Source organism: Chiloscyllium punctatum, chromosome 15 (assembly GCF_047496795.1).
Source record: "Chiloscyllium punctatum isolate Juve2018m chromosome 15, sChiPun1.3, whole genome shotgun sequence".
Classification (NCBI taxonomy): domain Eukaryota; kingdom Metazoa; phylum Chordata; class Chondrichthyes; order Orectolobiformes; family Hemiscylliidae; genus Chiloscyllium; species Chiloscyllium punctatum.
In genome coordinates, this window is record NC_092753.1 from 58,383,904 (window position 1) to 58,455,992 (window position 72,089).

The following is a 72,089-nucleotide window of genomic DNA, read 5'->3' on the forward strand; positions in this document are numbered from 1 at the left end:
AAAAAAGTGAAAGCACCCAGCATTGAGATGGACATTGTCAGACTTCTTCTCTGACTCTGTCTCAAACCTCATCATAGTCCATGCAGCTCAGTTCCCTACAAGATTCTGTGCCAGATTTCAGAACAGCACCCTAATGCCACAGAGGCAAGTTGTTGGAGAGGAATATCAGAGTGTCAGCAGCAAGTCTGCAAGAGTGTCCCTATGCCTGTGAATAATTGGCAATATGTGGGTGAGCTGAAAATGTGTTGCTGGAAAAGCGCAGCAGGTCAGGCAAGGATCTTGCAAGGATCCTCTTGCAAGGATGCCTTCCTTGAAGAAGTTCTCTTCCTCCCTCTACAAGGTGCCTGACCTGCTGCGCTTTTCCAGCAACACATTTTCAGCTCTGATCTCCAGCATCTGCAGTCCTCACTTTCCCCTCCAACATGTGGGTGAGGAAGATGACTGATTCCCTGGAAATTCAGTGTGCATAGTAAAAAAGTACTTTGAAAATACAGTAGTGAAATTATTTTCTTCTTTATCTATGCAAAGTTCATATTGCAGTCTTTTCCTTTTCCTCTGTTGAGCACGGATGCCTGCCAAACTCTCCACATCTACAAAGAACTATATGCTGCATATGACCCCTCTTGCTGATGCAGATACAACCCCGTTCAGTTTTTTCCCCTTCCCTTCTGCTTAGTGCTACATGTCACAAATCTATCTTTAACATGCACAGCAGTTCGAGCCCTTTCCTACCATTCAGAGCTGCGTGCCTATCATGGGCTGTCCCTTCCAGTCAGAACCGCCTAATATATCCCTCTGTTTCCTTTTCCCCTCCCACCCAGAAGTGGGCTACTTACATCAATTTCTTTATTGTAAAAGACCTTCTTGTTTAAGTAAGCCTGTTTCAAACACTGGCACAACAAGCAAAATTCAGTCAAAATGCTTTGTCATCGAAAATGCTCACTACAGTTTGATGTAATTTTTCTTCTAGCTATTTCAGGTAAGGATATTTGATTTTCATGCATTTTTAACTTTATGTATTCAGTTCTATGGGGATATTCTTAACTTTTTCAAAGTATAAGCAGGTGTTCTGTTCAGTTAACCATTATACCAGCACCTGATTTTTCATTACATTTAACTCAATGGACAGCTGCTTTGACATCCATGGCTGTATGTAATCATCAAAATGTTAAATTATTCTTATAAATTATGTTTAATCAATCCTGTTCTCATTTGTCATGTCACACCTCCAAGGCAGATGAGTCTTGAACCCAGACTTTCTAGCCTAACAATAGGGAAAATCTTTCCTTATATATTTAACTTCCAAATAAACTCTGGAAATTAGAGTTCATTTATTTAATTATAAATCAGGTGTGTTTTTTATTGTATCAGCTGCTGCTACGAATATTTATTATATTTAATCAAATATTTATTTTGTATCTTTTGCTGTTATTGACAATGCTGTAGTACATTCTATGTTGTGAGTGCATGTCCAAAAGCTAAAATAGCCAATATTCACAAAGATGTGTGTGGGCAAAAGATACATTAATTATATCTTCTCAATATAAATTCCTTCACATTCAATGTTTCATTCAAAATTTTAGATTAATTACTTCTAAGAGATTATAACAATTGCAATTTTTACTTTTGGACATTAATAATACTGATTTCTGATGAAAATATCACTGACACAACAGCTTTGCCAACTTGTCCTTCTTGGAAACAAGTCAATACACTGGGGCAGGTCTAATGATATATCTGATCTACTGTAAGCAGATTTGACAGGATCTTAGCTACTATTAATAATTCATTCTAAAAGGGTGAAACCATTATGGCACCTAGGAATTTTCTCAATCAGTTGCAGGTAACCATATGAACTAATGTCCTTAGTTCTAGCTGGACAAGCAGTGTGAACTTGCCAGTGCTTTGTGCTCTCAGACTCTGAGATTTGCTTAAACTTGAGCAGTAATTAATTCTGTGCATATTTTGAGTTCTCTATGCCTTAAATCTTTCATGCTCAGCCAAAACCCCTTGAATAGGTTACATTCCTAATGTCTGCAACTATCAAAGGCTAACTGATATTCTTTAGTATCTTGGATTAGATACTCAAATTTGATGATGGGTTTCCTTGTATGGCAGAGACAAAATTGACCAAAAACAAATGAATACATTTAAACAGTTTTATCTTTCAATTTACAGGTTTGTTTCTTGCAGAAAGCAAGGGTAAGGCAACAGATGTTTATGGAGAAATTGGAAAGTCGATATTTTTACATGCGAAAAGTGAAAGCTCTAAAACTGATGACATTAAATGGATGAAAGGAAATGTAATGATTGTACGATACAAAAGTCAAACTTCTAGATCCTATGGGAGTTATAACAATGAATTTACTGTTTATCCAAATGGGACCCTGACATTTAAAATCATGAATAGCAGTGAAGGAACATATCACTGTGAAATATACAGTACAGATGGAAAGCTAAAATCTCTCCAAAGCATTCAACTGCATATACTTGGTGAGTGTGTTTCTTTTAAACCATTTTTCATTAGAGTATTGCATAAAGCTTTGAGCCAAATTTTTTGGGTAAAGATATGGAATTCTAAATTGCTTGAATAAAGAATTTACTCCAGGTAGTTCAGGCATTTCAGGAAATATTATCCAAGTCCTGATTAAAATTTAGCAGCACTCTGTCGAAGCTACAAATTCTTCTGAATCATGAAGTATCAGCTGTAACATGAGCCTGTCTACATGTTCTTACACATAGAGTGCATGCTATTAATTAGATTAGATTAGATTACTTACAGTGCGGAAACAGGCCCTTCGGCCCAACAAGTCCACCCCGATCCACCAAAGCGCAGCCCACCCAGACCCATTCCCCTACATTTACCCCTTCACCTAACACTATGGGCAATTTAGCATGGCCAATTCACCTAATCTGCATATTTTTGGACTGTTTCTTTGCACTTTGTGTAAAGTTGCACTCTGTGAGCAGGAAGAGTGCAAGATAACTGCATTGGTACCATCTGAACTTTGTCTGAATCAATGGAATTGCAAATTGATGTGATATATAAATTTCAATGTCATTGCACTGTGAGTGCAATTTAAATGCAATTTTAATGTAAGGGTGCAAGCCTCCTATTGATCTGGCATTGTAACAAATCGTTGCAACTCTGCTGTAAGCTCTGGATATTAGCATGGTTCTGGTAAAGGTGTGGAATTGGAATTGGCACCAATAGAGGTTTGAACAAATATCACCCTTAGATTGGTGCTAGATTGGTCTTGTAACTGTTCTGGTACTGTCATCATCTTTGTCCAGCAGGTACTGTCTGTGTATGATACTGGGCTTGCACTCTGATAGTTTTGCTATTTTGGATGGTCATGCCCCAGAGCTACAACATTCCTGTCCATTATGACGAAAAAACAAAAGAGTCTAAGCATGATTGGTATACACAGTATAAAGCAGATCTTAGTAATATTTGTCATCATAATAAATCATAGGAAATTAAATCCTAAATGAGTAGACATTTGCTGGTTTCTAGGCAAAAGTAAATTAAGTGTTTCAAAAACTTGTCTCTTTAGAATGAGTTTGCACAAATTACAAGCAATTCAGAATAGTTACTATAAACCAGGAGCAAAATGCAAAGCTGTTGTCCCATAATGTATAATTTAACTGGAAATCACGTAACTCTGATTTCAGTCTAGGATGGCTAATTCATAAACTATTCTGTTCTACATTATGTTAATTGGATATCTAAATGGTTCTTTCTCAGAATTGTTTTAGTAAATTGTACAATGCTATTTCTTTCTTTTAATTTGCTGTAATTGAACGGTTTGTCTTAGATAATTAAAATTATTAAATTTGAAATTTTCCATGTTAAAGAACTACACTTGTTCAGTTGTTCTACGTATGACAATACTAGGGAAGATGTAAAACCTTTAGAAGATTTAAGTTAAGTGAATCATTCCCACATTAGCAACATTTCCAGAATGGTCAATAAGATGTCCAGCTTGTTTTTCATAATTTTATATTAATTGATTTTGTCACTGCATTTTCTTCAAAGCTGTTTATACCCCAAAAGATTTGTTATACATTGGAGACTAGTGCCAGCTTTTTTATTTGTCAAATTTCATATCACTGTGCAAATCTGTTTGCCAAGGTTGAAGAAACAAAGACGGGAGAACATTTTCATTAGCCCTTCTACTCATGTCAAACCACCTTGTAGGCTGTGCGTTGTTTATCAAGAAATCACAGCTGCACTGTCCTTTACTGTACATTGATCAAGTGCTACTAAACAAAGTATTGGGAATACATATGAAAAATCAAACTATAAAAATCAACATTTGAAGGAAAATGATAACTGTCCCCAGTTCGGCCAAAATGTCATTCTTGAAATTAAGCTTAGTCCTTCTTCTTTAGTGGGATATAGTAGGACTGCAGATGCTGGAAAGTCAGTCGAAAAGTGTGGTGCTGTAAAAGCACAGTAGGTGAGGCAGCATCCGAGGAGCAGAAGAACTGAAATTATTCCTGATGAAGGGCTTATGCCCGAAACATCAACTCTCATGCTCCTGCTGTGTTTTTCCAGTGCCACACTTTCTGACTTTTTTTTTATTGGTGTATCAAATGGAGATACTTTACTTCCACTTTTTTCAGATTTTGCACAGTCTAAAACTGTAATTTATGTGAAACATGGATTTCAAATTTCTGCTAGGTTTTCTTCATTTGTTAACATATGTATCACAGAAAATTGTGAGCTACAGAATTACAATTGTCCTAAAAATCCTAAAAAAAACATGGGAAGCAATTGACAAGGAATATATAGAGCTAAATCAGAGGGATCCCTAATGTTAGCTAGAATCAGAAAACTAAAGTAGTTAAACATGATAAACATCAGTAGTGTGAAATTAAATTACGTCCTTAGGCTTATTCTGTGTTATTTGATCTTCTATGTTATACATTCTGCAATATAGGATGACATCTATTTCCAGCGTTACTTTTACATGAATTGATCGCTGAGCACTGTTTAACTTCTTGTTGTGGATAAGAGATGGAAAAATTCATTTGCTCCACTTTTTTTAAAAAATGCCTATTGCCTTAACAGATTATCGATGGTAGAGTGTAAACTTCAAACGTTTCTTACTAAAACCAGTTAAAGTGTCTTTCATTTCTAGCTGAAATAATACCAGCCATAATACCATGAGTTTGAGGAAGTTTTCTTTTACATTTTAATTAGCCTTTGCTTCTTCTTTTTGGAAGCTTTCTGATGTCACTAAAATAACAATGGGAATGGATTAGGAAAGGGGGAGGTGTGACAAGACTTGAGTGTCCCTATGTACTAGTCGCTGACAGTAAATGGGCAGGTGCAGAAGGCGACGAAAATGCAAAAAATACCAGTCATGGTGAGAGAATTCATGTACAGGAGTAAGGATATCTTGCTGTAATTATATAGTTAAAAATTACACAACACCAGGTTATATTCCAATACGTTTATTTGGAAGTACAAGCTTTTGGAGACCTGCTCCTTTAGCTGGTGGCTGTTTTTCAGCATTTCCAGGTGTCCATCGTGTTCCTCCTCATCTGAACAGATCCTGTGTATGCATAGGGCTTGTCCATAGGGGATAGCTGTTTTAATATGTTTATGGTGGAACCTCAAGAAGTGCAGCATCATGAGATTATTCATGGCCTTGCAGTACTGAGGTGCCCATCCTTGATGGAGATGGGTGTGTCCAAGAATGAAACTAATTCTAAAGAGTAGTCCATGATAAGTCTGATGGTGGGATAAAACTTGTTGATATCACTGTGCAGTTGTTTTAGTGACTCCTTGCCATGGGTTCAGAGGAAGAAAATAACATCAATATATCTGGTCAGAGGTCCTCTGCAGCAAATAAGTCTTGTTCGAAATTGTACATTAAAATGTCAGCATATTTAGGTGAAAATGTGGTCCCCATGGCTGTTCCTGTGTCTAGATGAAGAACTGGATGTCAAATGTGAAGACGTTGTGGTCGAGGATGAAGCCGATGAGTTGTAGGATGATGCCTGGAGATTGGCAGTTGGTGGTATTGAGTGCTGAGGCTGTTGCAGTGATGCCATCATTGTGGGGGACACTGATGTAGAGTGTTGAAACATCCTGTGCTCCTTATTCTGGCTAGTAGCAGATGCTCTCTCTCCCTGCTTGTTTCAAACTGTCCCGTTTAGAGGCTGCCCTCTTATAGATGATCCCTGGCTAATGTGTTACATGATGTGAAACCAGAGTGGTATTAAAAGCAAAGGGAACTTACTACTCCCTCACCATTCCACAGCCCTGCAGTAAATCACCATAACAACATCAAACTCATGGTCTGCTTCCAAATATAAAAATTATCTATAAGGTCAAACCCTCTTCCATTCTTCTTTCTTGCTGGTATTTCCCTCGAGGTTAATCTTGCCAGTCTCCTTTCTGTTAGGTTTACCCCATTCCATTTACCTTCAATTTTCTACCATCAGAATACAAGTAGGTCATTTGGTCCCTCAAACGTGTTTCAACATTCAATAAGGTCATATATATATTCTAGGGGTCTGATGTAGGTACATAGTTTCTTAAATTTTGCTAAAAATAATGGAGCACCAATAGATCAATGAAGCTTCCCCTCATCAATTTCTTCTTCCAGAAAAATCTATTCATGTGCAAATAAGGACTTTGAGATGAATGACATTATTCTGGTCAATCACATGGCTCTATAATGAATACATCCTCCATTCTTTCATTCCACAGCTTCTGCATTCAAGATCTGCATTTAAACTTCCCTTGCTGTCTCACTTCAAAATACAATGACTTTCTATGCCCATGTACTTACCCCTTCTTGGAAACTTGTGACCCATAGTTTGGCCAACTTCTGAAGTGTGCCATCTCTACAGCCTGCTATTCTCCTATGGCCTTGATAATAAGCAAGAAAATAATCACTTATTTGTACCTGTCATCACACATATTCCCTAAGAAGTTTATTTCTTCTTTGATCCACATCTGAAAGTGGAAAATCTTCCTTCAAGTAACTTACAACAGTTGCTTCAAACCCCTCAATTTTGTCCCCAATTTTTAATAGTTTCTGCATAGTTACCAATCTGATTAATCTCCTGCAGACCTCCATTCTTGCTGCCCTTACCTCAGCAGAACCTTTACATACTCTCTCATGAAAGTATGAGACAATCACCAGATTGTCGATGTACACAATTAGATATTCCCAAAATGAAATTATCACCAAGCCTGACTCCACCCTCACCACATTGTAATATTTGCTTACTTTCAAAGTTATCACCCCTTATACCCTCTCCAAGATGATCATGTCTTCGTGCTCTCCAGGGCCATTTGTATTAAATTGTGAACCACCCAGTTTCATTTTCTTGGCCCTATGTTAAGGAACATTGTCCTCTCCCTTTGAAATGACCAATAGCCCCTTGCTTCATCAAAAACCACCTTGCTCTTTCTGTTTTTGGAAACTACTATTTCACTATTTCACTCTCCCTTTCCTCCAAAGGATTCATGAACATGTTGTCACTTCTCAAATTTGGGCCTTTTTATCACAATACTTCATGTTCCAGTCTTATTCAATCAGCTCTCAGATCCTACCACAACCCCCAAATAATCCTTAGGATGGAATTGGTCTGTGACTGTACCCATGGTGTATTATTTCCTGTCATCAACTTCTTCCTATTTATAGGTATTGATAGATCAACCATACAATACTGTCCATTATCGGACCAATGCTGAAGAAGCTGCAGTGTCCCCAATTAAATATTTGGAAGACTGAAAGTATAGTGCTCAAATCCTCTGACTGATCTTTGCAATGGATTTAATTCAATCTATCATCTCAGGTTGATCCGGATCATTTGTAGCACTAGCATGTTCATTGAATCATTAAATCCCAACATAGAATCATAGAGATGTACAGCATGGAAACAGACCCTTTGGTCCAACCCGTCCATGCCGACTAGATATCCCAACCCAATCTAGTCCCATCTGCCAGCACCCGGCCCATATCCCTCCAAACCCTTCCTATTCATATACCCATCCAAATGCCTCTTTAATGTTGCAATTATACAGCCTTCACCACATCCTCTGGCAGCACATTCTATACACGTACAACCCTCTGCGTGAAAAAGTTGCCCCTTAGGTCTCTTTTATATCTTTCCCTCTCACCCTAAACCTATGCCCTCTAGTTCTGGACTCCCGACCCCAGGGAGCAGACTTTGTCTATTTATCCTATCCATGCCCCTCATAATTTTGTAAACCTCTAAAAGGTCACCCCTCATCCTCCGACGCTCCAGGGAAAAAGGCCCCAGCCTGTTCAGCCTCTCCCTGTAGCTCAGATCCCCCAACCCTGGCAACATCCTTGTAAATCCTTTCTGAACCCTTTCAAGTTTCACAACATCTTTCCAATAAGAAGGAGTACATATTTGCACGCATTATTCCAACAGTGGCCTAGCCAATGTCCTGTACAGCCGCAACATGACCTCCCAACTCCTGTACTCAGTACTCTGACCAATAAAGGAAAGCATACCAAACGCCGCCTTCACTATCCTATCTACCTGCGACTCCACTTTCAAGGAGCTATGAACCTGCACTCCAAGGTCTCTGTTTAGCACCACTCCCTAGGACCTTATCATTAAGTGTATAAGTCCTGCTAAGATTTGCTTTTCCAAAATGCAGTACCTCGCATTTATCTGAATTAAACTCCATCTGCCACTTCTCAGCCCATTGGCCCATCTGGTCAGATCCTCGTGTAATCTGAGGTAACCCTCTTCGTTGTCCACTACACCTCCGATTTTGGTGTCATCTGCTAACTTACTAACTGTACCTCTTATGTTCGCATCCAAATCATTTATGTAAATGACAAATGTATTGGACCTAACACTGATCCTTATGGCAGTCCACTGGTCACAGGCCTCCAGTCTGAAAAACAACCCTCCACCACCACCCTCTGTCTTTTACCTTTGAGCCAGTTCTGTATCCAAAAGGCTAGTTCTCCCTGTATTCCATGAGATCTGACCTTGCTAATCTCCCATGTGGAACCTTGTCGAACACCTTACTGAAGTCCATATAGATCACATATACCGCTCTGCCCTCATTAATCCTCTTTGTTACTTCCTCAAAAAACTCAATCAAGTTTGTGAGACATGATTTCCTCGCACAAAGCCATGTTGACTATCCCTAATCAGTCCTTGCCTTTCCAAATACATGTACATCCTGTCCCTCAGGATTCTCTCCAACAACTTGCCCACCACTGAGGTCAGGCTCACTGGTCTATAGTTCCCTGGCTTGTCTTCACCGCCTTTCTTATAACAATGGCAACATGTTTGCCAACCTCAAGTCTTCCACCCTTACAGGGTTGAAGCAGGCCATTTAACCCATTGAATCTACACTGACCCTCCGAACAGCATCTCATCTAGACCCACCCCAATCCTATCCAGGTAACCCTGCAATCCAAAAACACATTGCAATTGCGTTCTCTTGTCCTGCCAGACGTACAATTTTCAAGTTGAATGGCTGCAATTATAAGCTCCATCAAAACAGTCTGGAATTTTTGTTATTAATTTTTTTCTAAAAATTTAAAGGGTTACGATCAGTATATACTGATTGTCTCAGACACATTACTGACAATATAAATGTTTAAATGTTGCAATACCAACACCAAGCTGAAGGTTTCCTTCTCGATCGTGGGATATTTCTATTGATGATTATTCAATTTTCTGCAAAAGTATCCAAAAGGTCTTTCTATCTGCTCATCATCTTCTTGAAAGTGCACAGCACCAACACCCAGATCACTCACATTGACAACCAGCTTGAATGGTTTGTGAATTAGCTTGGCCAACATGTAACGGTCTTTTACACAACTTTCAGACTGTCAATTGGCTTCTGCCATCTTTGGCCCATGGAAATGTTTTACACTTCAATAAGTCAGCCAGTGGAGCAACTACACTGCTAAAATTTGGTATGAATTTCCGATAAAAACAATCCATCACGAGAATCATAGCTCTTCCTTCTTCCTCAATGGTATGGGAAACTCCCCAATAACCTAAGTTTTCACATCACTTGGGGCCAAATTTCCATGTCCAATAATATCACCCAGGAATGTGACTTGAGCTTTTATGAATTCACTCTTAGCCAGATTTATCACCAAGCTTGACTCCTGAAGTTGATCAAATAATCCTGCTAGATACCCCAAATATTCCTTCCATGTGCTACTAAAAATCACCAGATTGTTGATGTACATAACACAATTAGATAGTTCCAAAATGACTTTATTGTTTCATCTTTGAAATGTGGTTGGCACTTTTTCATATCAAATGGCATGAGTTTAAACTGGTACAATCCATTCAGTATTAAGAAATCCGAAAGAGTGAAGGATATTTTGGCTAAAGGTACTTGCCAGTATCCCCTGAGTAAGTCCAACTTTGAAATATGAGTTGCTAGTCCCATTTTTTCAATACTGTCTTCCAAATGTGGAATAGGAAATGAATCAGATTTTGTAATTGCATTGACTTTGCAAATGTGCAGGTTAGGTGAATTGGTCATGCTAAATTGCCCATAGTGTTAGATAAAGGGGTAGATGTTGGGGAATGGGTGGGTTGTGCTTCGGCAGGTCGGTGTGGACTTGTTGGGCCGAAGGGCCTGTTTCCACACTGTAAGTAATCTAATCTAATCTAATCTAATTGTTGAGTACTATCTCGTTTTGGCACCATTATGAGAAGTGAGCTCCATTTTTTGCAACTCATTTTCATTACATTGTCTTTGAGCATGTGTTCAATCTCTTTTTGAATCTGCACCAACTTTAAAAGGTTAAGTCTATAAGGATGTTGCTTAATTGGATGATCATTCCCTATATCTACATCATGCATAATTAGATTAGTACTTCCCAACTTATTCCCACATATCTCCCCACATGATTGTAATAATTCTTTCAGGTCATGTCGATTTTTCTCTGGAAGGTAACTCAATAATTTATCCTAATTTTAAAAACTTCTTTGTTGTCTAATTTAATTTGAGGAATGTCCAAGTCAGAAACACCTGAACTTGGTTCTTCCCTCTGTGTTGTAACCAGTAACACATTCTCCTTTTGCTTTCCTTCCCCATCAAAATACCTTTTCAGCAAATCCACATGACATACTCTGTGAGATTTCTTTCTACCTGGCATTCTTATTAAATAGTTCACCTCACTCAATTTCCTTTCAATTTGATAAGGCCCAGTAAACCTTGCTTTTGGAGGTTCACTAACACTTTAACCTCTCTCGTGAAATTGCGAATTTTGATTTCTTATCTGCTTCCAGTTTTATCACATGCTGTGCTATATTTAAATTCTGTCTAGCTAACTCACTTACTCTATTTAATCTTTCCTTAAATTTTGACACATAATCCAAATATGACTGAATTTTGACTCATCAATTTTTCCCAAATTAATTTGATTGGCCCTCTCACCTCATGCCCAAAAACTAATTCAATTGGAGTGAATTTGGTAGATTCATTAGGTGCATCCCTAATTGCAAATGGTATAAAGGGAATTCCTTTATCCCAATTCTCTTGTTAATCTTGACTATAGTCCCTCAACATGGTCTTAGAAAATTTGATGCCACCAATCTAACATTCTCTGTGATTCAGGATGGTACAGAATGGATTTTAATTGTTTTATTCCTGTACATAACTTCCTTGAATAACTTTGATGTAAGTTTTAATGCTTGATCTGATTGTATTTCTGTGGGTAATCTGTATCGAGTAAAAAAAATTGTGTAACCCTTCTACCCTTGTTTTCTCAACCACTTGATCAAATATAGTTCCTGCTAATTGAACTTTGGCTTCCCTACCTTTGATTTCTCTTCCTGCTTCAACCTGTAGCTTTGTGACCTTGTTACCACACAATGAGGAAATATCCAGGAAATACTTCCATTAACATTTCAGATCCACTGGCCTTTCAACCACTATAGGTCTTACTCCAACCTGTAAACCAGTTATGTCATTACCAAGGATAAACTGTATTCCTGGAACTGAGATTTTTTCTATTACACCTACCACCACTTCTCCCCTTTGCCCCAGACTCTTCAACCTCACTTTATGTAATGGAACATGACTCTTCTCACCATGAATTCCACGTATTACTACATTTGCTGGCAATAGTCCTTCTGAATTACATATCTTCTCACTTCTCACCATCAAAGATTGATTTGCTCCCGTATCTCTTAAAATCTTGTTTTCTTTACCTGCTCCTCCTGGCATACATGAATAAATCTTGCCCTCACAAATAAATTCTTTAAAGGAATCAGGCACTTTCTTCTCAACCAACCCCTGACCAGGTTATGCATTCTTTTGCAGTTTTTTTTTAGTTTCCACTGTGCTTCCCTTTACCACTTCAACAAAACCCACAGGTTTATCCTGTTTTCCCACACCCATCTTCCCAGTGTTTTTGCGAAACCACCAACATGCCGACTTCATGTAGCCTACTTTATTACAATGAAAACACCTAACCTTTTTTATTTCTCTTTCCCCTCATGGACTTTCTTTTTACTATCTTCAGTGAGCTCTCCTCTTCCCTTACCATCTGAGGATTAGATTTTCCCCAATTTCTCTGCCTCGCAGATTGAAATTGTTGTCGGAAGCCAAACTTCTCATTTATGCACCAACTTATAATCATCTGCCATTTCCAATCCTAATGTTGCAGTCTTAACTCTCTGCTCTTCCACATGAGTTCCCACTAAATCAGGCAGTGAATTTTTGAACTCCTCCAAAGTTCAAATATTTAGTGGATTTTTGACACACTTAGAAAATGTTTTATCTATTTTCAATGCCTTCATCCACCTATTAAAATTATTTTGTTTGATCCTTTCAAACTTGATGTTTGTTTGAGCAGGTTCGCTCCTTAGATTCCCAAGGTTTTGGGTACTAGCTCATATGCACTTAAGATGGGTTTTTTCACCTCATCAAACTCCCCAGATACATCCCCTGATAGTGATGCAAATACCTCACTAGTTTTACCTATCAGCTGTGTTTGGATTAACAATACCCACGCGGTTAGCAGCCATTTCATTTGTTTAGCCACTTTCTCAAATGAAATTAAAAAGGCTTCTATATCCATCTCGTTGAACATAGACAATCCTTGAACATATTTAAACAAATTCCCACCACTCCAATGGCTTCAAAGGGATAACTATCCATCACTATCTTCATCACTACTCCTGCTTTATACCTCAAACTCCACCATTCTAAGTTGACTTTGAATTTTCATTTCCAACCTCTGAAGTTTCAACTCTCTCTCTCTTTCTCCCTTTCTTCCTCTCTTTCTCTCTTTGTTCTCTGTCTTTCTCCTTCTCGGGTCTTCTTTTCATTTTCTTTTAATTATAATTCTAACTGTCTCATTTCCTTTTCATGTTTAAGATGCTTCATTTTCTATTAAATTTAGCCATTTCCAAAGATTCTGTTGGCATTCCTGGCAATTGTAAATGCTGCGCAATTGCCACAATAATCTTCTCTTTCCTCACAGACACAGGCAACCCCCAACTCCAGTTTGTCTGTCAATCCCAAAAACGTTCCCTTGCTCACTTTCTATAAAACGCAAAGTGACTTCTTTCACCCCCAGGAAACTCCTAGTGACTGTAAGAGCCATTATTACTCAACGTATGTGCTAGTTAAACCAACTAAATTCAACATGCAAAATAAAGACACCAGAGTCATAGAGTTATATAGGTAACTCTATAGAAATGACAGCACGGAAACAGGCCCGTCGATCCAACTTGTCCATGCCGAACAGATATCCCACCCCAATCTAGTCCCACCTGCCAGCACCTGATCCATATCCCTCTAAACCCTTCCTATTCATTTACCCATCCAGATGCCTTTTAAATGTTGCAATTGTACCAGCCTCCACCACTTCCTCTGGCAACCCAAATCGACACACGCACCACCCTTTGCATGAAAAGTTGCCCCTTAGGTCTCTTTTATATCTTTCCCCTCTCACCCTAAACCTATGCCCTCTAGTTCTGGACTCTTCGACCCCAGGGAAAAGATTTTGTTTATTTATCCTATCCATGCCCCTCATGATTTTATAAACCTCTATAAGGTCACCTCTCAGCCTCTAATGTTCCAGGGAAAACAACCCTAGCCTATTCAGCCTCTCCCTATAGCTCTAATACTCCAACCCTGGCAACATCCTTCTAAATCTTTTCTGAACCCTTTCAAGTTTCACAACATCCTTCTGATAGGAAGGAGACCAGAATTGCATGCAATATTCCAAAAGTGGTCTAACCCATGTCCTATACAGCTGCAACATGACCTCCCAACTGGCACTTTTAAAAGGGAGAGGAACAGACAAAGGCAGCACATGGTCTGTGCAGGACAGAGAGAGACAGAGAGAGAGAAAAAAAACCCACACTGCTAACTGACACATCAATGAACCTGTTATTGCCTTTGCTGTTGAATTCATGTATCGCTGGACATTGGAGTGCATCTAATTAACAAAATTAACAAAACACTAACACTTAACATTCATTGCCTTTGAGCTCAATTATCCTAAACCCATTCTGAAATTAGAGATTTGATCCTGGAGAAATCCCCAGTTTGTTCTGGACCAGACCAAACCCCACTCAAAATATATTAAGAAGGTAGCCTAGACCTAACATCTTTTCATTTTGAAAGCAAAGTGCCAGGCATTGAGTTTGAGATGCAATTTGATTGGTCAAGCTACCAGATATGAAGCAAAGTGCACTTTATTTATACATTATCATTAAAATATGACAAAAGAAAGAAGAAATTGGAATAACTTAACAAAATAATAGATTATTAACTCCTGCTAATTAACTGTTCCAATATAGTAACATCCCATAAACGCACCCATGGCAAAAGGCAAGTTCAAAAAAATAGATTGTCTCACAGACAATTCTCCAGTCCAGGAGGAAAAACATCAAGAGGCAATTCTGAGAGAGAGCAAGAGAGTAGCAGGGACTGATGTTTTACAGCTTTCGCCCAGCATTAATACCCAGCAACAACTTCAACTGAAAACTAAAAATTAAAACTTCTGAATCTGTGCTGCTTCTATTGTTCCAACTTTTAAAACAAAAACCCAAACCTTATAAACTGTTTACTCAAGTGGCTCTGAGTAGACTACTTGCCACCTTTGCCTAAAAACGTCTCTTCAAAAAAAAAGCAGGACAAAATATATCTTGTAAAGGCATTTTATCGGCACCACACAATCGCTCCAGGGTGGAATCAAACTCAGAACCCTGACACTGTGAGACAGCAGTGCTAACCACTGAGTTCACTGGCCCACTCTTATCAGGTTCCAACCTGACCTTCTGACCCCAGATCACATTTTTCCACTTCCACATGATTGCTTCCTCCACTCTTATAATAACTTAATTAATGCTGAAACTTCCATCCTTGCCTTTGTCATCTCAATGGTTCTAATTCTTTTATATTGTGCATCCAGTCTTCCACTCTTAGTAACTTTGCTCACTTAAAACATTGCTTTCTATGCCTCTCCCTGGCCCTCTGTGATTGTGCGCTTACAATGGTCCCTGGTTGCCCACCAACTGTATTTTATATTTCCCATTCTTCTGAGTACATCCCTGTATGTCCTTGTTCATGCCTGTTTACATAAACTACTACAATTGTCTCATACTACATGGTGTTTTGTTCCTCTGACTCTGGTCTTTTATAGACTGATACATCCCACTCACCCACCATTGATATCAATGCCTTCCATTGTCTGATTCCCTCAGCAACTCTATTTCCCTATTCTTTAAATTTCTCCTTAAAACACACCAACGTTTTTGACAACATGTTGGTTTCTTATTCCTTTGTTCGTTAACTGTATCTTTGTTCTATCATCAGTTCCATAGCCTAGTGCCAATTTCCTGTAAGTTTCCATTGTCCTTGCACACTATTTCTATGCTAATTATCATCCAATGGCTTCTTTAATGCTTTAATTGAACCTGCTTCCACCACATTTCTGGGCAGTGCATTCTACTTCCTGTGAAAAAGATTTCTCTTGCATCACCCTTGCTTCATTTGCACATTACTTTATATCTATGCCCTGAAATTCTGTTTCACTTTTACTCCAGTCCAATAATTCCTTTCAGTGATGTAATAATTCCACTCTATGCATCCTCCGAAATACTTTCACTCCCCCAATTCTGATCTCCTTTGAATCACTCCACTATTGTGAGGGCTATACACTGTCAAAGTCTAAAATTCTCTCTTGTCCTATACAACTCCCCTCCAAACCGATCTGACTGACTAAGCACTAATCATCTAAACTAGTCTTGATTTACGTGGCTCAGTGTCAGTTTTTATTGAGGAACATTCCTGTGAGAAGCGTTCAGATTATTCTGCATTAAACTAGTTACATAAATGTTATTATCATTGTTCCTGTTGCAGGTTACTTGTTTAATATGAAAACTTCTTTATTTCTTTCAGAGAGTGTCTCAAAGCCAGTTTTGAATTTTAAATGTATCTCTCAAAAAGTCAATATAACCTGTGAAGTGGAGACCGGAACTAATTTCACTATGAGCTTAGCTGGAGGTTCACTGACAAAAAAGACAGACAGTCATCGATATCTGAATATGGTCAAAACCTTGGGAATGAATGAAAATGTGGAATTTGTTTGTACTGTTAGCAACAAAATTAGCAGCGCCACTACTTCAAGAGTGATTGAGTGCTCAGGTAAACATGGCTTAATAGTTTAGAGTGATTGTAGGCTTTCTCTTGCAATGGTCTTTATGATTATTGTCTGACGATGGGAAACTGAGAAAGCTTGTTTCTCTGCTTTCAACTTCAACTGATTAATGCAGAATTGAATTAATCTGGAATGCTTCCTGATCAGTAAATCCAGATAAAATTAATTTCACAAACTTCCAAATAAGTAACTCTAGGTTTTATAGAAAATGTGATAGGGTGTGACATCAGATTGAGTGAATCTTGTTAAATCTACATTAAGTTGGCCAGAAACTCTTAATCAATAAATCAGAATAAATTTTCAACTTAATGACAGCTGATTAAATAAAAGACCTTTCTCTTGTTTCTGTTGATATGCTTGCCACCACTGTCTCAAGTCAGTTAAGAACTGGCAACAAACATTGATTCTCCCAAATTTCTCTAACTGAACTAAAAGCTGACATCAAGTATGAAAAATCAGCCAAAATTCCACTTGAAATCTTGAGTTAAATAACCTGTTGCCATTGAAGAAGTTTGTCATTTTCACACAGGCATTCGGATGTAATCACCTTGAGGAAACAATGTTAGTTTACATCAATTTAATATCAAAATTCAGAGTATAATGTTATAAGTTGATCTTATTTTCTCCTTGCGTTGTCTTACACATTCCCTGATCCTGATTGAGAGGGCATGGCCATTCCCTTTGATGAACTTGGGTATATTTTCAGATTCTCTCATTACTCACTGAGGCTAATTTTGAATTTGGCAGTTGCCTACTGAAATAACTCCAGAGATGCCGGTATCCCATCACCAATCCGCCCTTTATTTACGTGTGGAGAGTCCTTGACACTGATCCAGCTTCCTCAGACCCAGCTCTCAGATAAGCAGAAGCTTTGACACATTTGGTTATATATGTCTGCCAGAGCTCACTGATTAGACCAGATTACAAGCCCCAATCAGGAACTCATGTTCTATGAGGTCCACATGAGTGACCTCATTGCAATCACTACATCTATCATAATTATCTGGCCCAGGTCTCTTTTGAGTTTGGCAGGTGAGCTGCCAATGTCATCCTTGATACACCTTGCTGCTGTATCAGCTCAGAGGTGTGGAGCTGCATTTATCAAGATCTCCAGGCGGATATGGTGAATTGGGGGAGGGAATGGTGGGGCATGATTCCAAAAACACGTGAGGATGACTCTGTTGTAATTTGTTGAAGTCCGAAGGAGAACCTTCTGGCTCTACATAAAAGATGCTCCTCATGAGAGTCTGCATGTACCCCTAAATTTGTAACTATCTTTCTAATTATCTCATTAAGATTCTGATTTGCATGGGAAACTGTCTACCAATTATATCAGGCAGGTGTGCTAGAACCCAGTAGTGGAGTCTTTAATAAACTTATTGTTGGGTGAACTGGAAGCTGTTTTAAGCCCTTTATTGTTTTGTTAAGGCTGATTAGAATTTGAAGGTTAAGCCAATCATACATTTTAATTTAATATTTTTACAACAATAATTATTTCCATAGATATTTGTATATCACCAAAATAAAATGTTTTAGTATCATTTTATATTATAATCTTAATGCAATTACCATATTGTATTTCTGACATGGGATGTGTACTCTTACATTTTACTGCATGCCTGTAAGGATATTATTCATATTTCCATTATTCCTTTTTATTTACAGAAACAGAGGCCAAATCTATTTTTAATTATTTTTTAATGATACTAGCAGGAGGAATATCTGTGGCAATCATCTTTATAATCCTAATGATTTATTGCATTCTAAGATGTTGTCAACGGAAAAGGGAAAGTGGTAAGTAATTTTATAAGTCTGTAAGACACATTAATTGTCAACAAATTATTGATTAACTTCTTCAACCCAACCACAAATGTCCCAATAAAGGTTGTAATTAAAAAGAAATGAACTTGAACATTACATTTCACCTTCTAGGGAATGGGTTAAGATAAACTCTACGTAGAGAAATCCTGTGTTTAGATCAGAGTGGTGCGAGAAAGAACATTTGCCATAGAGAAGTTGTGTATCTATCGTCACAACCAAGACTCGAGATTTCAGTGAAGTTCGAGATGTTTGTGGAAACGCTTCTGGTTAATTGTTTAATTGTTCATCGCTATTCATGACATGGTTTCGAAGAACTGAAGACATTGTGGTCTGATTGTTGTTTCTGGTATTGCTTCAATCAGTCTAGGGCATGCTCTTGATCATGCATTTGCAGGTTTCACTGGCTGACACCTAATTTTTGGGCACATTTGGTGCTGCTCCTGATACAATTTCTATATCATTGAAGTAGGATTGATCCTCCAGTTTGATCATAACAATAGAGTGAGGGACATTCAGGTCACAATGTCACACATTTTATTTGCATATAATTCTTCAGATCCTGTCTCTCCAAAATGCAGAGTTTTGAGCTGCTAGATGTATTCGGAATCTCTCCTATTTAGAACATTTGTAGTGGCACACTATACAAATGAGTCTAATTTCAGTATCAATATGAAAACAATGGTGACCTATTTTGCTGAATTGCTTGCTAGAAGGGTATTATGAGTGAACCAAGTTACTATGCATCTGGAGTCAGATGGGGGCCAGACCAGATAAAGAGGGCAGATTTCCTTCCCTAAAGAACATGAGGGAACCAGATAGTTCCACAGTTTTGATGCTGGCATCTTCTATTCATGCACTCCTGAATCGTGCTCAAATCTAAGTATTTCTTTCTAACTATACCTTGGTTGGGGTCTGAACAATGTAAACTGGGACGCGATTTGTGACAGAATCACATGAGACACACAGCGTGGCCCATCTCAGTATCAGGAGAATCTTCCATCTTCTTTTTTGCTTTTCATGATGGGTGTGAGGAGTTTTTCACTAAGCAGCAGTAAGTTGCTAATTAATAAAGTCCAAAGCTGATTAAATACCTCATTAATAATTAGCTATCTCTATGACCTAACCATCCAAGCTCAAGTGTTCTCGGCATGGAAATCCCAGCAGGTATCTGGGGACGTCAGCTTGCTGCTTGGTCCATGCCAGATACTGAGCACCAATATCTCAGGGTATGCTGCATGAGCACCAGCCACATGCATCCCACAGACATTGGCATCCAATATGTACCAGCCTCTAAGAACACTCATGTCATATCTCTGATCCAGTTACATTATGCTACTGGATTTCAATGTTGTACCTTGGGCAATTGTGGCAACTCTCATTGTAATGTTGTAGCTAGGCCACTGTGCATTCAGGGACACACACAAAGTTCATGGACTGGATTGGGCTGCGAGGCTTTTCACTCACTGTCATAGCAATCACTCACAATGACCCTACCTGAATACTCACTGCATCCTTGCCTTGCTTTATGTGCTCAGTGCCTTCAGCCAGAGATAACAGCCTCACCTTACTTCTGTCCTGCCAGACACAAACACAGGAAGCTTGACATGATTATCAGCAGGCCTCAGTCAAGTCAAGGGAGATAGTCTTTGGTCAGAGGACCCTGGCAAAGTCAGTTTAGAGCAGTCTCAAATACCAGCCCAGAGGCTTGATCGCAGTCAGTCAGTCACATGAGGATGTCAGAACTAGAATGCTTTATACATATGGGGTGGAGCTGAATGTCAGACAGCCCATCAGCAGTCTTGTCTCATTCTGCCCTTCAGGTGGCTGTTTTCCTCCTAGGATGAGAAAGACCCATGAAAGTGGTGGCACAGACATTGCTTTCCATCTAATTGAGGAGGTGTCCCCTGCAAGTGAATAGGCAGCACTGAGGGTATGTAGGGTTCATGCAAGGGTTTTGGGTGGGAAACAGTGAGTGAGGCAAGATGTTGCAGGCAATAGTGAGAGCAGCAGAGACTAAGTCTTGGTGGGAGGTGGGCACAGTAACATAGATAGAGGAAGTGTAAGGTATTGAAGAATATATTGTGATACTTGTGCTGGGAATTTCCCCAGACAGCTGAGACTGCTTGAACCCAGGTGCCAACCTAAGGCAAAACTGGCATGGTATGGTGCCATGCATGTATTGCTTGGCCTGGGATAAGAGAAAGTCCTGCCTTTACACTCTCCTGTCCAATAGGACCTACAGATCCCTGCCTGCTAAAACGGGACGTGAATTTCCCCCGTCTGCCATGTCCTGGGTAATTCTCAGGAATTGTGTCAGGGAACTATGGATTGATAGTGTTTCTCCAGAAGTAAAACTGACATTTAGAAATGGCACTGGCACAAGGGATGCCAGTAACTTCGAGGATATCCCAACAGTAGTGGGATGTTCCAGGAACAGCTCATGGTAAGATGGGAATGGAATCAGACATGACAGACATCAAAGGGGAAGGGTAGGCAGTTGATGAGGTGACTGGTGAGATAGGGTGAGAAAAGTCACTAGGCCTCACGAAGAAAAACCCACTAAAAATAGTCACAACTCACACTTATCCAAAAAACAAGGTTTAGCTCTTTGTCTCTGGCCCTGCCTCAGACTTCAGCACCTCCAAGCTGAATTATTTCAATGCTTTGCTTGTTGTCCTTCAAATCCTCCACCCTTCATACACTTCAACTGATTCAAAAACCCTGTTGATATTTATAATTAATACTCATATATCAAAATTTAGATAATACCAATCCTCAGAGCTGCTAGTGATTGTACAGTAAGATATAGGAGATATAGGAGTTTGATTAGTTCATACTTGGAGGTAAGTGCAATTTTGGTTTCTTCATCTAATATGGGTTGTGATCTCAATGAAATCTACAATATACCTAAAGGGATGGACAGATTAGCTGCAGCTAAGACATTTCCCCTGGTTAGTGAGTCCGGACACAATTTAAAGTAAGGGGGATGCTATTTGCGATAGAGATGAGGAGAATGTTTCTTCTTACCCAGAGGATGGTGAATATTTAGAAATTTCTATCGCAGAGTTCCGTGGAAGCACAGTCAGTTAGTAGAGTAGAGGTTGATAAGGTTTTTTTTGTCATTGTTATGGAGATACTGTGAATAAAAATCATTGAAGTGCCTGATCAACCATGATTGTACTGAATGGCAGAGTAGGCTTGGCATTGTACTGAGTGGTAAAAACAATGACTGCAGATGCTGAAAACCAAATACTGGATTAGTGGTGCTGGAAGAGCACAGCAGTTCAGGCAGCATCCAACGAGCAGCGAAATCGACGTTTCGGGCAAAAGCCCTTCATCAGGAATAAAAATGAAGGGCTTTTGCCTGAAACGTCGATTTCGCTGCTCGTTGGATGCTGCCTGAACTGCTGTGCTCTTCCAGCACCACTAATCCAGTATATTGTACTGAGTGGCCTACTCCTGGTTATATGTTCCTATTTTATTATGTGGTGATATGTAAGTGGTAGGAATCAGACTGACTATCCACTGATTTTTAATAATGAGGCAATAGACTCTCGAGGAATACAGTGACTGTGGATTGCAAACAGTTATTTATCTCGCTTATCTCCCCAGTTCACTGTTTCACTTCTTCCCTCCAAACTGAATTATTGCAATATTTTATCACTCTGCCTGCACAAACCTTATTATTTTCTGCTTTTCTGTTTTAAGATTGGATCAAGCACAAGTAGTTGTACAAAAAATTGCCAATTTATTGAGAAAAGTAAAATAAGCTATTTATAAATTGTTACAGATCTGCCCTCATGCCATACTGCTGATCATTCATTTCACCCATACTGAACATCATTTTATTTATCATTTTAACCAGGCTCCACTTGGTAGACATCCATGCACAGTATATCCAAAATGGATAGCTGTAAATTGTTAAGGGCACTGTTAATACTGAACCTTTAAAGGAAGCCTGTGCTAGAGATGATTTAATGTGTTTACACGTCAGTGAAAGGTTGAGAGAAGAAGCTGAAATTATTAGAGAACACAGGCTCATGCTCACCTCTAGACCATAGGGAGGCAAGAAAGAAATTTTGTGGGGACTTGTCAGACATAGAACTTTGTAGCGGTTTCGCACAACTGAAGATTTGCTAGAACATTTCAGAGGGCAGTTATGAGTCAATTACTTTGCTGTAGCTCTAACTACACAATTTTCAACATCATTTAGACTTGTCAGGTACTGAAGCAATTCTAGTCCATGGGCAGCAAGACCTAGACAACATTCAGACTTGGGCTAATAAGTGACAATAAAATTCACACCGTCCAAGATCCACGAAATCTCCAACAAGACCAAATCTAACAATCTCCCTTTAATATTAAATGGTGTTACCAACACTGAATACTCCACTTTCAACGTCCTGCAGTTACCAATGACCAGAAACTCAATTGGTCAGCCAGGCAAATGCTTTGGCAACAAGAGCAGATGAAGACTAAGTATTATACAGTGAATAACTCACCTCCTGACTCCCCAGTGCTTGTCCACCATATATCACTCACAAGCGAAGAGTATGGTGGAATGTCTCCACTTGCCTGGACTTATCATATTATTTTGTGCTTTCCTGTTTTTAAAATCGGATGAAGCATGAGCAATTGCGCAAAAACAACTAATTTATTGAGAGAAGCAGAATAAGCAATTTATAAACTAATACAGACCTTCCCCCATGCCATAGTGCTAAGTGCAGTTCCAACAACACTCAAGAATCTTGATACCATCCAGGACAAAGCAGCGTATCTTGACTGGCACACTATTCACCACCTCAAACATTGACCTCTTCCACCACTGATGTTCAGTGACCATGTGCCCGATGCACTGCGGTAACTCACCAAACTAGGCTCCTTTGATAGCATCATCAAAACCTGTACTACTTTGAAGAACAGGGCAGTAGATGCATGGGAACACCACCAACCGTAATTTCTACTCCAACCTATACCACTTCCTAATTTGGATCTATGGCTTGTATCTTGCATTTTTTTGGGCTGTGTCAATTTTGTGGAGTTTCATGGAGGGTTTCTCCGCATGAGGCCTGTTGATTTTCTTGTGCTATTGTCCTAAGCTCAGCTCATTAACCACTGCGTCCACCCTTACATCACTCCTCTCCAAAGTTAGTCTGATTCCGTCAATTGTCATGGCTGGAAGATCTTGCCACTGCCTGGAATTGCTGTAATGGACTGGCCTCTCCATTGCTGGCATAATTTTTATAAGACCATTGTGCATCCAACAAGCACAGTCAGCCCGGAGGTGCCCTGCACAGTTTGTTACACTTGGTCTGGACAGGGCAGAACTGAAGAGTTTGGAACCCCACTTTGCAAACTGGCGCCTAACGCAGGATGCTGCGACACACCACTTTGTCAGAGATTCTGTTCAGTCTGAGAGCTGGCTGTGAGGGAGCTGGTATCAGTATCAAGGACACTCCACGTGTAAATAAAGAGTGACTGTATATACTAGCTTCTGTAAAGTTATTTCAGTTTCCTTCTTCCATTCCAAACCAGAGATCTGATACTCTGCTCCTAATCATACCCAATTAGTCAGTTTTTGTAATTCCCTGTAGCCTTTCCTGCTCTTCCTGCTATGGTGACTTTGTTCTACTCCTTAATTCCTTCTGGCAAATATGCCAGCCCAGTAATTTATCTTTGTGATGAATGCCCTCATCTGGATCTTCACTATCACTGGGTTCACCCTCAATTAGCCCAGTATCAATTCCATATTGATTGGGAAATTCAACCCAACACATCATCTCCACACTATCCCAGGTCAAATGAAAAGGCTGAGATGACACTGAAAGTTACTAAAAGTATCATGAATAAATCAGGTAAATCCCACAAAGATGCAAGACGGTCCCCGAGTAGAGGAAAACGCAGCCTGAAGCCTTGGAAAGTACAAGGAAAGTACACACTGTGTACACATGACTCTTCCAATAGCAAAATAAGTCAGTGAAGTAATAGGTGAGTGAAAAATATCAAGCTGAAACTGCAGAAAGCCAAATTTCATTTCAATAAGCCTGTCAAGCTATTACCAAAATAAAGTATGAGAGCCCATCAGAATACAAATATTCAATGTGCTCAGCAATAACAAAACTAGCCAGTCCAAATGGCAACTTGAGACCTGCATGGAGTGGTTGCCACCTCAATAGTATGCAGTGGAAGTGAATGACCAGATATACCATCGCAATTGCAGTTACATCCACCCAACTGCAGAAGCTGTTCCCCAACTGCAGGGGGCAGATCAGGAGGAAGTGGATGCGGTATTTACACACAATGCACATCAGCCACCAGGCCAGAGGTTCACAGGGACACAACAGAAATAGAGCAACAATGACAACACAGCGACAGCAATTAACTTAGAAACGTCCCTCTCTGGCAAAACACTATCAGCTGGATGAACAGCCAACAACAACTAGCAGACATACCAGGAAGACACCAGCACAGATTAGGGATTATGTGTGCAATGCATGCACAGATTGATGGGAATATTGAACTGAGAAGGCAAGAGAACTACAGTGAATACATAGATCTTTGATATCTTAGGTCAGTGCATTGAATATAAGAGTTGGGAGGTCATGTTGCAGCTGTACTGGACATTGGTTTGGCCACTTTTGGAATACTGCATGGAATTCTGGTCTCCCTGCAATAATAAGGGTGTTGTGAAATGTGAAAGGGTTCAGAAAAGATTCACAAGAATGTTGCCAGGGTTGGAGGATTTGAGCTATAGGGAGCTGTTGAATAGGCTAGGGTGATTTTCCCTGGAGTGTCGGAGGGTGAGGGATGACCTTATAGAGATTTATAAAATCTTGACGGTCATGGATAGGATAAACAGACAAGGTTTTTTCCCGGGGGTGGGGGAGTCCTATACTCGAGGGCATCGGTTTAAAATGAGAGGGAAAATATTTAAAGGGGTTTTAGGGGGCAACTTTTTCATGCAGAGGAGCTTTTATGGAATGAGCTGCCAGAGGAAGTGATGGAGGCTGGTACAATTACAACATTTAAAAGGCATCTGGATGGACATATGAATAGGAAGGGTTTAGAAGGATATGGGGGGGGGGGGGTGGTTGGGTGGGAGGGGTGGTGGGGGAGGATGTGTGGTGTCAGAAGATAAAGAGACTATTGGTGCTCCGACACTCTACATGGGAGAGTATGGTAGATGTACACAAAGCCAAACTGACCTACTTTAGGTAATTTGGTAAATGTCAGACAGACAACTGAACATTTTATATTCTATAACATACTAACAATGCTGTGTTGGAATTGGTTGCTTATTTCTGTCAAGAGGCACTCTTTGATTATCTACACACAAATGTCAACACTTTTAGGTTAGATTCCCTACAATGTGGAAACAGGCCCTTTGGCCCAACCCGACTCTCCAAAGAGTAACCCACCCAGACCCATTTCCCTCTGACTAATGCACCTAACAGTATGGGCAATTTAGAATGGCCAATTCACCTAACCTGCACATCTTTGGACTGAGAGGAAACTGGAACACTCAGAGGAAACCCACGCAAACATGGGGGGAATGTGCAAACTCCACACAGACAGTCGCCCAAGGCTGGAATCAAACCTGGGACCCTGGTGCTGTGAGGCAGCAGTGCTAACCACTGAGCCACCGTTCCACCCATATTTATAAAACCATACCTTTTATGTCCTCAACATTTAAAGCTGTTGAAACAGTTCTGAATTTTGCCTGTAACTTTGGAGTGAGGGATTATCTACTTTTCTGTGAATGAAGGACCAAACTTTGTTTTAACCTGTTCTCCAAATAACGAATCAATACTTAAAACAAAGGTGTTGGAAGGTAGGTGTGTGGTGAGCATATATTGCCCTGTTGGTAATGTTAACAAAAAAGACTTTTGCTGACCTGAGGACAGTTTGATGAATGGATTTTACTTTGTATCATATTTTGCTGATTTTGTTTGTGTGAATAATTTACAACAATGATTTTTGTTTCTTTCTGTCCAGTAGTGGACACTGAGCTGGAGGTCCCCATGGAATTTAGACAACAAATGAAACAGTCAAGGCAACCAATCCCAGGACCTAGAAAACACAATGAAGAATACAGTGCACCACGACAAAGGGCAGAACCCCGAAAACCCAGGGAGGGAGCAGAACGAATGGACGGAGAAGAGAGGGCACAGAGAGCTGCAAGGGCTGAGAGGGCACAGAGAACAGAGAGGGAAGAGAGAGCGGAGAGGGCACAGAGAGCAGATGATTCACAGAGGGCAGAGAGAGCACAAGGAGCAAAGAGAGCACATAGATCAGAGAGAGAACAAAGAGGAGGAAAAGGAGAGAAAATGTATAAAGAGAGGAGACAGAGAGGAGAAAGGACACTGGAAGGAGATAGATTGCAAAGAATAGAACATCCAGAATTAAGAGTAAACAGAGGACCAGTGCCTCTCCCACCACAAAGTCATTGATTCTGACTAACAAAATTGCTTTTGGGAAATAGATTTATAAAGAATTATATAATAACAATTTATAAAGAAAATCATTCCTACAAATAGGAACAGTATCTCCTTAAATATTGTAAGCCATGCTTGGGCTTTTTGTTATTGTGATAGCATTGCAATTTCTATAGATGACTTAAAACAATAATTTATTTATACAACAGTTTAATAATCATTAGTATGCAACTTGATTTAAGGTCTTTTGAACTGTATTCATAAATATTAAAATTTTCTTAACAAGAAGAATAAATGTATATAATTAGTTTGAGTTTACTTTTGCAGAATAGTATTCATCGCAGTTCCAGCTAAAAAAAATCAAATATTTGACAATTACTTCATTTTAATATTTTCTAAGATGGAACAGCAACATGATTTTCATTTTTAAATAAAGAACTGTAGATGCTGGAAAACTGAAACAAAAACAGAGTGATGTGGCATCATCTGTGGAAAGAAAGCAGATTTAATGTTTCAAAACCCTTGTCCAAGAAGGCTCTCTTTCTCCAGCAATTTCTGCTGTTGTTTTACATCTTTACATCTTTACACTGCAGCGTTACAAACAAAGAAGGAATAGGAGTTGGCAACTTGGTCCTTCAAGCCTGCTTTGCATTCAATAAAATCATAGCTGATCTGATGTTAACCTCATCTTTACATTCCTGCTAATCCCTGATAATCTTCCGCTCTCTTGGTATCAAGAACATATTTACTTCTGCCTCAAAGATATTTAAAGATTCTGCATCCACTGCCTTTTGAGAAAGGGAATTCCAGAGACGCACATCCCACTGAGAGAATTGTTTTTTCCCTCATCTCTGTGTTAAGTGGATGACTTCTTATTTTTAAACTATGATCCTCGACTCTTATTCTCACACAAGAGGAAACGCCCTTTCCATACCTACCCAGTCAAATTCCCTTGGGATCTTAAATCATTCAATTAAATCAACTCTGATTCTTCTGTACTCCAGAAGATACAGGTCTAGCCTATCTATCCTTTCTTCATAAGGGAATCAGCACATTCCACTATTAGTCTTGCAAACTTTCTCTGAACTGCTCCCAATCCTTCTGTAAGTATGGTGACAAATACTGTACACAGCATTCCAGATGCAGTCACCAATGCCCTGTATAACTGCAGAATAGTTTCTCTATTCTCACATTCAATTCCCCACGCAATAAACCATTCTATAAGCATTTCTGCTTCCCTGCTGTACGCATTCTAACCTTCTGTGACGCATGCACTAAAGCATCTACATCTTTCTGCATTTCAGATCACTACAATCTTTCACCATTTAGAGTCATAGAGCTGTAGAACAGTTGATCTTCCGTAATTACACCGGCACCACTCCCCACCTCTTCCTCCGCTACATTGATGACTGCATTGGCGCCACCTCGTGCTCCCGCGAGGAGGTTGAGCAATTCATCAACTTCACCAACACAGTCCACCCTGACCTTAAATTTACCTGGACTATCTCTGACACCTCGCTCCCCTTCCTGGACCTCTCCATCTCCATTAGTGACGACCGACTTGACACTGACATTTTTTACAAACCCACTGACTCCCATAGCTACCTGGATTACACCTCTTCCCACCCTATCTCTTGCAAAAATGCCATCCCGTATTCCCAATTTCTCCGCCTCCGCCGTATCTGCTCCCAGGAGGACCAGTTCCACCATAGGACACACCAGATGGCCTCCTTCTGTAGAGACCGCAATTTCCCTTCCCATGTGGTTAAAGATGCCCTCCAACGCATCTCGTCCACATCCCGCACCTCCGCCCTCAGACCCCACCCCTCCAACCGTAACAAGGACAGAATGCCCCTGGTGCTCACCTTCCACCCTACAAACCTTCGCATAAACCAAATCATCTGCCGACATTTCCGCCACCTCCAAAAAGACCCCACCACCAGGGATATATTTCCCTCCCTACCCCTTTCCGCCTTCCGCAAAGACCATTCCCTCCGTGACTACCTGGTCAGGTCCACACCCCCCTACGACCCACCCTCCCATTCTGGCACTTTCCCCTGCCACCGCAGGAACTGTAAAACCTGTGCCCACACCTCCTCCCTCACCTCTATCCAAGGCCCTAAAGGAGCCTTCCACATCCATCAAAGTTTCACCTGCACATCCACCAATATCATTTATTGTATCCGTTGCTCCCGATGCGGTCTCCTCTACATTGGGGAGACTGGACGCCTCCTAGCAGAGCGCTTTAGGGAACATCTCCGAGACACCTGCACCAATCAACCAAACCGCCCCGTGGCCCAACATTTCAACTCCCCCTCCCACTCTGCCGAGGACATGGAGGTCCTGGGCCTCCTTCACCGCCGCTCCCTCACCACCAGACACCTGGAGGAAGAACGCCTCATCTTCCGCCTCGGAACACTTCAACCCCAGGGCATCAATGTGGACTTCAACAGCTTCCTCATTTCCCCTTCCCCCACCTCATCCTAGTTTCAAACTTCCAGCTCACTTACTGTCTCCTTGACTTGTTCGACCTGCCTATCTTCTTTTCCACCTATCCACTCCACCCTCTTCTCTTTGACCTATCACCTTCATCTCCTCCCCCACTCACCCATTGTACTCTATGCTACTCTCTCCCCACTCCCGCCCTCCTCTAGCTTATCTCTCCATGCTGCAGGCTCACTGCCTTTATTCCTGATGAAGGGCTTTTGCCCGAAACGTTGATTTCGCTGCTCGTTGGATGCTGCCTGAACTGCTGTGCTCTTCCAGCACCACTAATCCAGTATTTGATTTTCAGCATCTGCAGTCATTGTTTTTACCTTCCATCGAACTCATCCATGCCAAACAGATATCTTAAATTAATCTAGTCCTATTTGCAGCACTTAGCCCATATCCCTCTGAATCCTTCCTATTCATTTTTTATTTGTTCTGTCAGAATTGACATTTTTACATTTTTCCACATTATGGTCTATTTTCCAGCTCTTTGCCCACTCGTTATATTTGAGAATGTGGTGCTGGAAAAGCACAGCAGGTCAGGCAGCATCCGAGGAGCAGGCGAATCGATGCTTCCGGCATTAGCCCTTTATTAGAAAGGAAGAGAGTGAAGGGAAGCCCTTCCTGATGAAGAGCTTATGTCCAAAACATTGATTGTCCTGCTCCTCAGATGCTGCCTGACCTGCTGTGCTTTTCCAGCATCCCACTCTTGATTCTGATCTGCAGCATCTGCAGTCCTCACTTTCTCCACTCATTATATTGCTTTGTAGTATCCTTATGTCCTCTTCACAATTCACTTTCCTACCTATCTTTGTGTCATCAGTATGTTTAGCTGATTTACTATCAATCTGTTCAACCAAATATTTTAAGTTGTAAAGAATTAATGGCCCAGCATTGGCCCACTGTGGCACACCTCTCATAACATTCTGCCAGCCTGAAAAGGGCACATTTATTGTTCCTCTCTGCTTCCTGTTACCATCCAATCGGCAAGACAAAAGTCAGCAGTGTGAAAGAATACTCCTCTCTTGCCTGGATGAGTACAGCCCCAATAGTATTCAAGAATCTTGACACCAATTAAGACAAAGCAGCCCACTTGATTGGCACTATATCCACAAATTTTCATTCACTCCATCACAGGTGCTCAGTAGCAGCAAAGTGTACTGAACTGCAGAAAATCACCATGGTTCCTCAGCCAACACCTTCCAAATTCACAGCCACTTCCATAACGAATGCCAAGGGCAACAGAAACGTGGGAACGCCACCTCCTACAAGACCCTCCTTACCCTGCCCAGTTATCCTGCTTTGCTTCAGTGTTTTTGGGTCAAAACCCTGGAATTCCCTCCTTAATGGGTGCATCTCCCTCCAGCACATGGACTACAGTGATTAAAGAAGGCAGCTCATTATCACCTTCTTAAGTGCAACGAGGGTTGTGCAATAAATGCTGGCCAGTGATGTGCACATCCTATGACAGAATAAATAAAGTTACTTCATAAACATATACGGGTATGAAAAGTATGAGAGTGGATTTATATGAATGAGGCTGGGGGAGGCATCAGTGGAACATGATAGTCAGTATAGAGCAATTGGGCCAAATGGCCTGTTTCTACTCTGTATCATTATTCTGCTGAATTCCTTTGGAATTAATGGGAATTGTCTTCCTGAACAAATGCTAGATGGTATTATGTTTGATTAGGAACAAATAAATCCTGGATAATAAATATATTTTTTTGAAATGTTTGTGTACATGAGGAATTGATGTATTTTAATATGATTTGCAACAAATTTCTGACCTGCAATAGATATTCTATTGGATTCAGTGGAACTGGCATCTCCTTTAATCCATACCTAATTATGCCTAAAGTTAGAGGGGTTTTAACAATTAATCCACTTTGTTCTTTGAACTGGCCACCAGAAACTTTCACTGCCATCCTTTTCCATCTTTCCCCTCTCACCCTAAACCTATACCCTCTAGTTCTGGACTCCCTCAAACCAGGGAAAAGACTTTATCTATTTATCCTATCCATGCCCCTCATAATTTTGTAAACCTCTATAAGGTCACCCCTCAGCCTCCAACGGTCCAGGGAAAACAGCCCCAGCCTATTCAACCTCTCCCTATAGTTCAAATCCTCCAACCCTGGCAACATCCTTGTAAATCTTTTCTTCATTTCAGATAGTTTCCTGGGGTTTCCTTGCCTCTGACCTAATCCATTGTCCAGATCATAAGTCCTTTTTTTTCACTTATTTTCTGCATCACTGTAAGCAGGAAGACAGGAAAAAGCTCCCCCCCTTGTTCAGTCCAGAGTTCAAAATGCAACTGTGAAGACCCTTCTTCATAACTCCAATGTGAAAATGTCTTCATTATATTTACCACAGCTACACTCACAGGGGAAATTTCTGCCCACAGTTGTAAATTAAACATATTTATAAAAAGATATGTAATTTTACAACATTTTGTAAACTGGCATTTCACTTCAATAGTGAGGTGAGGTGAGGTGGTTTTAACATTTGTCATTTCCTCAAAGCGATACTCACGTGCAAACAATTTTCACCATATCCTGTTTTTCAACACATTATTCTTCTCTGTTCAAAACATGTTAAAACAATCAGATGCAAAAGGTTTGAGATGGAATTTTGCTGGGCATTTGGGGGCAGTGTTGGGTGGACAGAAATTGCTGAAATAGATGTCGGGTCAGTAATCCAACTTTTTTCCATTGGGATTGACAGTTAGTTCTTTGAGAGCTCACAGAGATGAAACATGCAGTCCAGAAAAGTCATCAAAAGTCAATAAAAATCCACTTTACAGGTGCCTTTTCCCAATCGTGTATGGATTGCACATTGTACAAAAGAGGTGAGTGCACAGTGGAAAGCCATTGACCTAACACAGCAACTATTATTGCATTATAAAGATGAAGAGTAGTAATAAATTGCCCAGCCTTTGTGTAAAGTTATCACTAATGTGGTAAATTCTTGGAAAAAATATCGTGGATATTTTACAACAAGATAAACGAACTGCAGCAATACAGAGGGAGAAAGTGAGGACTGAAGATGCTGGAGATCAGAGTCAAAAAGTGTGGTTCTGGAAAAGCACTGCCGATCAGTCAGCATCTGAGGAACATTCTTGATGAGGAGCTTATGATCAAAACATCGACTCTCCTGTTCCTTAGATGCTGCCTGATCGGCTGTGCTTTTCCAGCTCTGCATTTTTTGACTCATAGCAGAGGTGAGATGGAGAGGTAAAGGGCATTATGAATCTTTAAAGCTGTGTCCTTTTGTCTCATATATTCTGTATAGTCTGAGGTAGGAAGTACCACTGAGCAGAAACTGAGGTTGCCCAACTCAGCATCCACAGCAACGGGGCAAGTTCTCCATTCCACTAGCTGAAGGAACGATAACACAAGGAACGATATCTGGACAGAGAAGAGGGAATAGGTGAACGGTTTCACCCAGAAGGCACTGTCCTGTGAATCGGATTTATAGGTTAGAGGTTAGCTTCACCAAATTATCAGGGCAGCATTCTGTCTGAAGTCTGCAGATACCACAATAGAGCAGGCTCCCTCAAATGTATTAAGATGGTAGCCTAGACCCTATTTTTTTCTTGTTTTAAAGATAAATGTCAGCTGCTGTGTTCCAGATGCAATTTAATGTGTCTAACTACTCAACATTAAGCAAAATACTATTTATTCAAACACTATAGTTAAAATGCAAAGAAAATAACTTGGAATATCTTAACTCTATTGGAAAGGTTAGTAGAATAATAGAAACAGTAACTATTACTAATTAACTCCTCCAATATAGTAACATTCCATAAACATACCCTTGGCAAAGAAATTAGAAAACAAGATGTTTCACATGCAATCCAGTAGCCCAGGAAGAGAACTCCCAGTTTTGGTTGTCGTCAAGAGTGGAAAAAATGGTTTCTACTTCTTCAAGAGCCCAACAGCAACTACTGCTGAAAATACTAATAACTATAAGTCCTGGTTCTGTGGGTGGGAGCTTGACCACACCCATTTAGGCTGCTTCTATTGTTCCAGCTTTAAAAAATACACACCCAAGGCTTCTTCTCATAGACTACTCAGCACCTGTCCCCCAATCTTTCTCTAAAAGAAACCAGGGCAAAGCACATCTCTTGAAGCTACAGCATCGCCATATGGACACTGCGCCCTGAAAGATAATCTAATATCATTGGAAAGAGGAGACCACACATTGCCCATGGTGGTTAAGGTGACTTTTAGTGGAAGATGCCTGAAGGCCATTCTGGTATGTCAAGATTATTCAGAAATGCTTATGATGTGCCTGGCATAGGTCTGTAAGCCAGCTAAGCCCATAATGGTTTTGCCTAATCACTTATCAATTCAGGGCAATACTTCCATCAATGCTCTGCAGACAGCTCTTGCCCTGGCACTCACACCTATCCTTACACGTCAGTCTCTTTCTGCACACAAATATCTCTATTTCGTTCCCATATTACATCCTCGTCCTACAATCCCACGGTACTCCCCATACTTGAATCTCCCCAGTGCCACCATGAGTCCAATAATGAGGTGATCCTTGATACAAATTAGGAGACAAGACTCTTTGAAGTAAAATATAACATTCAAAATAACACTACAAGTTTGATTGTGATTCTGAAAGTGAAAAAAAATTACAATGTCATTCCAAGCAATCATTCTTCAGGGCATCCCATTTGTTGTAATTTTAGTTCTACAGCAGATTCCGTCTCAAGTACTGACTGAGGAATCAGTCACTCCAGTGAGTAATGGATACATTGTTATCAGAGTTAACTTACATTGATTTATATCTCATCATGTAGAAATAAACTCAGAGTAATAACAATCAAGGGACAACTTTTTCACGCAGAGGATGGTGCATGTATAGAATGAGCTGCCAGAGGAAGTGGTGGAGGCTGGTACAATTATAACATTTAAGAAGCATCTGGATGGGTATATGAATAGGAAGGGTTTAGTGGGATACGGTCCAAATGCTGGCAAATGGGAGGAGATTAGTTTAGGATACCTGGTCAGCATGGACGAGTTGGACCGAAGGGTCTGTTTCCATGCTGTACATCTCTATGACTGTATAATAACAATCTGCAACCATCACGTGAGGAGATCCATATCTTCTGTATGTGTTTCATTACTTTTCCTGAAGTCAAATGATTTAATAACAGATGAGGAAATCATTTGTTCTGAAAGTTTTCTGAAACTGTCTTAACTGAGATTGTTAAGCTAACTGTGGAAAATTTTGCACTTAGACATTAATGTGAAATGCGCAACCAGGCACTTTCATGATTTTCAATTCCATAGAAGCCAAAGCTATAATAGGGTGCTTCTTATTTTCTTTGGCTTCGCACTACCTATCCTTTGAACAGAACAAAAACCAAATGTCATTTTCCGGATTGCCATGAGTGGCGCCTGACTTGTGCCTAAAATAACGGCCACATTTCCTTACAGAAACTACAAGTACTTCTTTCACAGTGATGCAAGTTGAGATGTCCTGAGATCATGAAATATACAAGCAAATCTTTTTCTTCCTTTGAGAGAATAATCATTTTGTATCTGTACTATACTGTAAAATAATTTATTTACTGAACTAGCATTCAACAAGCTAGGGCATAAAGCTCATGTACTTTATCACAACTTGTCTGCTTATTTTGCTTGATTTGACTTTAGGAATTAATGTGAAATTTATAACAATCTCTATCAAGCTTCTTTTCCCCCCAGTCACCAGGCAGGTGCGTTGAGAAGATCTTCCTAGATTCCAACAGGTGCAAAATAACCCAGTTCACAGCCCCATCGCAGCTCAGTAAACCCAGCAACACAGCTGCTGCATTTACATTTTATTACAATAACTAGCAACTTTTTTACAGCTGAGTTCTAGCACTTAATCTCTTACTAACATCTGCAAAAAGCACTGCCTAAAAAGCCATCATAACATTTGGAGAGGCATTGTTAAAGGGATGAGCCATTCATTCAATAAATTCCTCTTCCTTCTGCACAGCTCCAAGGTTCCTACTCTGTAAATACATTAATTACATGGTGAATGTTCCCCAGATGATATTATGTTCTATGCAGACCATTTACCCAAAATGACAACATTGAAAATTGTTATGCAATATTAATATACCTCAGTAATGCTAAGGCACATGTTAAAACTATGCCTCACAAACCCATGAATAGCTTAATCTCTGTCCTCACCATTTATTAGCTTGTGAGAGATGTTCAAAATCTTGTGAACTTGGAACCTGTATCTAATTAATCTCTAAGAAATTCACCCAAATCATTGATCAAACCTGAAACAAAGTGATTTTGATTCACCACAGTCCAGATAACTTGCTAACAGATATCTCAATTCGATTTAATATTCTTCATATCCTTCACACATATTTTCCAATTGGCAACATTCATACTAGTCCTCACACACATAGATCACAAAATATTGCCTAAGCTCTAACCATTACCATATTTCTTGAATTGATAGTTCTATACTAATCACTCTTATCAGTTCTTTCTCAAGATCATTCAATCTAATTTCCTATCAACATACAGCAGTGTAACAGTAATAGTTTAAGTCAAAAATAATATCCTGTTAGAATGCAGCCCTGGTTCTGTGACCTTCCTTATTCTCTTGACTATATGTTTCATTTCGTACTTTCAATCCCTAATCCTCCTCTGTATCACTTTACTAAAATTCCACCATATTATTTCCCTTTTGTTCCATTTCACCTGCTTTGAAGTAGGGATCACACAATATCAGGTTATTGACCAGTAGGCTTATAACATGGTGAATGTCCCCCAGATGATATTATGTTCTATGCAGATCAATTACCCAAAATGACAACATTGAAAATTGTTATGCAATATTAATATACCTCAGTAATGCTAAGGCACATGTTAAAGCTATGCCTCACAGACAACTGATGCGATATATTGAATAAACATATATTGCTATTAAGTCGTTCATCTTTTAGAATGGGTTGCAGGTTTGGATTAGTTAATATGTAAATCCCAGAACTTCTTTCAAGTCACATTCCCGAGATAACTTAAGGTTTTATATATTTAAAAATGACATTTTAGCTCAAGTAATGCATTAACCGTGTGAGGTTAGAGTCTGCACGCATCCCAATCTTAAGTCAGACATGTTCTATTTCCAAAGTATGAATTTATAAACTGTCACATGGATTATTAAAAAAATTGACCGCTTACAGATTGTGTGTTATTTGCACAAAAAAGAATGTTTCTGCAAATACAATTCTGCAAATGCAAATTCACCCTATAAACTTATATGTATGTGTGCTAGCATGTGGGGGGGAGGGGGGGGCTGGAGAGAGAGAGAGAGAGAGAGATTGTCAGTGTGTGTGTGTACATGCCTGAGAGAAAGCGTGTGTATCCTCTCTCATACACACGCTGTCTCTCAGGCAGAAACATATACTCCACAATCACACCTGTGCGCATAACCTCTCACAGGCATTTACTCCATCACACTCATGCACTCACTCTATCAAGCATACACACACACACATGCACACCCTCTCTCCCTTTCTCACACACACACACAGTCTCACTCTCTCTCTTTCTCCCTCACATGCACGCACACACATATAAGTCTATGTGGTGAATTTGCATTTGCAGAATTGTATTTGGAGATACATTCTATTTTGTTCAAAAAGCACACAATCTGTATGCAGTCAATATTTTTTATAATCCATTTGATATATATATATAAATTCCTACTTTGGAAATAGAACCAGTCTGACTTAAGTTTGGAATACAAACAGACTCTAACCTCATACCTTTAATGCATTGTCTGAGCAGAGATGCCACTTTCTTAAATAAAATTTTAATTTACCTTAGGAATGAGACTTGAAAGAAGTTTTGGGATTTACATATTAATGAGTTGAAACCTGCAACCCATTCAAAAAGTTGAGAGACTGAACAACCTAGGTTCAGTTGTCTGATACGATAATCTTTTGCGATAAAGTCTGTGTCCTATGATCCTGCCCCACTAGTTACCTGATGAAGGAGTAGCGTTCTGAAAGCTAGTGCTTCCAAATAAACCTGTTAGACCATAACCTGGTGCTGTGTGATTTTTAACTTTATCCACCCCAGTCCAACACCGGCATCTCCACATCATACTTTGAAGTTGGCATTCGATATCCTCAAATAATTCCCCTCCCATGCTTGATATCTCATGGTTCTATCTTTGGCTCTTTATTTTGGTTTCTACAAAATTTCCTTTACAAACAACTTGCACAAAGATGTCAGTTTGCACACATATACCAAAGTACAATGTTGTTGACCATGACCATCAATTTCAATATTGCTTAAAATTAAATGTCAAGAATTAGCTGAACCTTACTATCTACAATTCTCTGGCTCCATCTTCACCAACTTTCCCACTTACCCATTTAGGCTATATGCTTGGAAAATCCTGCAGGGTCTACTGACAATATGAAGATTAAGAATAGCAGCCACTAAAACTTCCATTGCTGGCCTCCCCCATCTAAGTGATGCACTGCAGCAGATCTCTAGGACCACTGAGGCAGCACCTTGAAATTTGCAATGTCATCAACAAGAAGGGTTAGGGTTAGCAGCAAGTGCATTGGATGTCACCACCTCCATGGCTTCCCACCTCAGGCTCACCATTCTGACTTGAGACTATACTTCCATTCCTTCACTGATACCCAGTCAAGGTCCTGAAACTTCCAACGTATCAGCACAGTAACTCACTATAATTTTCTCAAGGGTATGTAGGAATGCACAATAAGTCATTTATATAAATGATTTAGATGTAAGCACAAGAGATATAGTTAGTAAGTTTGCAGATGACATCAAAATTGGAGGTGTAATGGACAGTGAAGAAGGTTACCTCAGATTACAATGGGATCTTGATCAGATGGGCCAATGGGCTGAGAAGTGGCAGGTGGAGTTTAGTTTAGATAAATGTGAGGAGCTGCATTTTCGGAAGGCACATCTTAGCAGAACTTATACACTTAATGGCAAGGTCCAAGGGAGTTATGCTGAACAAAGAGACCTTGAAGTGCAGGTTCATGGCTCCGTGAAAGTGGAGTCACAGGTAGATAGGATAGTGAAGGCGGCGTTTGGTATGCTTTTCTTTATTGGTCAGAGTGTTGAGTACAGGAGTTGGGAGGTTATGTTGCGGCTGTACAGGACATTAGTTAGGTCACTGTTGGAATATTGTGCGCAATTCTGGTCTCCTTCCTATCAGAAAGATGTTGTGAAACTTGAAAGGGCGCAGAAAAGATTTACAAGGATATTCCCAGGGTTGGAGGATTTGGGCTATAGGGAGAGGTTGGATAGGCTGGGGCTGTTTTCCCTGGAGCGTCGGAGGCTGAGGGGTGACCTTATAGAGGTTTATAAAATCATGAGGGGCATGGATAGGATAAATAGACAAAGTCTTTTCCTGGGTTGCTGGGGTCCAGAACTACAGGACATAGGTTTAGGGTGAGAGGGGAAAGACATAAAAGAGACCTAAGGGGCAACTTTTTCATGCAGAGGGTGGTACATGAATGGAATGAGCTGCCAGAGGAAGTGGTGGAGGCTGGTATAATTACAACATTTAAAAGATGTCAGGGTGGGTATATGAATAAGAAGGGTTTGGAGGGATATGGGCTGGGTGCTGGCAGGTGGGACTAGACTGGGTTGGGATATCTGGTCGGCATGGACGGGTTGGACCGAAAGATCTGTTTTCATGCTGTACATCTCTATGACTCTATGACGCTAAGTTCTGCTGTCTTTTGGATAAGATGTTAAACTAGAGCCATTTCTGACCCATGGCATAATTTCAAACAAAAGCAAGTGAATTATCCCCATTGACCCAGTCAATATCCTAGCCTCAATCAACGTAACAAAAACAGTTTTTCTCATCATTATCACATTGTTGTTTGTTAAGGTTTGCTGTGCTCAAATTGGCTGCCAAATTTCCTACAGCAACGTTATAAGGGTCCTGAAGAAGGATTACACCTGAAACGTCGACTTCTCCTCCTCCTGATGCTGCCTGGCTTGCTATGTTCTTCCAGCTGCCTGCCTATCTGTCTTGGATTCCAGCATCTGCGGATTTTTTTTTTGTCTTAGCCATATTTCCTACAACAGTGACTAAACTTATAAGTACATCATTGGATTTAAAGGGCTTTTTGAGATAAAAACCTGTTTAGAAACTGTTATAATTGGAAATGGACAAATTAGCTGCACTGGGCCTCCATTTTGAAGTATACAAAGTGAGACAGATGTTCCATTTGCATGTTTTACCATCTATTCCTTCAACATTATGTTTGACAAGAGATAATGCATGAAGGTCAGTCTTCCCATTTTACTCTAGTTTTTTTTTAAATGCCACTTGATGGTTGGGTGTGTGCTTGTGAGACTGTTCATTGGACCTGACAAATACTTGATACAAGGCTTAGACCCACTATATCCAAAATGTGATCCGATTACACATCTAATAAACTCCAATTGGACTGTTCGTGGAAGTCCCTAGAAAGTTGCAGCCTTTGGTCTGCATTAATTAGGACCCCAACATGCGTTGTATGTAGATTTTACAGAACCAGAAAACCACCAGATTTCTTCCTTAAATGTCAATGCCTGCAGGGATTTGAGGAGGATCACTGCCACAGTTATCTTTGTCCTCAAAATCTGAAATCAAGTTCTCCCCCAGATTCTGAATTTCAGAACATTCAGGGCTGATTTCAGGACATGTGTTGCCGTTTTCTCATCTGATTCACATCTTTGTGTAACTACTATCAGAGCACAGCAATATTTCTCCATTGTTGGATTCTCACACAGGGTGCCTCACAGTAAGATGACATTTACATTGCTGAGTTACTGCTGTGAAGGAGGGGTTCATTGCTTCCAATGTGCGAGGGGAGGTGATGCATGCTCCATAAAAGTCTGATTGCTGTCCATCAAAATATTTAGTTCATCTGTTGTCACTTAACCTGGAGGAAACTGGGCTGAAAGCAAATGTGTTGGTAGGAATTGGGTTTAATTGCCAAAAAGGAGGCTTCCTGCACAGTATACTGTAAAGCTGCAGAACTTATCATTGTCACCATCTTAACCATGACAACCCTGTTTGTATTTTGCCTCAGAAAAAGCGTCCGTTTGAATGCCAAGAGTGCTTTATAAAAGGGTAAAATTTAGGTTTGAGTCACCACACAGGAAATGTGCAGTCCGATGCACACGGATCTCGCGAAATGAGAAGGTCTGTGCTTGAATCTAACTAACTGGTTGCTATCTACATTAAGTGTGATCTGTGGTTTGTTACCAGAGTACATAAAAGCAAAACATGAAAACAGCTGCTTATATATTTGCAAATAGTCTATTTAGCACTAAAAATGTGATCAATATGCTGCAATATTCTGTTTCAAAATGCATGAAAAATTCCCATATAAAGCCTCCTTAACAGAAAATGAAACTAAGGAACAGAACTTTGTGCAAATTAGGATTTAATGAAATTTGCTGTGAGTTGGAATTGCTCTTAACCCTTTACAGTCATAGGCTATCTCTTTAATCAACAGGACTAAGTCATTGGTAAATAAACAGCAAAAGGGCTAAGCAGAAGGGTAAATTAAAGAGGATGAAGTAAATGATTCATAGGTACTTAGCAATAAAAAGGAAATAAAAATAGGATTAGGCAAGAGAGAAATGAGAAAGCAAGGAAAAATCATTTTTAAAAAATCTAATTTATGTCATGATAGTTCTAAAGTCTAAAACTATTCAGAACAGTATAATTGAGCTAGCACAATTAGAATTGTCCATATCTAGTGAGAACCAGGTTTATTGACAGTCATCAACACTTACAAAGTTTAAAGGGCACGTACATTCATAATGCCTCTGATTAATTTAGGAAATATGTAAATAAATGATTTATGTTAATTGATTAATTAATTGACTATGTATAGATAAAGATGGAACTGGAGCTCTTGCGGTGCAATGGTAATGTCCTCTGGTTTAGTAGACCTTGGATCAAGTCCCACGTGTTCCAAAGGTGTAACGTACGATGCCTGTACAGAATGATTACAAACATCTATAAAGCTGGGAATGATATGTGGAAGGAGCTGTGAAATTGAGCACTTAATAAACTCTATTCACAAAGAAAGATGTCTGTTTCTGTCTCACTGACCATTTTGGATCCAGGTTTACTTTGGTGGCAGGGGATGGTACCTAAGTGTTAAAAACTAAGGGCAGAATTTTCCCATTTTCAGTTAAAGTGTTTTGTTGAGTGAGAACCATAGCATCTGGTCTGCCATGGCCTGAAATGATTTTTCTCACTGATTCTTAGTCAACAATGCGTTATTCTGTCATAATTTTTTGGACAGCCTTTCATATCAATGTTTCATCATTATCCTTATCTTCATCTTCAGCAGATTGCTCCAACTCTCCTGCATCCAGTGCATTCTCCCTTTGTTGGCTTCAGTTTTGAGGCACTACAATGATGTGGCTCACCCTTTCTGGGTTATGATGCAAGGCCCTGCCGCAACGACCCAGGCATTAAAATCTCATCTTAAAGAGACCAATGGTCTGTTCCACAGTGACCCTCATGGAATTGTGAGCAGCATTATATCTTCATTCTGCACCGATCTGAGTCTTACACCATGTTTGGAGGGGGTAGCCTTGTTTCCTGCAGCCATCCCTGTATGGTCCAAGGAGCTTGGAAGGACACAGTAACCTGGGAGCTCTTTAGCATATAATGTTCATGGCAGGACTCAGTATATCTGGAACATCTCCTTCTAAAATTCAATGGTCATGTATAAGTTGAATATTGATGGACTGGAAGCCTTTTCTGTTGTTGAACACTACAGGTCAGTGTCAAGGTGCTCCCAAAGCAATGTTGGTGCAATCCATTGTGCCCTGGACCCTCGAGGAAGCCAGCGATGATAGATAAATGCAATGCCAAGCTGCTTGACTCTCCTCATCATGGAAGAAGGATGGGAAGGTGGACAAAACGGTATCGTTTACATCACAGATACGGTTAGGTGTGAAGGATTGGGAGATGCCATACATGTCCTCAGTTGCTATTTGAAAACACAGAGCAGCTGTGGTCATAAAGTCATGGAGTTATACAGCATGGAGTCAGGCACTTAACATTGGGATGGGATGGTCGCCCAATCCTTTTGAGTGAATGAGCCTCTTGGCTGGAAGTGGACCTAACTGGCACTTGATAAGACAGGTCTATCCCACACAGGGCTCTCACCAACACTCAAGCCGGTCTGATCCAGCATAGACTATTTGGGTCTGTGATGCTGCCCCACAGGCACTGATCCCGTATTGGGTCTTTAAAAAGCTCCTGATGTCTGTTGCTTGGTTTCTGGAATATTGTAAAATGTGTGTTGGGGCTGTTTTTCTTGGCTCCTTGCCAGAGGGTGGATCCCCTGTAGGAATTGCAGGGGTCTTGTCGATATTCCACACCCATTAGGGCAGGCAGCTCTCCTCCTTTTCACCCAGCCTATTTCAGACTTACCTTGGCTTTGCGATATGAGAGGCAGTCTAAATGGTCACCTCACAGTGCATCCAGCCTCTTAAAGGTACTGTGAGATCTCAATCTCTGCCTCTGTAAAATTCCGAAAAGTATTAAAGGATATGGAAATCTTTGTAAATTACAAATCCGACTGTCAGTTTGAGGTTAACGTGCACACTTCTCTACATTTTCACAACGAAACAATGTATAAAGAACTGACCTTTTGATATTCAAATGGAAACAAGAAGTGATTCTGTTTTCTGAAATGGAAATATGATTTCTGACGATGTTTCAAAAATCCCCAGAGCATAACAGAAAGTATTGACAAAAATAGCAGACACTACACAGTATGGGGCACCAGAAGGGAAGTAGACTTACACAGACATTGGGAAAGGGCAAAGAGGGTGTGGCACCCATCCTGAGCCCGTATTCATAACATATTCCAACAGGTGGATTAATGATAATTAAAATGTATTATGATTTCCTCGTGTCTCAGTTGGTAAATGCACTTCTGGCATTGGCTGGAGTGTTGGTGAGAGCCCTGTGTGGGATAGACCTGTCTTATCAAGTACCAATTAGGTCCAATTCCAGCCAAGAGGCTCATTCACTCAAAAGGATTGGGCGACCATCCCATCCCAGTGTTAAGTGTCTGACACCACGTTGTATAACTCCATGACTTTATTGTCTAGATGTTTTCAGGTTTGATCCTTGGACCGTTAATTTACATCAATTGCAGTTGGATCAAAGTATTACAATGTCCCAGCGCCCCAAACATAGGAAAGGAACAAGGCTATGATTAACTACTGCTATTCCGGGGACAATCCATAGCTCATTTGTTCCCCAGTCTGCTCCCTTCACTGCCATCACACAGTGCCAGTGAAATAGCTGGATTCTGTGACAAGTGGTCAAAGCAAAACCAGTTGCTTTGTCACAGGAAGTGGTGTTAACAATTCAAGTCTGCGAAAGGTGTTAGAGAACTTAGTTATACTTTCAAACCTTGCATCCTTTCCCACAAGATGTTACCATGTTGTCTAGTGTGAGAGATGAAAACAACTGACTGGTCTGACTGGAAGTATCTCCTGTGGGCAATAAGATATAGTTTATTACGCATTAACAAATTATTACAGCTTGCACTGGTCAGATAGTCATTGTTACCCAGAGCCTTTGAGGAAGTCAGGATGCTAGGACCCACTTTCATCTCCTCACAAGTCTGCAACATAGTGGGTGATGTTTATGGCATTCCTCAATATTAACTATTTCAAACCCATATACAACAGCCTGTGCAGAACTGAAGCTCCAGCTGTTCTCAAGATGCTTTCTGGGCCCTTTAACTCTGTTCTTGCCTTTTTTGTTTGCTGCAGCATTCATTCCAGTTTCCTTTTGGAGATTCCTGCTAGTGGCAACTTCACTTAATAATAGACCAGAGACATGAAGTTGGTACAGAGCATTGTTTGTCACAGTAGGAGCACCGTTAGACTTAAAGTTTAAGTTTGAGACCAGGTAAGCATCAAAGAACAAATTAGGCAGATGATTGAAGTTCATATGAGAACAGAATAAAATCCCAAAGTACCAGGGAAATTGTAACAGTTTACAAAAAAGATTGTCAATGTAAATTCAGTTACTGCCTGACAAAGAAACGTCATACATTTCGAGAAACATGAGACTGAGGTGAAGAGAGAATGAGAGGGTTGACTATCTCTTCCACATCAGCCACCTTTAGCAGAATATTTGTGTTTTGGCCTTCTAAAAAACAGACTTTGACACTAGATTGTGCAAGTTAGTGGTCTGACCTCCTACTGTGTGAACTAGTGTATGGGGCATAGCTCTGAGAACAGTCATTTAAACACACCTGCACTGCAGATAAAGAGGAAGGAGGTATCTCTCTACCATCCAATGCTGCCAGACACAACCGGCAACAAGAATCAGGACAAAAGAGTTTCAATCAATGTACAACTTCAAAAATCTTGAAATTGGCTGTTTAAGTACAGGCATAAATGCCAAGTGGTAACATTTAATGCAACGATTACTATTATCAATTTTATACTGTTAATAAACAATTCAGATACTAATCTGGTTCTCTTTTCTTTCAGCTTTTTATCTCTTTGGACTCACCTCTTGTTCCTAAAATGTGTTACATTACTATTTCTTCTTACATTTAGACAGTAATAAACTCTCAGTTTTGCTAATTTAAGAAAGCCTTCTTTTAAATCATAACATTCACAAGGAAGGGGTCCTTTAAAAATTAATCTTTTTGTAAGTAAGTGAAGGTGGATTAGCAAGCAGATCCAATGTACCCCTTCTCAACCAGGGGCTTAGCAGTTTGAACCATAATAAATTAAAGAACCCCCATCGTGGGATTTACAGAAGGAACCCAGAGACAGAGATATAGAAACAACATGAGCATGTTAGATTGGGACTACTGTTCATGTGGCAAAGAAACGTGGGCCAATTGACATCTTGCAATGTTATAATTGTGGGATATTTCGACACCACAGCGACAAAAAGACAGGTTTTGGTGGTATTGAAACCAATGGCTTTATTTTTCTTAATATTAGGTTGGAAATTTTTTGACTCATCCATTTCTTGATACCTCAAGCATTGAGGGCAGTGCTGTATCACCAGCAGATATTTTGCCAGGAGATGATGAGATGCGACGTTGCTAAGGAAGTGAGGGGAGGCTGGTGACTGATTCTTGGAGGTAGAGGTGAGGAGTTGGTATTGGTTAGTCAACAAGTGAATGCATAGGGACAGGGATGTGCAAGCTTTAATCAGATCATAGGATGTGGTGGCAGGCTGGAGGATGTTTGCAGAATCTTCTATGAAGGAAGTAAATAAATTAAGTATGTGAAAACTAGTGGAGCAGAGCTTGTTGGTTGCAAAAGTCTTCCTTCCAGACTTCAGCAGGCAATTTTCAAGAGTATTGAAATTTCATTCAAGTTTTATGAAACAGTTGAAACCTCTCAATTAAATTAATGCATTGCCATTTACTTGCAACAAGAATTTAACGTATGGACCATGCAACATTTCAACATTATCACTAATTAAAACATTCTCATTTGTAAAAATGTATTCTGCAATTACAATCATTTAGAATCCAGCTGCCATGATAAGAAGGTGACAGTAACTCAGAACTGAAAAGTTATGTTATTTATCTTTTAAGCATCTGAAAGGTTTTGCACTAGTTTTAATTCCAGCATGATAGTTTCTGCAAATAGCACAACAGAGCAAGCATCTAGTGTGGGCGTTCATTCCTGTTTCAGAAAGTATATGGAGCCAAACTTTCAAAACTAGCTCTCATTTACAACCTGGTCATGTGGGCGCATATATAAAAGGGCATTATTTTCAAAACAGTAACTGTGACTCTTCAAGTTCAGCTTGAATGTCAATGTTCACTCATTCTTTTTGTCACATGTTTCAAAGAACTGCAATATGTTTCTGCAGAAACGTTATGTAATAGCTTTGTTTCTTTCCAGTTTCTTATTAAAGATTACTCAAAACAGCATTATCACATTCTGGGTTCTTGTACAAAAGGTCAAAAAACATAAATACGATCTGACATTTGTCCTTCCTTAGCAGATGCTGCCTGACCTTGCTCTATGTTGCCAGACTTCTAAATTGACTTCAGATTTCCAGCATTTATAATATTTTGCTTTTTAATTTCAGCTTAAAGCATGATCGTAATTTTGGTGTCTTTCTACAAGTTGTAATATACAAGTGAAGTATTTCAGATCAAAGACCTTGGGACCCAGTCTATTCTGGACTTTGGACTGAGCTGCTTTTTAGAGGCAAAAAGATAGTTGGCTTCAGTTTCATACTTTGCAACACATCTGCTTCAATGCAATCATTCCTTCCTTATGAGGGCTGTTTGATGCTCGATTTTGTAGGTTACCCCTGTATTTTTGCTTCTTTTCATTCTTAAGGTTGAAAAAGATAATCTACATTTGTGGCCTAATTGACAATTTCACTTATTGTCATTCTCCTGCATTCTTCCCATGAAGCTGCAGATTGCTCCTTTCAACAAGTAGTCTAACTCCCTTTTTAGTACTTCAGTTGATCTTACCTCCAGCATACCATCAGGCAGTTCATTCCAGAAATATTTAAGGGTAAGAGATTCTTTTGGACTCCTTGTTGATTTTCAAAATCACGAGGGGGCTGAGCAGAGTGGTTGAGGAGAAACCTTTCCCACTCGTAAAAAGATTTTGAAATCTTAAATTATTTGCAAAAGAAACTGATATGTGCAAAAAGCTTTTTCACATGGATACTTCAAATCTGGAATGCAATGTCTGGAAGTTGGCAGAGGCAGGTTTAGTTGAAGCATTGAAGATAGCATTAGATAATTGTTTGAATCATTGTTCATAATTTTGGTGCCTTCTATCCTAATTATGTTATAATGTACAAGCAAAGTATCTCAAAACTTGTGACCTTGGGACCCAGTCTATCCAAATTTGTATTGAGTCATTTCACAGAGGCAAGCTCATGTGTTTGGGGACATGGCAAGAGATTAGCCCTGAGCTATAATGCTCATTTGTGGAGTTAATCCAGATATACTGGCATGAATAGCCTCCTTCTGCACCAGAACCATTCTTTGATTCTGTCTCTTGAACAAGGGAATCTGTGACTGTAGTTTGAGAGAGACAAAATCTGTATCTGAATGAACAGCACCTCCTGGATTCTGTCTCGCTCATGCATGTAGGTGAAAGAGGGAATTAACCTCTCTCTAATTGGCTAACCATGATTGAACTTTTCCTGGTGTTTTGTGGGCTTTAGGAGGTGAATTTGTCTGTACTGCAGAATTTTGTTCACACAGATCCAGACCCTTAACTCCATACTGCATGAAAAAATGTTTCCTCGTTGCTGCTTTGACTAATTACTTAACTGTGCATTCTTCTGCCTGACCAGTTCAAACTGGCATCGGGAGCCAAGGTAAATCAAGGCAAGAGCAAGGTCATATTCTTTGGGAAATAGGCCGACCAATCCTTTATCTCCTTCACCGTCAAGCCAGATTACCTGAAAGTAATATGGTTCAGAGGGGCCGGACATGCACAAAATCTTGGGAGGAATGCCAGAGTGAAGCAGAAACTGATCTTTTAGGGGCACCGCTCCCTCCCCATTGAGGGTAAAAACCTGGTCATTGGGTATGAGGCGCTCTCTCTGTTGTACTTGGTGCAGGTCTGGCCCATCCCTGAAGCCGCATTGTTTCAGTCACTTGAGCCATCTTCCATTTCATCTGGAAGCTTACGATAGACTGGGTCTGCAGGGACTCCATGTACAAAAGGAGGAACGTACTCAATGTTGCCCTCATCCTGATGGCCACCTTTGTGTGTGGCTGCGTCAAACTGTGCATAGACCCTCGGTATGCAAACACAAAGTGTCACTATGTACTGAGGTTCTACTTGTCCCCAGTGTTGCGAAGGATGGGACTGGCCTCGCTGCTGTGGAACGCTCCAAGTAATTGAACTGTTTGTATCTGCTTGCCATTGTCGAGAAATTTGCAAATAGAAGCACCTTTGACCACTAGTCTATCAGGAAGTGGTGAGCACATATTGTCCTCGAGACCCTGAGGGAAAAGGAGAGGGTGGATTCTGTCATGTGGTTCCCTGAGCAGACTGTCAAAGTCATTTGGCAGAATACCTCATCACTAAAACTTTCTAACAAGCACCAAAACATCACTTGGCTGGTGGTGAGGATCTTTACGTATGCCTGGTCAGTCTACGCCACTACACACTGCTCTCGAAGTGGCTGCGAGGGTATTGAGACTGTCACCCATCTTCTTCTGGAATGGAGTCTGGAGGAAGATGCGGTGGTTTTTGTTGAGGTTCACTCCGCACAGCTCCATGACGCGGCACTCTGTGCTGTACGGTCAGTTCCCTGGGATGCACACCGAGACAAACATTAACTGTGCCTGGAGGACCATCAACTCGGTGAAAGACGCTCTTTGGTCTGGCTAAAACTTCTAGAACAAGGAATTGACCCCGACTGACTGATGAAGACTGGCACATTCCAAGGTCCACGACTACATGCTGAGGGACACACTAAAGGCTGGGCAGCCTGCAGTCAAGACGCAGCAGGGAGAGACCACTGTCTGAGGTCTTCCTGCTGAAGGTAAATGGAGGGGTCTGTTCCGTTATTGGCTCCTCCTAGTGCCTCAAATATATGCATGTAATAGTATTGTATGTTTAATATTGTATGTTTAATTGTATGTTTGGTTTTTTTGCACAGAGTCAAGATCAAGTTTTGTTACTTGATATGCAGCTGTCCAGTACCGAGCCGCTTTTGTGACAATGTATATATACAAAGAGATTTTTGTCATGAATAAAGTATATTTTTGAAATAAAAACAAAAATTGTAAATCAACCCAATTGGGCTTATCAGTTATCTTTGAGGAAATATCGTTTAACATTTGAATGCAAACTGTTGTTGCTCTCCTCTTCTCACTAAGAGGCGTTTTATTGTGTCCACATTGTCTATTTCCTATCATTTGCAGAAGTTAGAAAACACCAGGATGTTGAGACAGTACAATCCTGTTTGGTAGTTCCTCTACTTCTCTCAAGTTTAACTGCAAATAGGTTCTGTTAGCGCAGATTAAATGATCTCAGTCCGAGCCCAGAGTGCGGTTCGACAATTGGTAACTTTATTGAAGTATTTAACGCCGGTGGAGACCAACCGAGGTCCGAATCTCGATCGCTCTAACTTTTCCTGTGCGAAGTTACAAGTTATATACTTCACGAGTCAGGATGTAGGAGATTGGGTATGAATGAGTGTGAAGGGTGGTAATCATGGCTGGAGTATGTGTGAATGTCAAGCTTCCTGCCGTCCTCGGAGAGTCGGCAGCATACACAAAAGGTGTGCTGTTTATCTTTATGCAAATGGTCCGGGTGCTATCTGCTTGTCTCTCTGTGAGGGCTAGAGGCTAGCACCCCCCTTTGTTACTTCCAAAATGCAGACACGGGGAGAATGTGCAAACTCCACACAGAGAGTCGCCTGAGGCGGGAATTGAACCCGGGTCTCTGGCGCTGTGAGGCAGCAGTGCTAACCACTGTGCCACCGTGCTGCCCATGAATGAGTGTGAATGGTGGTAAGCATGGCTGAAGTATGTGTGAATGTCAAACAATGAGTGTGAACTTGAGGGAAATGCTGCAGTCCATGTGCTGTTGATTGACCCACGATGCCCTTAGGGAGGGAATCCCCTTTTGAATGTCAAGTGGCAATGGTTAGATTGTCTCTTATTGATGATGGTTATAGCTGGGCTTCAGTGTTGTGAGAATGTTACTTGCCACTTGTCAGCACAAGCCAAGATATTGTCCAGGTCTTGCTGTATTTCAACATGGACTGTTTCAGTATCTGAGGAGTTGTGAATAGTGCTAAACATTGTGCAATCATCAGCAAACATCTCCACTTCTGACCTCAGGATGGAGGGAAGGCTATTGATGAAGTAACTGAAGATGGGTGGGCTGAGGACACTACTCTGAGCAACTCTTGCAGTGGTGTCCTGGAGCCAAGATGACTGACCTCCAACAATCACAATCATTACTACCAAGTAATGTCTAAGTAATCAATAATTGGTGCAGTTGGAAGATTAGCTGGATAATTTTATAAATTTCCTTTTTATATTTTGTCCTTATTTTCCAATTAATTGTCTCTATTCCACACATTTTATCCTCTCTGCTTGCTTTCCTGTCTCTGATCTTCTCTCCCTCTCTTTCATGTATCTGATCCCCCTTTCCTGTCTGTAATTCCCTGTGTTTACTCTTCTCTGTCTCTGATCGTCTCACACTCTTATTCTCTCTTTCCCTGTCCCATCCTCTTTCTCTCTCTTTTCTCTTTCTTGTTCTCTCTCTGTGTTTTTCAGTCTCTAATACTCTCTTTCCCTCTCTGTATCCATCTCTCTGATCCTCTCTCTCTCTGTTTCCCTGTCTCTATACCATCCCCCCATTCTCTATTTACATTCCTCTGATTCTCTGTCTCTCTGATTCTCTGTCTCCATTTCCCTTTCTCTGATTCTCTTTGTTTTTCTCTCTCTCTCTCCTGTTTCCCTCTCTCTAATCCCCTCCCTCTCTATTTCCTTGTCTTTGATCAGCTCACTCTCTCATTCTCTCTGTTTCCCTGTCTCTGAACTTGCCTTTTTCTGTTTTGCTTTCCCTCTGTCTGTTCCCCCCTCTCTCTGTTTCCCTGCCTCAGCTTTATGCAAGTGGTTAGATTTCACCTGCTGTTGAAACCAAATCCCTGTGACTGAGCTTTTTTGACAAGAGAGCTACGAGCTTGCAGCCCCAGGTGGTCTGGGACACTGAAGTGGCACTAATTTCCATTCCTTCTTCATTCACAGCTGTCAACTTCAGTCTCTGGAGAGCAGCTGCTGTTCTCTCCCCCTTCCTGACTGTGGTCTGCTCTCTACTCTAATGAGGAGTTAGAGAGCAAAATGGTAATTCCGCAGTGGTTGTGAAAGGGACTGTCAGGAACGAAGATGGGTGAGATGAGAGTGAGGAAAGGAAGGCAGGTGAAGAAGTATATGGAAAGAAAGCATGGGTGCCATGTGATGGACTCAACTTGACGAGAAAGCAACGTGTCGGTTCGGGGTGAAGTGTACAACATACAGCTACTCACCTTTCCTAGGAGAAGGAGAGGACTGTAGATGCTGGAGCTCAGACTCACCTTTCTTGACCTGCAAGTCATGAAGACACTTCCAGCACTGAAGCTGGTATCATGGTACAATGTTTCCTAGGGCTGGTCTTCTTGACAATGTTCAGCCAGGCCTTCTCTCATGCAGTAGATAGTAGGCTGTATCCAACCCCATGCTTCAGCAATTAGTACATAAAACAATGCACCCTTTCATCAAGACACAGCCACTGATAGTCCAAAAGGATGAGACTTCTTTCACTCTTAGTTCAAATCACTTATTTGTCCAAATTTCATTTTTAGGTGGGCCCTTTACACCGTTGAGATTACATCATGTGGGACAACATCATAATAAATTGAAACCAAATCCACGAGTGATAAAAGCAAAACACTGCAGATGCTGGAGATCTGAAACAAACACCAAGAATACTGGAGAAACTCAGCAGGTCTGGAAGTATCTGTGAAATGAGAAAAAGAATTCATGGTTCACACCTGGTAGGACCTTTCAGAATGGAAGAGATTGGAAAATTAAGTTTTAATGCTCTAGACAGAGGGAGAAAGGGGTGCAGCTAGTACAAGTTTAAGAGCACTCAGACTCAAATACAAAGGCATCACTAATGGTGGCAAAAGAAAGATAGGGAGATGTAAAAAGCATGTGAATGAAGATGTAAAGAGCAGAAAATGAAGTTACTCTCTAAATGCAAAGTCAATCAAACCCATTCAAGACATGACTTGTGTCTGTGTGTGTACATGTGAGTGTTCATATATATATACAAGTGTTCATGTGTAAGCATGTGTGTGTATATACATACCCTGGTGTATATATGTGTGTATGTGTTTATGTTGTGTGTATATATGTTTATGTGCCTGTGTGTGTGTTCATGTGTATGTGTGTCTATATATGTGTGTGCATGTGTATACGTGTATGTGTGTCTATGTTGTGTGTCTATGTCTATGTTATGTATATGTAATATATGTTCATGTACATATATAACATGTGTGAAGTGTGTGTATATGTTTGTGTGCATATATATGTTCATGTGTATGTGTGTGTATGTGCCTATGTTTGTGTGCGTATATATACGTTCATGGAATTTTATGTGTGTGTGATGTGTGTGTATATATGTTCATCCGTATGTGTGTGTGCAAATATGTGTACTGTCTATGTTGTATGTGACCGGGTTTTCTGTGTGTGTGTGTCTGTGTGTCTGTGTGCGTGTAAGGGAATGTTTGGTTGCAGTTGAAGGATGTTAGAAAACTTGAGGGTACAGAGGTCACACTCTGAAGTTGTTGAGCTCAATATTGAGTCCTTGGGGCTGTAAAGTGCCAAAGTGGAAAATAAGATGCTGTCCCTTGAGCTTGCGTTGTGCTTGATTGGAACACTGCAGCAGGCTGAGGATGGACATATCAGCATGAGAACTCAATGGTTTATTGAAATGACAAGCAAGTGGGAGATCAGAGCTGTTCTTCCAGTCAGAGCAGAGGTGTTCTGTGAAGCAGTCACCCAGTCTGGATTTAGTCTTGCCAATTTAGGGGAGGCTGCATTGTGAGCAGTGAATACAGTAAGTTAGACTGAAAGAAATAATAGTCAAATACTGCTTCAACTGACTAGTGGGTTTGGACAATGGGGAGTTAAAAGGGTAAGTGATACACCTTTTCAACTGTATGGGGGAGTGAAGGAGCATTCGGAATAATGAAAGAGTGGACCAGTGAAGATATTTTGGCTGGTGATTCCTTGCTGGATGTGGAAGAAATGGGAATGGATAATCTTTTTTTAAATTTAGTTTATTGAAAAACAGATTTTAAAATTTTACAACAAATACAAAACAATACAATTTAAAACGATACAACGAAAGAACGCCAAAAAAGTAAAAAAAACAACCTGCCCTCATGTACAAATGAATGAATATATATAGAAAAATATATGTTAAAAAACCCAACTAACTACTTAACTAAATAAATAAAAACCAACAACAAACTAATAAATAGTTATAACTCAGCTCAGCCAAAGAAAACACACATACGCTTGCAGTTACCCCTCTCTGGATATTGAACTCGTAAAGTACAATCGTTACGGCGATATAAAAGCTTTTATTAATGTAGCAGATAAATCTGTGTCCAGGTATTCCAAAAAAGTGCCACTATGTCTTATAGAAATTCTCAGTCTTGTGGTGTACCATACTTGTAAGAAAATCTAAGGGGATATGCTTCATAACAAACTTACACCAACCTGACAGGCCAGAGGGTTTTTGGATACCCAACCTAACAAGATATTCTTTTTTGTGCAGAAAGTGAGAATATTAGGAAGTTTTTTTTCTTTTGTGCATCTACAGGGAACACACTGGGCATGCCAAGAAGAAGAGAGATTGTGTCCATTTCCACCCAACATCCTCTCCATTGCACCCACCACAGCGCTCCAGTGTGTTTGAAGTCTACCACAGGACCATAGACAATGGGTGCCCGTACAAACCTTGCACTTAGGACATATTGAAGATACCCCTGGTTTAAATTTTGACAAACGATCAAGTGGACGTCGTGGAGAATCTTCAACTGTAAAGCAGGGTTCCTATTGCAAATTGATATCTTTCTTGTGTTTTCCCAAATATCTGCTCTCAACGCCTAGCTCTCTCCCACACCCTGCAGAGTCGATCGAACTCATCTGAGGCCATGCCCCCCCTAATAAATGATATTAAGTGCTGATAGAACGTGTACTCTTAGCACTGAGCACCCTCTTCTCTATGTCAGATTTGTAGGGATCAGTCAAAAGTGTCGTCTTTTTTTAATAAAATCCCTTAACTTGAAAAAAAACTAAAGAGGTCCCTGTTAGATAGTTCGTATTTCCGTGCTAATCGATCAAAGGACATCATTGTGTGTCCCTCAAATAAATCACCCATGCAAGACACACCTCTAGCTTCCCAATTTTTGAATCCTGAATCTATCATTCCCTGTTGAAAGCCCAGCATACCCACTACAGGTGTAAGAGAAGATGATTTGCCAATATTGCCTTCCCTCCATGCTTTAACAGTATTGATAACTATTGGGTTATGGCAATATTCCATAACTGTCCTCATGTTGTCCAAAAACAGCAAGCTAGTAAGGAGGCACCTGCCTGAGAGGTTTCAATATCTAACCATATTGAAAGGGGGTCCCCACAAGCCCAATCACTCACGTAAGATAAAAGCGAGCTGAGCTGATAGATTTTAATGTCTAGGAGATCCACTCGCCCCAATCTGTGAGGCAATTACAGTTTAGCTAATTTAATGAGGGGCCGGGGTAAAAGAGCTGAACCAGCCGTTCAGTCTCCTGAACGTTTGCTTATCAAAAATCAGGGGAAGCATCCCTATAGGGTATAACAAACAGGGGAAAATATGTATCTTAATAAGCACTATCCGACCCAACCATGAGACCGGATGCGTCTCCCATCTTTGCAGGTCTTGTTTGATTTTGTCAAATAATTGAACAAAATTAGCTTTGTACAACCGATGCAGAACTGGAGTAATGAATATACCAAAATACACAATCCCCCCCTCCGTGACCACTTAAATGGGAATCCATATTTGCCCTCAAGACCTAGCAGCTTTGTAAGACCACCCATAGGCATAGCCTCTGACTTTGCAAGTTAATCTTATACCCAAAAGGATAACCTTTTGAATAGGGAGACTGGTGGCATGGAAAGTTAGGACAAGGACATTCTCATTGCTTTGAGAAGGAGGGAAAAGAGTTAGGGCATGGGAGATGGGGTGGGCACAGCTGAGAAATCCTCATTTGAGGAAAAAAGAGATGGTGTTAGAGACATTCCAGTGGAAGGTGGCTTCATCAGAACAATATGATAAAGACAGAGAAACTGCAGGAAGCAGCCATGTGAGGAAGTTTATTCAAGGTAACTGTGGGAATCAGTGAGTTTGTAAAGTATATTGGTGGACAACCTATCCCCAGAAATGAAAACAGTGAAATCAAGGAAAGGAAAGAAAAGTCAAAGATGGACTGGGGAAAATGAGAGAAGGATGGAAATTAGAAGCAAAATTTGAGAGGGGAAAGATTTAAAAGGGACTTAAGGGACAACTTTTTAACACAGGGGGTGCCAGTATAGAATGCACTGCCAGAGGAAGTAGTAGAGGCTGATGCAGTTACAATATTTAAAAAGCATCTGGATGGGTACATAAGTAGGAAGGGTTTAGAAGGATATGGGCCAAATGCTGGCAAATGGGGCTGGATTAATTTCAGACATCTGGTTAGCATGGATAAGTTGGACCAAAAGGTCTGTTTCCATGCTGTACATCTCTATGAAGCTATAACTATGCTAATCCTGTTCGAGAACAGAATGAGGTATCATAGACAGCATCAATCTATTGGAGACAGAGTTGCGGTTGGGGTTCTGAGTTGGACTGGAGCAAGGGATTTTCCATATACCCCAAGAAGAGACAGACATAGCTGGGAGGCACATGGGTACACATGTTTTTTTCATTCATTAGATGTGGATATCACTGGCTGGGCCAGCATTTATTGCCCATTCCAAATTGCCCAGAGTTCCGTTGAAAGTCAACCACGTTGCTGTGGGTCTGGAGTCATATGTAGGCCAGACCAGGCAAGCATGACAGTTCCCTTCGCTAAGGGATATTAGTGAACCAGTTGGCATTTTAAAACAATTGACAATAGTTTCATGGTGTTCATTAGACTCTGAATTCCCTCTCTTCTACTAAATTCAAATTTTACCATCGTCCATGGTGGGATTAGAATCCAGGTCCCCAGAATATTGTTTGAATCTTTGGATTAACCATCCAGTGATAATATCACCAGGCCATTGCTACACCCTTGACTGACAGTCATGGAGTCATAGAGTAAAACAGCATGGAAACAGGCTGCTTGGCCCAAACTGGTCCATGGTACCCACTAAGTTAGTTCCAATTGCCCACATTTGATCTATATCCCTCTAAACCCTTCCCGTCTATGTACTTGCCCAAATGTTTTTGTAAATGTTGCTATTGTACCTGCCTCAACCACTTTCTCTGGTAGCCCATTCCATATATGCACATACTCTCTGTGTGAAAACGGTGCCCCTCAGGACCTTCTTAAATCTTTCCCCTCTCACCTTAAACTTATGCCCTCTAGTTTTTAATTTCCACTCCTTGGAGAAGTGAGACAAGTTAAAGGTGAAGTAGTATAAAGTCACAGAGTCAACAGCAAGGAAACAGACCTTTTGGTCCAACAATTCTATGCTGACCATATTCTCAAACCAAACTTGTCTCATTTGCCTGCATTTGGCCCTGAACCTTTTAAACTTTCCCCATTCATGTATTTATCCAAATGCCTCTTAAACTTTGTAACTGTACCTGCATCCATCATTTCCACGTGCACTTCATTCCACATACAAACCACTCTCTGTGTAAAAACAATACCCCCATGTCCTTTTTAAATCCTTCTCCTCTCACTTTAAAAATGTGCAACCTAGTTTTGAACTCCTCTACCTTAGGGAGAAGACCCTGTCATTCACCTTTAGAATTCTCTATAAGGTCACCCCTCAGCCTCCTATGCTCCAGTGAAAATTCCTCATCTATTTTTATAACGCAAATCTTCCATTCCCAACAACATTCTGGTAAATCTTTTCTGAACTTTCTCCAATTTAAGAATATCCTTCCTGTAGCAGGATGGCCAGAACTGTAAAAGTACTCCAGAAGTAGCCTCACTACATCCCGTACAACCTCAACATGATATCCCACTCCTATACTCAAAGGCCTGAGCAATGAAGGCAAGCGCGTTAAACACCTTCATAGCCACCCTATCTACATGTGACGCAAATTTCAAAAAATTATATATCTTGACCCCTAGTTCTCTCTAATCTACCCTGGGCCCTACCATTAATTGTAGAAGTCCTCTCCTTGTTTGTTTTACCAAAACGCACACAACATTTATCCAAAGTAAACTCTAACAGTCATTCCTTAGCCCATTGACCCAATTGATCAAGATCTCTTCATCATCTTAGATAACCTTCTTCACTTTCCACTATATCAACAATGTTCAAAGTGAGAAATACCTTGGCTGGGTGGTGGCTCATGGGGTCAATTTAGGCTTCTTTTCAAGGAAGGAACTTTCTGACTATCCTAATAAGCAGATAAATGTGTCAAGGCAATACCTACCTGGAGGTGGCTGTATTAATATGGCACAGACTAACCTTCTGAATATCTTTCCGATATCACACAACATTCCCCTGCTCTGAATGTATCTTGGAGCTATTATCTGGATTTCTAATTTTTGAGTTTTGAGTTTACCCACATAAAAAATTTCTGAAGAAAATTATTTGTATTGAATTATGTACTGAAACAGAATTATTTAAAAGCACTATTTATCAGCCAATAACTGAGCAGCTTTCACATTATCATTCTGATACAAAAGCCTGTTACATCTCCAGTTCTTCATTTATATTCCATGTTACCTTGAAAGTCTGGATAGGAGGTTCTTCTCCATGTGATAAATTGCTAACTTTTGAGAAAGTATCATTACTGTAGGAAATTGCCCTTTTAAACTATTGATTCTTTATATTTACATTCAAGTGGTTCCAAATTGGACCAGGGACTGCATTTTAGCGCATCCACATTGCTTTTAGAAGCTAAAATGATTCAAATGGTAAATGCAGCACAAAGAATATATAGCTGGACAGACATCGATGAAATACTTTCAAAAGACTGATAGCAGAAGGTAAGAATCAAAATGGGCAAAAATGAATATTTGTACATCTGAAATAAAAACATAAAAGAATTTAAAGACATAGCACCCGACGAGACACAAGCTGTGAATCAAAATTCTTGCTATGTGGGTTCATGTGCGTACAATACAGGAGTCAACACTTCACAAATCAATAGAAAAACTGTGTTCGCAATAATATAATATATCATGTGAGTATGATGGTGGAGATTCTCTGAAATGAGAAGTGAAAGTCTGGATTTCTTGCTGAATCTAAGTGTATATTTTTATTAAAATGTGAACAAACAGTTACAATGAAAATGTCTCAGATTCCAGTGACCTCTTTCCTAAAGCAGTGCACCTAACTCCTCATGACTACCCACACAGCAACAAACAGTTTTCTTATTGCACATTTGTTCTTCCCACTCACGGTTTTTCTTTCATTTTATACGATAGGAACAGAAAGCGGATGTAAAGATCTGATCGTTATTTCTCCAAGGCTTTCTGCCTCATCTAGGCAGTGACCTTTGCTGATGGTATTCCACCCAACAACTTATTCAGTCATTGGATGTTGATAACTACTTTTGACATGAAGACATCACAGATGAATCCAAAATTGTTCTTCCAACATATGCACTTTTGAACAAAGATTTTTTTAAAAAAATCTATCTATCCATTCTGGAGCCGCAATTCTGCTAAATTATTGATATGGCATGTGACTTTATTTCCATCACATATCCTTCTGAAGCACTGAATGCCTGGAAAGACTTGAAAATAGGTTATTTAATACTGTGTATTTTCATTGCTAAATAAAAAAGTTAAAAGGTACATGGGGCTTGCTAAAGGCATATTACATCCCCGATGGACTAGGACATCAGCAAAAGTAAAATTAACTTTATTTTTAATATAAACATCTGATGATAATCATTTTCCCTCCAATTTAATCTCTTAGTTTACTTAAGGGATGTCTGTGGCATGTCTGACAGTAATGAGTACCAGATCTTCACAAAGGACTTTTCCCAAGGAATCTAATTAACAGAAATATTCATTTTTAATGGTCCACATTTTATTTCTCCTGTAGGATGAACAATGCCATTCTAATTTTTGCACTTGCTTTTGGCTTGGGGACAGTCTTATCATGGGCTCCTGCAATAATAGAATAAGTTATCTTACCTTCTTGTGTGTATATGGGATGAAAGTGATGTAGTTAGAGGGTTACAGAGATAGGGCTGGAGAATGGGATTAGGTGGGTGGCTTTTTCTGGAGCTAGTACAGACACAATGGATCAAACAGCCTCCTTCTGTACTTTAAAATCCTATGATTCGAGGTCTGTCAGCTAGGGGATAATCTTGAAAACATTCCACCTCACCATTCAGCAAGAATAGATTCAGTTAGATTGCTTTATCTTTGAGAAAAATGCTAGGACTTGGACTGCAAAGGAGAACTCTGTTTCTGAATAAACTGTTCTTACATAGTTAAAAGTCAGAGATATGATTGCATTTACACATATTGGAAATACATATCCTGTTTTAAAACAACAAAACAGCACTGGCTCTCTTTTTGTCAGTAATAAACACTGCTCTATACTTGCCTCAGTCTTCTACTGTTGTAGAGCGATAGTGACAGAATGAAATTACAACAGTTCATAGATAAACTATGAACTTGGCAATAAAAACTGAGTAGACTTCAATTTAAGTCTCTGGTTTCTTATTTTCCTCCTTCCTGATCTGTTGACTGACCCCGAGCTGAATATTGTGTCTCTGCTACTACAAGTTCTCTCAGCTGTCCTGTTATCAATTCACCACTTGCTGTTATTTCCTTATTCATATCCAGTGGACCACTGTCAACCTGTTCCTTTCTTGACTCTGAGACCATTTCTCACGTTCTTGATAACTTTCCAACACGGTGGCTCTCTGGGAATATCTTGTTGGTTTTCCGGCTTTCATTGGAAAAACCCACTGACTCAACAGGAAAAAACATTTTATGTTTAACAGTGCTATGTTTTTATGCATTGTGACTTGTACATCATGCTGTATTTATACTATAAAGTATGACAAAATAAAGTCTGAGAAATTAAAATTGTTGGGCAAGTATATCCCAAAATCTCTGCTAAAATGTAGATCTTTTGCATGATGTTCTCTATAATTACTTCATAATATATCATTATACCAATGGAAAGAAGATAAACACATGGTATATTGAAGGAAGCAAAGAAAGCAAACATCTTTTTATATGGCCTTTTTCATTGCTTTGTGACTTGACAGTGCTTAAAACCCTTAAAGTACTTTGGAAGATCTCCTTCTTACCAGTCATTGTGATTGACTATGATTTGCTTGCAGTCTAGTTCAATGTAGTCTGAGATGACTGATTAATCTAGTATATAATCTGTATATTCTGGCACATGCATAACAAGTGATGTTTGAAGAGTCTGTAGGTGGACTGTTTGGAATATAGTCACTGGTAAAATTACACTGTAGGAACCACAAACACAATGGGATAATGAACACTTAACCAATTCAGTGATATTGGGCATTGGATAAAGTTTGAGCTGAACACTGAGCAAGAATTCGTCTTTGATCTGCGTCGTGGGACCCTTATGACCAGCCGAGAGGGGCAGATGAGACTTCTGTTAGTCTCATCTAACACAGCAGTATTTCTTCAGTGCTGCACTTCAACGTCAGTCTAGATTCAGAGGTGAGAAGACTAGCGATTATTGTCACGAATCTCCCTAAAACCTCTATAAAAGTCAAATGAGACTTTGGTCTGCATTCCACTGCTGCAGAGAAGAGCTTTAAAGATCTCCTGAGAGAACTACTAGTGTAGTTCACCAGGACTTGAAATAAATTACCTGATGCCACCCTGAACATGACATCACCGAAGCATCTCAGGTTTCAGTCTTCAGTCTCCAGTTGGTACTAAATTGCTGAGTCTTAGCGAGAAGACTTTTTGGATCTGCTGAGTTGGAGTTCCCAACTAGCATGGCTTCCTGCTGCTGACCAACTGTCTGTGGTTACTGATGGAAAAAGTGACAGTGGATAGAGATTGGGGACCAGGTTAGGATAGAATGCTTTAATAGATTGTCTCTTTACCTGAGCACAGTTATTCTTAAATATAAAGATGAAAGATAAATTGAAAGATCAAAAAAATAGAAATAGCAATAGATAAAGCGATAGAAAGATAAAGATAGAGAAAGTTAAGAATATAGAATGATAGTAATGAGTAATTCAGCTGCTATTCCATTGCCTCTGTGGGAAAAGAATAGACTCATACTTTCCTTGCTTTGCATTCTGCACCAATTCATGTGTGAATTTTGTCATCTTCTATAAAACATTAACAAGAAGTGTTTCCACAAAGATACCAAGTTTCATTGCAAAGTATTAAAAAAATTTACAAATGTTGCAAAGATTATCTGGAAGAATTCTAAACATGAAACAAAACAAAGTTCTGATAAGAATTTCCCGGAATGTGTCAAACCTGTACTTTTAACCTTGACTCCCAACTCCACTGAATGGTTGGGACAGTGTCAGTCATTAATTTGTCTTAACCAAAGACCCTGTCTCAGTTTGCTTCACTGATTGATTCTGTTACGCTGCCACACTTTCAGGGCAGAATCTTGTGCCCTTTCCTGTGTGGTGATCAGTGGCAGATGGTTTTGACTGGGACAGAAAACAGTTTCACAGTTTGTCATTATGACCTCCTGAGCACCATTGAACTTTCTAAGTTTCATACCTTAAGTATCACAATTCATCTTCACTTCATCTTGCTTTTCCTTTAGTTTGCTGTTGATATCAGGTTTACGGAGAGAAACGAAAGTTAAAGAAACAGCAAAACTTGAAGTGAATATATTGGTCATACTGGGGCTGAATTTTGAGCTTTACAAAGCAAACTTGTCCTATTAACATGATTGAACACAAACTTGTAACTTGAGCACATGTTGTAGACTATTGTGTGACTCTGTAAGAGAGTAGAAAATTGTCTAGCCATGTGTCAAAAGAGAAGATGAAACGGACTGCCTGGCTTGACACCTTGAATGTCACCTTGCTTCACAATCTCTACACATCTTTCTACAGCCTGTTTTAATGCTGGCTGATCCGGTGGTGTTAACCATATGCCTGAGTCAGTTGGAAAAACCTCAGCAATTGTGTCTTTTGTGATATTGGCCACTTGCCACTGCTATTGATCAAAACAAGATACTTGTTTCCTTGCATTGTGATTCTTGTGTTTCACTGGAACTCTCATAACTTCATAGAATATAGAACATAGAACATTACAGTGCAGTACAGGCCCTTCGGCCCTCGATGTTGCGCCACCCTGTCATACTAATCTGAAGCCCATCCCACCTACACTATTCCATGTACGTCCATATGCCTGTCCAATGAAGACTTAAATGCACTTAAACTTGGCGAATCACTACTGTTGCAGGCATTCCATACCCTTACTTATCTGAGTAAAGAAACTACCTCTGACATCTGTCTTATACCTATCTCCCCTCACTTTAAAGTTGTGCCCCCTCGTGTTTGCCGCCCCATACTTGGAAAAAGGCTCTCCTTGTCCACCCTATCTAACCCTTTGATTATCTTTTATGTCCCTATTTAGTCACCTCTCAACCTTCTTCTCTCTAACGAGAACAGCCTCAAGGCCCTCAGCCTTTCCTCGTAAGACATTCCTTCATACCAGGCAACATCCTAGTAAATCTCCTCTGCACCCTTTCCAAAGCTTCCATATCCTTCTTATAATGCGGTGACCAGAACTGTACACAATACTCCAAGTGCGGCCACACCAGAGCTTTGTATAGCTGCAGCATAACCTCCTAGTTCCGGAACTCAATCCCTCTGTTAATAAAGGCCAAAGCACTGTACGCCTTCTTAACAACCCTGTCAACCTGGGTGGCAACTCTCAGGGATCTGTGTACATGGACACCAAAATCTGTCTGCCATCTGCACTCCCAAGAATCTTACCATTTGCCCAGTACTTTGCATTCTGATTACTCCGGCGAAAGTGTCCACATTAAACTCCATTTGCCACCTCTTAGCCCAGCTCTGCATCCTATCTTTGTCTCTCTGCAACCTACTACATCCTTCATCACTATCCACAACTCCACCGATCTTAGTGTCGTCCGCAAATTTACTAACCCACCCTTCTAAGCCCTCATCCAGATCATTTATAAAAATGACAAACAACAGTGGACCCAACACCGACCCTTGTGGTATGCTGCTCGTGACTGGACACCAAGATGAATATGTTCCATCAACCACCACCCTCTATTTTCTTTCAGCAAGCCAATTATTGATCCAAACTGCTATGTCTCCCACAATCCCATTCCTCTGCATTGTGTATAATAGCCTACTGTGGGGAATCTTATTGAATGCCTTGCTGAAATCCATATACACCACATCAACCGGTTTACTCTCATCTATCTGTTTGGTCACTTTTTCAAAAAAGTCAATAAGATTCGTTAGGCACGACCTACCCTTCACAAAACCGTGCTGACTGTCCCTGATCAGATTATTCTTTTCTAGATGGTTATAAATCCTATCTCTTATAACCTTTTCCAACACTTTACCAACAATTGAAGTGAGACTCACTGGTCTATAATCACCAGGGTTGCCTCTATACCCTTTTTGAACAAGGGAACCACATTTGCTATACTCCAGTCCTCAGGCATTATTCCTGTAGACAATGATGATTTGAAGATCAATGCCAAAGGCTCGGCAATCTCTTCCCTTGCTTCCCAGAGGATCCTAGGATAGATCCCATCCGGCCCAGGGGACTTGTGTATTTTCACACTCTGCAGTATTTCTAATAAGGTAAAAACAATGACTGCAGATGCTGAAAACCAAATACTGGATTAGTGGTGCTGGAAGAGCACAGCAGTTCAGGCAGCATCCAACGAGCAGCGAAATCGACGTTTTGGGCAAAAGCTCTTCTAATACCTCTTCCTTGTGAACCTCAATCTCTTCTAGTCTAGATGCAAGTATCTCTGTATCTTCCTCACCAACATTTTCATTTTCTATAGTGAACACTATCTAAAAAAAATGTATTTAATGTTTCCCCTATCTCCTCTGACTGCACACACAACTTCCCACTATTATCCTTCATTGGCCCTAATTTAACTCTCGTCATTCTTTTATTCCTGACATACCTGTCCACCAACAACCTCTCATGTCTCCTCCTGGCTCTTCTGAGCTCTCTTTTTAGATCTTTCCTGACTTCCTTGTAACCCTCAAGCGCCCTAACTGAGTTTTCACATTTTGTCCTAACATACGCCTTCTTCTTCTTGACGACGGACTCCACTTCCTTAGTAAACCACAGCTCACATGTTCTATATTGTCCTCCCTGCCTGACAGGTACATACTTATCTAGGACACATTTGAATAAGCTCCACATTTTTAATGTGCTCACGCCCTGCAATTTCCTTCCCCATTCTACGCTTCCTAAATCTTTCTTAATTGCATCGTAATTTCCCTTCCCCCAGCTGTAACTCTTGCTTGGTGGAGTACACCTATCCCTTTCCATCACTAAAGTAAACCTGACAGAATTGTGATCGATGTCTCCAAAGTGCTCACCTACTTCCAAATCTAACACCTGGCCAGGCTCGTTACCCAGTACTAAATCTAAAGTGGCCCCTTGTAGGCCTGTCTACATACTGTGTCAGGAAGCCCTCCTGCACATACTGGACAAAAACTGACCCATCTATAGTACTTGTACTGTAGTGATCCCAGTCAATATTTGGATAGTTGAAGTCCCCCATGACAACTACCCTGCCTCTCTCACTCCTATCAAGACTCATCTTTGCCATCCTTTCCTCTACATCTCTGGGACTATTCGGAGGCCTATAGAAAACTCCCAACATGGTGACTTCTCCTTTCCTGTTTCTAACCTCAGCCCATACTACATTAGTTAACAAGTCCCCAAACATCCTTTCTACAACTGTAATATTGTTCCTGATCAACAATGCCACACCTCCCCCTCTTTTACCATCTTCTCTGTATTTTTTGAAACATCTGAATCCCAGAACTTGCAACAGCCATTCCTGTCCCTGCTCTACCCATGTCTCCGTAATGGCCACAATCTCGAAGTCCCAGGTACCAACCCACATTGCCAGTTCACCCACTTTATTTCGGATGCTCCTCGCGTTGAAGTACACACACTTCAATCCAGGTTCTCATTTGCCAGTGTCAGATACTGGATTTTGGAACTCCCTACTCTCATCCTCTTCTGTACTTGTCCTACAATTTTGGTTCCCATCCCTCTGCTGTATTAATTTAAATCCACCTTAATAACTTTAGCGAATTTCCCACCCAGGATATTGGTACCCCTCTGGTTTAGATGAAGACCATTCTATCTTTGGATACCAGAAGTAGCCTCTTACTAAGGGTTTTGACCCATTTGAACCACTGACAATACAGTACCATTCCTCTCCATGCCACACTTCATTCACATTGCATAGGAAGTGGCACAAGACTCCAATCAACCTCCATATTGCTGCTAGAGGCAGTGCTGCACAATTGATTTTGGTGTCAGTCCTGATCTCAGCACTGAATAGGATTCCTTCACCACTGCTCCCTCACCACCAGACGCCTGGAGGAAGAACGCCTCATCTTCCACCTCGGAACACTTCCACCCCAGGGCATCAATGTAGACTTCAACAGTTTCCTCATTTCCCCTTCCCCCACCTCACCCTAGTTCCAAACTTCCAGCTCAGCACTGTTCCCATGACTTGTCCGGACTTGTCCTACCTGTCTATCTCCTTTTCCACCTATCCACTCCACCCTCTCCTCCTTGACCTATCACCTTCATCCCCTCCCCCACTCACCCATTGTACTCTATGCTACTCTCTCCTCACCCCCACCCTCCTCTAGCTTATCTCTCTATGCTTCAGGCTCACTGCCTTTATTCCTGATGAAGTGCTTTTGCCCGAAATGTCGATTTCGAAGCTCCTTGGATGCTGCCTGAACTGCTGTGCTCTTCCAGCACCACTAATCCAGAATCTGGCTTCCAGCATCTGCAGTCATTGTTTTTACCTTCCTATATAACATGTTCCATATATACACTTTGTTACATGTGTCCAAACACTGTTCATGTGCTTAACATTGCTCATTGCCAATACACATTCAACGTGAGATATTTATCCATGCATGTTGTCATAACATATCCTAATCTGACCCACATTTGACCACATATGATTAGAGCAGAGAAGATCTGATCGAGGTGTACAAGGTTCTAAGGGGCTTAGGCAGGGTACATATGGAGAAATGTTTCCTCTCTGTAGAAGGGTCAGTAACCAGGCAACACAGTTTTAAGGTATGGAGAAGGAGGTTTTGGGGGATTCAAGAAAAAAAATCACCCAGCAGTTTGTGGGTCTATGGACCTCACTGCCTGAAAGGGTGGTGGAGGCAGGAATCCTCAAGACAGTTTAAAACTATTTGGATTCACACTTGTAATGCCACACCATACCAAGCTATAGGCCAAGCACTGAAAAGTATGATTAGAATAGGTAGATATTTGATGACTAGCATGAACACAATGGGCTTCGTTCTGTGCAGTAAAAACTCCATGACTCTATGGCATATCCTTGTCTAACTTACCTACATGCCCTTGTCTGGTCCTCCATTATGATTGACATGTCCTGGCCTGTCTCGGTGTAACCTACACGCAGGTCAAACATACTGAAGCTGTGCTGCTGTTTAGGTTTCTTGTAACTGATGATAATGCTGTAATTGACAAAATAAGGTTAAAATCACTCAACACTAGGTTATAGTCCAACAGTTTATTTGAAAGTACCAGCTTTTGTAGCGCTGCTCCTTTGTCAGGTAGCTAGTGGGGCAAGACCGAAGTGTCATACAACTGGTGCGATGTATTAGACAAACCTAAATTGTTAAGTCTTTAATCATTTAGAATGGGGATGCAGATTTCAACTGATTAAAATGTAAATCCCAGAATTTCTTTCAAGTCACAGCCCTGAGTTAACTTAAGGTTTTATCAGTATATGAAACAAAGTGACATCTCAGCTCAGACAATGCATTATAATTATTAAGTCATGGTCTGTCTGTATCCTAACCTTGAGTCAAACTGGTTCTATTTCCAAAGTAGGAATTTATAAAATGTCACATGGACTGCCGACAGATTGTGTGTTTTTTGAACAAAATAGAATGTATCTGCACATTCAAATTCACCCCATAGACTTATGTGTGTGTGTGTGTGTGTGTGTGTGTCTGAGGGAGAGAGAAAGCGCATGTATATATGGTTGACAGAGAGTGTGTGTGTGTGTGGGAGAGAGGGACAGAGTGTGTGAAAGTGTGTGCATGCATGCTTGATAGTGTGCATGAGTGTATATGCCTGAGAGAGGGTGTGTGATTGGGTGCATTAGCCACCCGATGAAGGAGCAGCACTCCAAAAGCTTGTACTTTCAAATAAATCTGTTGGACTATAAACTGGTGTTGTGACATTTCTTAACTTTCTCCACTTTAGTCCAACACTGGCAATACATCATAGTCCACTTTAGTCCAATACATCATGACAAAATAACAGAAGTGATCTAATGCCCCCTACTGTAGAGGCTTTTTATTACAGCACAGTTTCCCGTTAGTATTCCGGCATCTTTAACATTATAAAAGGTTGAAGTTATTTTTATATAAGATGTGCAAAAAACAGATACTGAGCAGAGATTGGGAGACCATTTCTGGAAAGTCACTGAAGTGTTGGAGGAAGATTTTGAGGAGGTGGGAACAAATATAGAAAATATGTTCAGATACATAATGGGTAGAAGACTGTGTAATGGAAGAGCAGAACATGGCAACATTAAGCAAAGCAGGCAAACAATAATAGTATAACTGAAATACAGAACCAGGGGAATTTGCCAAGGCAGGAAGTTCATGATGGGATTTATAAATCAAATGATCACTTTTTAAAATCAATGCAGTATGACAACAGGGAGCCACTACTGGGTTGTTAAAAGTAGCAAGTAGCAACTGAGAGAGTTTTAAAATGGTGAGCTTAAACATAATGAGTTTTGTATAGGGTGGAGCACAGATATAGGCTCAGGAGAAGGAACTTTTGGAGCAACTGAACCTGGAAATGACAAAGGCTGAATCAGGATTCCAGCAGAAAATGGGATGAGGTAGGAATGAATACAAATGGTATTTTGAAGATGTAAATACATTGTCTTGGAGCAGAATACAGGCATTTGAGAAACCCAAATCAGACTGCACCTGAAACCTTAACATGCTAAAGCTGAGAAAGGAGGTGATGTGAGAAAGCTCTTACAGAGACAATTTTAAAAAGGATTCAAGAAGCTATAACCCAGTTAAGTTAAACGTCTTTGGTGTGTATCAAGTCAAGATCAAACTAATGGTTATGGATTGCCTTTGAAATGTCTCAGCTGTTGTACTGAGCTCTCATTTATCAACAATTGGCAGCTTCTAGTTGGCAACCAGCAATCCTCATTTTTACTGTTTTTAAATAAACATTAAACAGGTTAGACAGCTCCTGATGTGGCACTGTAACAAGAAACAAAAATTAAACAAAAACAGCTGTGGTAAGAGCTCAGCAGGTCTGGCAGCATTTGTGGAGAGAAATTAGATTAATGTTTCGGGTCTAGCGACCCTTCCTAGTTCTGAACTTTTCCAACTATTTCTGTTTTTATTTCTGATTTCCAGCATCCACAGTTCTTTCAGTTTTTAAAAACAAAAATGAAAGTCAATGGAAATCAACCTTTCTAGTCTTTTAAATGAATAATAACAGGTTAGATAGCTCCTAACAGGATACTGAACCATCAATGTTTTGATATCAGAGACTAATATGCTACACACTGAAACAGACATTAATTTACATTCCTAGATATGTTAGAATGCACCTCTGGAGCAGGTGAAATGTGAACCCAGGCCTCCTGGGTCTGAAGTAGAACACTAGCTTGTGACACAAGAGTCATGATCTTCCTTGCTATGCTGAAATCAAGGGCTTATCAAATCATGGGTGAAGTAGAAGGTATGGTATGGTCAGGATAATGACATGCACCACAACTAGACTTACTGCACTGTTGAGATGAAAAAATAGTTTAATTGGAATGGTCAAAACAATTAACAATCAATATGTAAGACCAGATAGAAGCAGTTGATCTCAGTTGCCAAGCAGTTATGAGTTCTTGATTGGAAATAGTGGACACTGCAGGTAAAGCCAGAGTTTTCTGGATTTATTCATTCCATTCTTCACTTTAGTGGAAACATGTTGGCTCTGTAGTCTTGCTATTTCTTTTTGAATATCTCCCACTGCTCTGATGCAGATTTTCTTGACCCCGTCAAGCAATCAGATCGCGTCCCACTTTGGACAGTTCCTATCTTATCGTAAAATCATCCTTCCTTCCAATCATAAACTTCACTTCCAGTCCAGCTTTGTCCTTTTCCGGAACAACCTTGTATCTCTCTGAGGTATGGTCACTGTCACTGAAACATCTCCCCACTGACCCTTCTACCATGTGACTGATTTTGTTTCCAAACATTAAGCACAGCCTGCCCCCCACCACTTGTAGAACTTTCCCTGCGCTGGCTTAAAACACTCTCCTGCATGTATTTTAAGAATCCTGCCCCTTACAAGTCTTTTTCACTTTCGCTGTTCCAGTTAATGTTGGGCAAGTTGAAATCCCCTCAAGTTTTTACCTTTTTTTATATTGTTGCCTCTATTTTCCTATATATCTGATTTCTAATGCTCCCTGATTTTTTGGGGGGATCCATAGTACATCCCTAGCAAAGTGATTGTCCCTTTTTCATTTTTAATTCAAACTATATGATCTGATTTGACAAGTCTTCTAAAAGACCATCCTTCCCTCCTGCAGTAGTTGACTCTTGCATCAATACTGTGACACCACCTTCACTTTCACCATCCTAACCCTAACCCCATACCCTGTCTCACCTGAAGACTGTATACCCCAGAATATTGAACTGTCAGTCCTTCCCCTTCTTCAACCATGTCTCTGAGGTAGTAAAGATATCCCATCTCCATATGTTAGTCAATGCCCTCAACTCATGTGTCTTACTTACAAGACTCCTTGCATGTAAATAAATGCCATCTACCTTTGCCATGCTTCCTTGTGCTTTAACTTGACTATATTCGCAGTCAAAAAATGTGGTGCTGGAAAAGCACAGCTGGTCAGGCAGCATCCAAAACAAATAATTTTTTAAAACAGCTATGGTTAAAGCTCAGCAAGTCTGGCAGAATCTGTGGAGAGACATCAGAGTTAATGTTTTGGGTCTAGCGACCCATCCTAGTCCTGAACTTTTCCAGCAATTTCTGTTTTTGTTTCTGATTTCCAGCATTCACATTTCTTTCAGTTTTTAAAAACAAAAATGAAAGTTCATGGAAATCCTCCTATCTAGTCTTTTAAATTAATAGTAACAGCTTAAATAGCTCCTAACAAGGCACTGAACCCACAGTGTTCCTAAATCAGAAACTATTATGCTACCCACTGAGCCAGACATTAATTTACTTTCCTAGATATGTTAGAATGCACCTCTGGAGCAAGTGAAATGTCAACCCAGGCCTCCTGGCTCTGAAGTAGAACACCAGCTTGTGACATAACAGTCACGATCTTCCTTGCCATGCTGAGATCAAGGGCTTATCAAATCAAGGGCTAATGTAGTATGTACAAGGTATGGTATGGCCAGGATAATGACATGCACCAAAACTAGACTTTCTGCACCACGAAGAAGCATCCGAGGAGCAGGAGAGTCAGTGTTTTGAGCATAAGCTCTTTATCAGGAATGTGGGGGGTGGGGGTGTGGGGAGCCCAAAGGCACTGAGAGATAAATGGGAGAGGTGTGGGGCTGGGAGCAGGGTAGCTAGGAATGCAATAGTTAGATGAAGGGGGGGGGGTGGTTATGGTGATAGGTCAGAAAGGAAGGTGGAGTGGATAGGTGGGAAGGAAGATGGACAGATAGGACAGTTCAGGAAGGCATTGCTGAGTTGAAGGGTTGGATCTGGGATAAGCTGGAGAGAGGGGAGATCAGAAAACTAGTGAAATCCACATTGATCCCATGTGGCTTGGAGGGTCCCAAGGCAGAAGATGAGGTGATCTTCCTCCAAGCATTGGGTGGCTAGAATTTGGCAGTGGAGGAGGCCCAGGACTTGCATGTCCTTGGTAGAGTGGGAGGGGTAGTGTTCAGCCATAGGGCAGTGGGGTTGATTGGTGCGTGTATCCAGAGATGTTCTCTGAAATGTTCCGCGAATTGGCATCCTGTCTCCCCAATGTTGAGGAGACCACATCGAGAGCAACAGGCACAGTAAATGAGGTTTTTGGAGGCGCAGGAAGATCTATGCCGAATGTGGAAAGATCCTTTGGGACGTTGGATGGAGGTGAGATGGGAGGTCTGGGCGAAGGTTTTACCCCTCTTACGGTGGCAGGGGAAGGTGCTGGGAGTGGAAGGTGGGTTGGCAAGGGGTGTGGACCTAGTGAGGGAGTCACAGAGGCTTTGGTCTCTGCGGAATGCTGATAGGGATGGGGATGGAAATATATCTCTGGTGGTGGGGTCTGACTGTAGTTAGCAGAAATAGCTGAGCATGATGTGTTGGAACCGAAGGTTGGGGGGCTGGAAGATGAGCACTGGGGGATCCTGTCACTGTTGTGATTAGTGGGGTGAGGTTCAAGGGCAGAGGTACGGGAAGTGGAGGGGATGCACTAAAGGGCATTGTTGACCACGTGGAAGGGGAAATTGCAGTCCTTGAAGTAAGAGACCACCTGGGATGTTCTGAGGTGGAATTGGTCCTCCTGGTAGCAGACACAGTGGAGGCGGTGGAACTGGGAGTAAGGGATAGCGTTTTTACAGGAGGGAGGGTGGGAGGAGGGGTAGTGCAGGTAGCTGTGGGAGTCGGTATGTTTGAAGTAAATGTTTGTGTTGAGTTGGTTGCCGGAAAGGGAGATGGA

At 40.5% G+C, this 72,089-nt stretch overlaps 1 protein-coding gene across 1 annotated transcript; it reads left to right on the forward strand.

The window, feature by feature from the left end:
• The first annotated feature begins 829 nt into the window (after positions 1–829).
• Positions 830–27,156, forward strand: LOC140485910 (T-cell surface antigen CD2-like). The gene is made up of 5 exons (XM_072584358.1): positions 830–979; positions 2,179–2,493; positions 16,409–16,654; positions 18,333–18,461; positions 26,484–27,156. Exons 1-5 carry the CDS (start codon positions 919–921, stop codon positions 26,936–26,938), a joined length of 1,206 nt encoding a protein of 401 aa, XP_072440459.1. The 5' UTR covers positions 830–918; the 3' UTR covers positions 26,939–27,156.
• Positions 27,157–72,089: the final 44,933 nt, after the last annotated feature.

Excerpts from the sequence above, each read along its gene's own strand:
- LOC140485910 (XM_072584358.1), top strand. The coding sequence starts at position 919 with ATGCTTTGTCATCGAAAATGCTCACTACAGTTTGATGTAATTTTTCTT. Across the intron at positions 980-2,178 it reads TTTTCTTCTAGCTATTTCAG|GTTTGTTTCTTGCAGAAAGC; the intron begins GTAAGGATATTT and ends TTCAATTTACAG. Across the intron at positions 16,655-18,332 it reads AAGAGTGATTGAGTGCTCAG|AAACAGAGGCCAAATCTATT; the intron begins GTAAACATGGCT and ends TTTTATTTACAG.